The sequence below is a fragment of the Rhinoderma darwinii genome, chromosome 4 (genome assembly GCF_050947455.1).
Source record: "Rhinoderma darwinii isolate aRhiDar2 chromosome 4, aRhiDar2.hap1, whole genome shotgun sequence".
Lineage (NCBI taxonomy): Eukaryota > Metazoa > Chordata > Amphibia > Anura > Rhinodermatidae > Rhinoderma > Rhinoderma darwinii.
Window position 1 is genome coordinate 41650095 of NC_134690.1, and position 72089 is coordinate 41722183.

At 42.9% G+C, this 72089-nt stretch overlaps 1 protein-coding gene across 1 annotated transcript; it reads left to right on the forward strand.

Annotated features, from left to right (window-relative positions):
• Positions 1-7854: 7854 nt before the first annotated feature.
• SDC1 (syndecan 1) lies at positions 7855-51994 on the forward strand. Its single transcript, XM_075861061.1, has 5 exons — positions 7855-8043; positions 46856-46931; positions 47618-48708; positions 50065-50182; positions 50534-51994. Exons 1-5 carry the CDS (start codon positions 7987-7989, stop codon positions 50698-50700), a joined length of 1509 nt encoding a protein of 502 aa, XP_075717176.1. The 5' UTR covers positions 7855-7986; the 3' UTR covers positions 50701-51994.
• Positions 51995-72089: the final 20095 nt, after the last annotated feature.

Below are 72089 nucleotides of genomic sequence, written 5' to 3' on the forward strand. Positions count from 1 at the left end.
TATGTATGATGTTTGCGTATATTTTATGTTTTGCTGTTTAAAAATTCAGATGAGAATAAAAATAAAAGAATGTTAAAAAAAATATGTAGTTTTAGCTTAGATTTTTCATTTTCACAAGGTCTAAAGGATAGGTATAGTGAGCATTTTGACAAGACAGGTTTTTTGCAGAATTAATTGGAAGTAGGCTGTGAAAATGAAAATATAATTTTTTTCCCATAAACTGTAGTTTTAGCTTAGTCTTCTTTTCATTTTCACAAGGTCTAAAGGACAAAAATCACCCCAAGCTTTGTAAAGCTATTTTTCCTGAGCACGGCAATACCCCATATGTTGACAGAAATTTCTGTTCAGACACACGGCAAGGCTTAGAAAGGAAGGAGCGTTTTTTTGGCTATTGAAGCTTACATTTTGCTGAAATGGTTTGCGGCGCCATGTCTCATTTGCAAAACGCCTGAAGGTTCAAAACTGGAAACTCCCCAAAAGTGACCCCATTTTGGAAACTACACCCCTTATGGAATTTATCTAGGGCTATAGTGAGCATTTTGACCTTACAGATTTTTTGCAGAATTAATTGGAATTAGGCCGTGAAAATGAACATCTACATATTTTTTCCCATAAAATGTAGTTTTAGCTTAGTTTTTTCATTTTCAAAAGGTCTAAAGGAGAAAAAGCAACCGAAAACTTGTAAAGCAATTTCTTCTGAGCACAGCAATACCCCATACCGTTTGTAGACATAAATTTCTGTTCGGACACACGGCAGGGCTTAGAAGGGAAGAAGCGTTTTTTGGCTTTTGAAGTTCAAATTTTGCTGAAATGGTTTGCGGCACCATGTCGCATTTGTAAAGCCCCTGAAGAATCAAAACAGTGGAAACCCCCAAAAAGTGACCCCATTTTAGAAACTATACCCCTTATGGAATTTATCTAGGGGTATAGTGAGCATTTTGACCAGACGGGTTTTTTTGCAGAATTAATTGGATGTAGGCCGTGAAAATGAAAATATAATTTTTTCCCATAAAATGTAGTTTTAGCTTAGTTTTTTTCATTTTCTCAAGGTCTAAAGGACAAAAATCACCCCAAACTTTGTAAAGCTATTTTTCCTGAACACGGCAATACCCCATATGTTGACAGAAATTGCTGTTCGGACACACGGCGGGGCTTAGAAAGGAAGGAGCGTTTTTTTTTACTTTTGAAGCTTAAATTTTGCTGAAATGGTTTGCGGAGCCATGTCGCATTTGCAAAACGCCTGAAGAATCAAAACTGGAAACTCCCCAAAGTGACCCCATTTTGGAAACTACATTCCTTACGGAATTTATCTAGGGGTATAGTGAGCATTTTGACCAGACGGGTTTTTTGCAGAATTTATTGGAATTAGGCCGTGGAAATGAAAATCAAAATTTTTTCCCATAAAATTTAGTTTTCGATTTGTTTTTTTCATTTTCACAAGGTCTAAAGGGAAAAAAGCAACCCGACATTTGGCTTGCAGATTTTGCTGGATTGGTTTTCTGGTGCCATGTCGAATTGGCAAAGCCCCTGAGGGACCAAAATAGTAGAAATCCCCAAAAAATAACCCAATGTGGGAAACTACACCCCTTATGGAATTTATCTAGGGGTATAGTGATTATTTTGACTCCACAGGCATTTCGCAGAATTAAGTGGAAGTAGGCCGTGAAAATGAAAATCTACATATTTTTTTTCCTATAAAATGTAGATTTAGCTTCGAGTTTTTCATTTTCACATGGTCTAAAGGAAAAAAAGCAACCCGACATTTGTGAAGCAATTTCTCCTGAGCACGGAATTACCCCATATGTGGTTCTAAGCTACTGTTTGGGCACACGGGAGGGGTCAGAATGGAAGGAGCTTTTTTTGTCGTGCAGATTTTGCTGGATTGGTTTTCTGGTGCCATGTCAAATTGTCAAAGCTGCTGAGGGACCAAAACAGTAGAAATCCCCTAAAAAACTGCACCCCCTAGGGAATCTGCAGCTTGAGGTAAAAATAAGAAGTAGTATTGTTTGGGGGTTTTGTTGGTATTTTAATTTGTAATTATGGGGGCATATGTATGCTGTGTAGAGTACATCAGGGTATAAAAAAGGGGATCATGCATAATAAAATGAATAATTCATAGATGTGTGGTACACTTTGGAAACCCTCCTTTATGCACAGACCAGGTTTTTCTGGACCGGTGTCGCACTAAGGGTATGTTCACACGCTTAACAAAAACCGTCTGAAAATTCGGAGCTGTTTTCAGAGAAAACAGCCTCTGGGTATGTGCACACGATGACAGGCTTTTACGTCTGAAAAGACAGACTGTTTTCAGGAGAAAACAGCTGCCTCGTTTCAGACTTAAAAGCTCCTCCTCGTATTTTGCGAGGCGTCTGTGACGCTCGTAAATCTTGAGCTGCTCTTCATTGACTTCAATGAAGAACGGCTCAAATTATGTAGCAAAGAAGTGTCCTGCATTTCTTTGCCGAGGCAGTCAATTTACGCGTCATAGTTTGACAGCTGTCAAACAACGACGCGTAAATTACAGGTCGTCTGCACAGTACGTCGGCAAAGCCATTCAAATGAATGGGCAGATGTTTGCCGACGTATTGTAGCCCTATTTTCAGACGTAAAACGAGGCATTATACGCCTCGTTTACGTCTGAGAATAGGTCGTGTGAACCCAGCCTCTGATTTTCAGGTGTTTTTTAAGCTGAAAATGAAGCTGCTTTTAAATTTGGAGCTTCTTTTCATGCTTATTTTGAGGCATTTTTCATAGTGTTCAATGGAAATTCAGTACAAAAAAACGCCTCAAGAAGTGACATGCTAATTCTTTTTATGGAGCGTCTTTCTACGCTCTATTTTTTTTAAAACAGAGGCATAAAAAGACGCCCCGTATGAACTAAATTTTGTTTTTCCAATTGATTTTAATGGGCAGATGTTGGTAGGCATTCAGCTTCTGTGTTTTCAGGCGTTTTTCGAGGCGTAAACGCCCCGAAATACGCCTAAAACCACTGCGTGTGAACATACCCTCATAAGTGGTGTCCTTTCTAATACCCCTTTTGTTACACACACTGCACTTTTTTTTGGGACCTTCCCTTCTTTACAGTTTGGGGAACATCGCTGCGAAAGTGCTGCCCTAGTAATAGCCGCTGGCTGATTGACAGCGTCCATTCCTAAGGCGTGGCTTCGTGCTAGCCTGTGCAGAAGCTAACACTAACCCCCATTATTACCCGGGTGTAATGTCCGTGGCTGCGGGCTGTCAGCTCCAGCCTCCCGCTGACAGCCACAGTCACGTGTCGGCAAGCACTGGCCCCAGCATCCTCCTCAGGAGACGCCAGCGCTTGCATCCACTCACCTCTGCCGGATCCCGTAGGGTGCGCGCGCACGCTCGTCCCCGCTCTTAAAGGGGCAGCACGCACCGGACCGGATGGACGAACTTTGACCCGTGAGTACCCTGGACTATTAGGTCATGCTAACTATAGCGTTCGCGCTCAGTGACCTAATAGTAGGTCATGGAGTAAACACGGCGCCGTTCTGGCGGGGCGCGTTCATGAGCTGTGACAGCTGCTGTTTCAGACAGCAGACTATCACAGCTCAATGTGCCGGGACCGATCGCGGAGGTCCCCCGCCGATTAACCCCTTAGAAGCCGCGTTCAATAGTGAGCGTGGCTTCTTAAGGGTTAAGCCACAATCGACGGCCTGATCCATGATAGCGGCCGGCGATCGTGACTATGGCAACCAGAATCCTAACAATGGACTCTGGCTACGTCATCAACGGAAACCTAGTGGGTCCTGACGAAGTCAGGACCCACTATGCTTGCTGTCAGTGAGTAGCTGACAGCTCTAATACACTGCACTACGCATGTAGTGCAGTGTATTAGAATTGCGATCAGGGCCTCCTGCCCTCAGGCAAAAACGCATGGTGAATTAAAAAACTTAACAAACCCTACAGGAGTTGGGGTCAGGAGAGACAAGTAAAGAAGAGAGAATGGGGAATGGAGGGAGAGAGGGGGTTAAGGAAGCACTCACCAGGGTCTGAGACGTAGGCGGGGCTTCTCTTCTGCCGACTCTGCTGCTGCTATACTGTGGCATACCTCCCAACCATCCCGATTCCGGCGGGACAGTCCCGGTTTCTCACCGCTGTCCCGCCGTCCCGCCCGGTCTTCAAAATGTCCCGCTGGGCGCTGATTCAAAACAGCTGATCGCTGCTGACTGCAGCAGCGATCAGAAGAAGGCAGGAGTCTTGCGGCGGTGTTCTCACTGGGATCGATGCCGGCCCAGGGGTGAACCAGTCCAGTCACCTGACCTGTCACCTGACCTCACCGGTCAGGTGACTGGACTGATCCACTCCCGGGCTGGCATCGACGCCAGTGAGAACGCCGCTTCAAGACTCCTGCCTTCTTCTGACAGCAACATCACTCACTTCTGAAGCGGAATTCCCGACCCTATGGCCGGGGATTCCGCTACAGGAGAAGTGAGTGACTACACTGTCCATATATGGAGACAGCGACGTCACTCACTTCTGAAGCGGAATCCCCGACCCTATGGCCGGGGATTCCGCTACAGGAGAAGTGAGTGACTACACTGTCCATATATGGATACAGTGACGTCACTCCCTTCTGAAGCGGAATCCCCGACCCTGTGGCTGGGGATTCCGCTACAGAAGAAGTGAGTGACCAAACTGTCCATATATGGACACAGTGACGTCACTCACTTCTGAAGCGGAATCCCCGACCCTGTGGCCGGGAATTCCTCTCCAGGAGAAGTCAGTGACTACACTGTCCATATATGGACATTGAAGTCAGTGACTTCTCCTGGAAGGGGGGGGGGGTGCTACCTACAGGGGGCTGTGTGGCATTACCTAAAGGGGACTTGGTGGCATTACATACAGGGAGCTGGGTGGCATTACATACAGGGGGCTGGGTGGCATTACCTGCCGGGGGCTGGGTGGCATTACCTACAGAGGGCTGGGTGGCATTACATACAGGGGGCTGGGTGGCATTACCTGCAGGGGGCTGGGTGGCATTACATACAGGGGGCTGGGTGGCATTACCTTCAGGGGGCTGGGTGGCATTACATAAAGGGGGCTGGATGGCATTACCTACAGGGGGCTGGGTGGCATTACCTACAGGGGGCTGTGTGGCATTACCTACCAGGGGGGCTGTGGCATTATCTACAGAGGGAAGTGTGTGGCAACAAATTTAAATGAAATTCATCCGATTTTAAAACGGACAGGGAAAAAAACGGATGCAAAACGGGTCAAAATCGGCCGTTAAAAACGGCAACACGGCCTGGAACAGAATCGGAACGGATGCAAAACGGCCGTTTTTATCGGCCGACACTCGGACCCTGTCGTGTGAATAAGGCCTAAGGGGCTGTGTGTTGCGCTACCCACAGGGGGGCTGTGTCTGGAGCTATCTACAGGGGGGCTGTGTGTGGAGCTATCTACAGGGTGCTGTATTTGGCGCTATCTACAGGGGGGCTGTGTCTGGAGCTATCTACAGGGGGCTATATCTGGAGCTATCTGCAGGGGGGCTGTATCTGGAGCTATCTACAGGGGGGCTGTATCTGGAGCTATCTACAGGGGGGCTGTATCTGGTACTATCTACAGGGGGGATGTGTGTGGAGATATCTACAGGGGTGCTGTGTGTGGCACTATGTATAGGGGGGCTGTATCTGGAGCTATCTACAGGGGGGCTGTATCTGGAGCTATCTACAGGGGGGCTGTATCTGGAACTATCTACAGGGCGACTGTGTCTGGCGCTATGTACAGGGGGGCTGTGTGTGGAGGGATCTACAGGGGGGCTCTGGTGGATGATTTTTCCATTGACCGGTAGCAGAGTTACACAACTGGAAAAAAAAAATCCCCATCATATAACTCTGCTACCTGTCAATTGAAAAGTCATCCACCACAGGGTCTCCCTCTTGACTTTCATTTTTCTCAGCCTTTTGGTTTGTCCTGCAGCTGCTGCCGCTGTGATGACCAAATGTTATACCCAAGATAGGAAAAGTAACACAAAGACATCCATAATATCTGTGATATCCAGACAGTCTATAGATCCGCAGTGAGAATGTGCGCGCGTTATTTACAGAAGGATCTGGCCGTGATTTGATGTGTTGACGCGGGATACTGGGCGTGATTAGGGGCGTGGCTTAAAATGTACCTCTTTTTCAAATTCAAAAGTTGGGAGGTATGACTGTGGTAGAAGGACCTGATCGGTGGGCGGGGCTTCTGTTCTTCAAAGGCCAGTCAGGTCACGGGGGCATGACGTCATTAAAGATCCTTTAGCAAACAGCATCAGTCCAGCTTTAATGCTGCTTATGCAGCGTTTTTACATTAGTAACCTCACAAAAATGTGGTGGGGGGGCCGCGGGCCCCCTGGCTTCGGGGCCCTGTCGCAATTGTGACTGCTGCGATCCCTATATCTACGCCACTGCCTGTATCTAAGCCTATAATGTATGATACTGTCTGCTGGGCCATGTATCTAAGTCTATCATGTGTGATACTGTCTGCTGGGGCCATGTATCTAAGCCTATCATGTATTATACTGTCTGCTGGGCCATGTATCTAAGCCTATCATGTATGATACTGTCTGCTGGGCCATGTATCTAAGCCTATCATGTGTGATACTGTTTGCTCGGGCCATGTATCTAAGCCTATCATGTGGGATACTGTCTGCTGGGGCCATGTATCCTAGCCTATCTTATGTGATACTGTCTGCTGGAGCCATGTATCTAAGCCTATCATGTGTGATACTGTCTGCTGAGACAATGCATCCAATTCTATCCATCGGTGTAGCTATAGGAGGCCTTAGTCTGAGGCCGAATTCACACGAGCGTGTGCGTTTTGTGCGCGCAAAAGGTACTTGACAGCTCCGTGTGGCAGCCCCGTATGATGCGCGGCTGCGTGCTTTTCGCGCAGCCGCCATCATTATGACACTCCGTTTGGATGTTTGTAAACAGAAAAGCACGTGGTGCTTTTCTGTTTTCATTCATCCTTTTCACAGCTGTTGCGCGAATCACGCTCGTCCCACGGAAGTGCTTTTCACGCACCCATTGACTTCAATGGGTGCGTGATGCGCGAAATACGCCCAAAGAACGGACATGTCGTGACTTTTTCGCAGCGGACTCACGCAGTGAAAAAATCACGCAACCGTCTGCACGGCCCCATAGACTAATACAGGTCCGTGAGACGTGCGTGAATCACGCGCGTTGCACGGACGTATATCCCGTTAGTCTGAATAAGCCCTGATAGATATGCTATCTCCGATATATATATGTAAAAATGTATTCTTATTTCTTTTGGGGGGTAAATATATGTCTCGCCCCTGATCTTTTAAAACCCTAGCAACACACATGCAGAGAGGACTGTGTGGTCATACAATCAGGGACAGAGAGGACTGTGTGGTCATACAATCAGGGACAGAGAGGACTGTGTGGACATACAATCAGGGACAGAGAGGACTGTGTGGACATACAATCAGGGACAGAGAGGACTGTGTGGACATACAATCAGGGACAGAGAGGACTGTGTGGACATACAATCAGGGACAGAGAGGACTGTGTGGACATACAATCAGGGACAGAGAGGACTGTGTGGACATACAATCAGGGACAGAGAGGACTGTGTGGTCATACAATCAGGGACAGAGAGGACTGTGTGGTCATACAATCAGGGACAGAGAGGACTGTGTGGTCATACAATCAGGGACAGAGAGGACTGTGTGGACATACAATCAGGGACAGAGAGGACTGTGTGGACATACAAGCAGGGACAGGGTCCCCTCCGCTTATATTAGAGGCACGCGGCAGTCTGTGGGTCAGTTGCGCAGATAATAAACTCACCGCGCTGATTGGGTGCAGGTGCGGCGCCGGCTCGGCAGGGGGCGCTGCGGTTACATTTTCTGTGGCGGAGGGAGGTGACTGGGACGGTTCACTCCTCCCGGTGATTATAGGCAGGATCGCGGCAGCGTAAGGAGAAACACTTAGGAAAGTGGACGGGCTGAGGATGAACACGTTACCTGTGCTCTGCCTGCTGGGGATCCTCGGCTCAGTGGCGCTAGCGGTAAGAATCGGATGGGTGTGATACTCCCACCCCACATCAAGGTGGGGGAGGGGGACTTACCTGTTTGTAATGGAGGGAAACTTTACAATAGGTGAGCGGTGCTGTGCCGGATATACTGCAGCTCCGTGTATAGTACAGGAGAGCATGCTATCCCACTATACCTGTACTTATACCGTGTGTATATATATATATACCTACTATCCCACTAAACCTGTACTTATACCGTGTGTATATATCTACTATCCCACTATACCTGTACTTATACCGTGTATACCTACTATCCCACTATACCTGTACTTATACCATGTATATAGCTACTATCCCTGTACTTATACCGTGTATATATATCTACTATACCTGTACTTATACTGTGTGTGTATATCTATATCTCTACTATCCCACTATACCTGTACTTATACCATGTATATCTACTATCCCTGTACTTATACCGTGTATATATATCTACTATACCTGTACTTATACTGTGTGTGTATATCTATATCTCTACTATCCCACTATACCTGTACTTATACCGTGTGTGTGTGTGTATATATATATATCTACTATACCTGTACTTACAGTGTTTATATCTATATCTCTACTATCCCACTATACCTGTACTTATACCGTGTGTGTATATATATATCTACTATACCTGTACTTATACTGTGTGTGTATATATATATCTACTATACCTGTACTTATACTGTGTGTGTGTATATATATATCTACTATACCTGTACTTATACTGTGTGTGTGTATATATATATCTACTATACCTGTACTTATACTGTGTGTGTGTATATATATATATCTACTATACCTGTACTTACAGTGTGTGTGTGTGTGTATATCTCTACTATCCCACTATACCTGTACTTATACCGTGTGTGTATATATATATCTACTATACCTGTACTTATACTGTGTGTGTGTATATATATATATATCTACTATATCTGTACTTATACTGTGTGTGTGTATATATATATATCTACTATACCTGTACTTATACTGTGTGTGTGTGTGTGTATATATATATATATCTACTATACCTGTACTTATACTGTGTGTATATATATATATATCTACTATACCTGTACTTATACTGTGTGTGTGTGTATATATATATCTACTATACCTGTACTTATACTGTGTGTGTGTATATCTATATATATATCTACTATACCTGTACTTATACTGTGTGTATATATATATATATCTACTATACCTGTACTTATACTGTGTGTGTGTATATCTATATCTACTATACCTGTACTTACAGTGTGTGTATATCTATATCTCTACTATCCCACTATATCTGTACTTATACCGTGTGTGTGTATATCTATATCTACTATACCTGTACTTACAGTGTGTGTATATCTATATCTCTACTATCCCACTATATCTGTACTTATACCGTGTGTGTGTATATCTATATCTACTATACCTGTACTTACAGTGTGTGTATATCTATATCTCTACTATCCCACTATATCTGTACTTATACCGTGTGTGTGTATATATAGATCTACTATACCTGTACTTATACTGTCTATAGCTACTATACCTGTACTTATACCGTGTGTGTGTATATATATATATCTACTATACCTGTACTTATACTGTCTATATATAGCTACTATACCTGTACTTATACCGTGTGTGTATATGTAGCTACTGTACCTGTACTTATACTGTGTGTGTGTATATATATATATATATATATATCTACTATACCTGTACTTATACTGTGTGTGTGTGTATATATATATATATATATATATATATCTACTATACCTGTACTTACAGTGTGTGTGTGTGTATATCTATATCTCTACTATCCCACTATACCTGTACTTATACCGTGTGTGTGTATATATATATCTACTATACCTGTACTTATACTGTGTGTGTGTATATATATATCTACTATACCTGTACTTATACTGTGTGTGTGTATATATATATATATATATATATATATATCTACTATACCTTTACTTACAGTGTGTGTGTGTATATCTATATCTCTACTATCCCACTATATCTGTACTTATACCGTGTGTGTGTATATATAGATCTACTATACCTGTACTTATACTGTCTATATATAGCTACTATACCTGTACTTATACCGTGTGTGTGTGTGTATATATATATCTACTATACCTGTACTTATACTGTCTATAGCTACTATCCCACTATACCTGTACTTATAATGTATGTATGTCACTAATACTATCCCACTATACCTGTCCTTAGTCTAGTACTGGGTGATTAAATCACGATTAATTGAAGATGTAACCTTGATTACGGTTATTTAGATCACACCCCATTTGCATGTCACGCCCCTATCTTCATGCTACGCCATTAAATTAAAATGTATCCTTGAGCTTGCTGCCTACTACTGTATAGAATATGCCCCCATAGCTGCCCTCTGCACGGTATAATGCCCCCATAGCTTCCCCCGCACGGTATAATGCCCCTATAGCTGCCCCCATATCCCCAATAGTGCCTGATAAAAAACATACATCAATCCCCGTTCCAACGACAAGTGGCGGAGATCCCTCTGGTCTGGGGCGCAGGGTGCAGTGATGTCGCTGCCTTGCGTCCAGCGATACATAGTGACCATAGGGGCCATGCTCTACTATTGGATTCAACTGTATCTGCGTCCTGAGGATTCAGACACTGTTTAAACTGGGGAAAAATAATTGATAAAACCGAAATTTGGATGATGTCAACTAATTGCGCTGAATCTCGGTTTAGTTTAATTCCTTTTGCTCCGCCCGACCTGATAACTGTGTATGTTATCGCAGTACCAGTGTTTGCTTGTGCTACAGGTGAACATATCTCAGCTTTACAATATACCTGTATTCTCGGGGGCTCATGTTTAGGGTATATTCACACGCTAGACTAAAAACATCTGAAAATACGGAGCTGGTTTCAGGTGAAAACAGCTCCTGATTTTCAGACTTTTATTTGTAGCACCTCGCGTTTTTTGCGGCGTATTTTACGCCCGTTTTTTTAGATCTGGTTTTCAATGGAAAAACTCCTCTCAAAACTTCCCAAGAAAGAACTGGCACTACTTTTGATGCACAGTCATTTTACGCGCCGTATTTTGACAACTACGCGTAAAATTAAGCCACGTGGGAACAGAACACCGTAAAACCCATTGCAAGCAATGGGCAGATGTTTGTAGGCGTAATGGTGCTGTTTTTTCAGGCGGAAAACACCCAAATTACGTCTGAGACAACTGCGTGTGAACATACCCTTAGGGCTGGGTTCACACTGTATCTTGCGTTTTTTTTTTGTTTTTTTTTTGGGTAGATACTGTTTTTCTATAGTTTACTAACCAAAACAAAAAGCTCGTGTAAATTAGTGCAAGAAAACGCACAGTGTGAACCCAGCCTTATAATAAAGACCCTGGAGTCACTTACCTAATGAAATGAATGCAGCAGAAAAGTGATGTAATGTGCGGGTGACCCGATGCCCTCCTACTGTATCTAATAAAAAAGTTGCATGAAGCCTAAACTGCATGGTGGTTGCATAAAATATTTTTGACTTGCAATATTTTATGGTGCAAAATATTGGTGTGCTGAGGTGTGGCAAATGTATTATGTAATCTTATTAAAAAAATATATATAAAAAATTCTGATGCAGGGGGGGTGGTCTGTATGACAAGTCACTGATCTCCGGAGACCAAGGATATGACATCATTGGTGGGTCGGCTTTGGCACAATCCTCCTACCTATTTAACTAGTTTATTGCTAATTTGGTGGTTCTTCTGGGCAGGTGCTATCTACTATCCAACCCCCTCCACCTCCTCCAGAGACGAGGGGTTCACACAAGCATAAAAAGTTGGGTGATTGATTTTGAAGTTGTAATAGGGGTCTTTACTCTGCTTGCCTAACATTGGGAAGAATATTCAACTAGGGGACACTAATTCTAAGTTGTTTTGTAGTTTTACCTAGGACTGCAGGTAAACCTAGTGCATTAGTAGTATGTGGCGGTAAGAGCTGCGAGTGCTGGATGATATTGGAGCCCTCTGGTTCCATGCGGCTGAGGTCCTGTTTGTTGCTACGGGGCTTTATGTTGAAATGTAGGGCACTGGTTCACACGTGCCTGTGGATAAGTCTGCACCACCTAGATGACTGACTGAGCTTCAGTATACAGCGTACTCCTATACAATTACCATCTGCTTTGCCTGAAATATGGAGCATAGAATATGAAGAAATGTATGGATAATAAATTGGTTAAGTGGATTGAGCTGTGCTGTAATACCAGATTCAGCCCATGTACAGGGGTGGCGCTGTTTCTGGGGCAAGATTTGTGTATTTGTTCATCGCCCACCAATGAGCCAAAAGGGATGCTACATATATATATATATATATATCTTCATTATTTACGTCCAGTGCTGATCGGATCAAATGCAGCACAGATGTGTGATCCCCTCTGAGCTCCTTGTGCCCCAATATATAAATCAAGCTGTCAATAGACGTAAAGGTTGTTAATTATACTCTTAATTTTACGATTGTTAGCGGGGAGAATCTTTGTCTATGGATGGCTAGTTGTCTGCAGCACACGGTCGCTTCTGGAAAAAGTCATCAAGTCACCCCGTGTAAGGAAATATTTCCCTTATATGTGAGTAGTCCAGGTGTCCAGTGCTGATCTAGACCTCCACCTCATGTACCATTTTTTGCATTTGTCTTATCCCTTGTGCCATGTGCGGTGATTTTCTAAAACTGATATAATCACTCAATGAGTGGTGGGATTGAGACGCAGCTGCCGCCATTACCAGTGCCGGGTTCAGTTTCTTCTTCAGGATCTTGAACCTCCATGTGATGTGTATAAGGTTTGTAGAGTGACCTTTCTTGTTTCTCCTGGATCACTGCTGGACCTACTGTCCTAATCTTATGAGACAACTTGGAGAAGCCGACTGTAAATGTACTGGTGTCTGTGGGAAAGCATTTCTTGGGCATTGTGCACACGACCGTTTCTGTTTTGCGGATCCACAAACACTGATGTGAGTGGCTTGTGTGTGCTATCTGGTGTTTCGTCTTTTTGTTTTTGGACCCATACACTAGAATAGGTGAGACTGATAAGAATAGGACCCGTACTACAATTTGCAAGATGGACACGCGTATCTGCAAAAAGAAAAGATTGTGTGCGTGGCCCCATAGAAATTAATGGTTGTGTGCAAAAAACAAAACGGATAAGACACTGAATAAAGCAACCGTTTTGTGGATGAACCCTTACTGCTCCTGTGAGACGGCACGGCCATAATATGAAACCGTAGACACCTCGAGCCTCTATGGCGCTGTATTACGGACTGGTCTTCACAAGGGCAGAGAAATCCAGCATGGTTACCCTGTACAAGCTGGTACATGGCTGCCTGAGTGAGACGGTACATGAGGTCATAGTCCTACATGCAGTTGTGTTTTTTTGTCCTAATATATGCAGGTATGCCACAGTTGGACATTGTTCATTAAGGAAAAAAGTGCTTGCAGTGGTTATATAGAGGTGTTCTTTTTTTTTTTTTTTTTTTTTTTTTTTATATATATATATATATATTTTTTAAATTTTATTCCCCCCCCCCCCTACCCCATTGAAATGAATACGGGGAAAGTGCAACACCAGAGGTCTGACTTGGTGCCATGAGGTTCTTGTAACTGTTTCAGTCCCGGTGACCCAGTCCTGCTGGTTTGGCTTCTGCTCGTCTTTGGAGCCAGGGCGACCCTAAGGCTGGATTCACACGAGGTCATTACGTCCGTAATGGACGGACGTATTTCAGCTGGAAGTCCCTGACCGAACACACTCCAGGGAGCCGGGCTCCTAGCATCATGGTTATGTACGAGGCTAGGAGTCCCTGCCTCTCCATGGAACTACTGTCCCGTACTGAAAACATGATTACAGTAGGGGACAGTTGTCCTGCAGCGAGGCAGGGACTCCTAGTGTCGTACATAACTATGATGCTAGGAGCCCGGCTCCCTGCAGTGTGTTCGGTCCGGGACTTGCGGTCGAAATACGTTCCATCCATTACGGACGTGATGTGCTCTTGTGAATCCAGCCTTAAAGCGTCTACACGTGGTCTGGTGTAGAAGTCTGCGCTCGCCTCGCTGCAGGATGTTTACTCTCTGGTTCCTAACAAATCCTGCAGTCTGTTTGCTTTAGTTGATTTGGAGACGGGCACCTCTTGTTCGGAAGTGCCTTGCTCTACATAGATACACTGTAAAATTCTTATCCGAGAGAGGGACCTGAATAGATATTTAAATTAGACATATTTTTGTGGCTTTTACTTCCATATTCTGGAGTACTCTGTGCTGCTGTGAGCATATGGGCCTGTTTGGCTCTCGCTATGGTCATTCGCTTCATAAATAGACATAATAACTTATAAGTAGATGTACACCTTTTTTTTAAACTATTTGATCAATTCTGCAATATAAAAGATGTTCTCCGCCGTGACACTGACCAGTCAGCATTGAGCCTATCTTTTTGCTCTAGCGTGTATCTCATCCATGTGATGGCCGTCACACAGACTCATGTATTTCAATGGGGCTGTTCACATGACCGTTGTTTCAACAGCGCATGTGAAGGGTCTGTTGAAAAAAACAGGACTTGTCCTATTCTCCTGCATGTCTAGTCTATGGGGGATCCGTGACGATGCGTCCGTTCACCTCGGATGTGAACTGCCGTTTCAAGCAAAAGAAGCGCTCATTTTTACGGCCAAACTTGGCCCGTGTAAAAGGACCCTTAGTGTGAAGCAGGCAATCTGAGACTGGTTGCGTGTGGCCACTGAGGTCTGTAGCACTTGGACCACGTTTTCTATCCAGTTTATGCCAGGTTTTGGTATAAACTGCCCTAAAGTCACAAATGCTGACGTGCGATGAATTTTTTTTTATCCTAATTCGGAACCGGATGAGAAAAATGGCCATGGTCTCCAAGAAGACGTAGTTTTGGCCTCCTATTTTGAGAAAACTGAACAAATCCAGCTACTCATAGCAAGCGTAGGTTTTATATTTTCAGTTCAAAATGTGCTCAATTTATTATGGGGGGGGGGGGGGGGCATTTTAATAAATTTGGCGCAAATCCACTATCTGCTGTACTGGTGTAATATGCCAGGCTTAGTAAATCTTGGCCAATGTATCTCTAGTAAGCAAGCCATGAATTACCTCACCTCGGTTTGCATTACTAACCAGGTTTACGCCCCATTCACACAGTAAACCTTGCCCCATAGTGCCTATGGCTCTGCTAAGACTGGTATTTTCATATGCCTGGCGTTAGTGTTAAAGGCGATGTACTTTTTTATTTTTTTTATTTTATTATAAATGTGTAGTGTTTTGTGCAACTTTATAAATACTTTTTATTACATATTTTTACTTTGAGATACAGCTGCATTGTATCCTGTATGCAGAGCCGCTGTACCTAGCGCTGCAATCTGAATCTGTCAGTGGCACTGACTGGTTCAGTGACAGCGGGTCTTGCATGTCTCTGAAAGGGGTTTTCAGAGTTACTTAAAAAAAAAAAAAAAAAAAATGCCATTACTCGCCTCACTGATCCCCCATCGTTCCGCTACCGCTCCTCCCCGCTGCTGTTTATTGACATAGCTGCAGCCAATTACTGCCCTCTGATCCTGTGCCATATTCCCACTGAGACCAGTGATTGGCTGCCGCAATCCATGTGGGTTTTTAAGCACGTCATACATCAACAATTTTTTAAACTACTCAGAAAACCCCTTTAAGAAATCGGTGAGCCTGAGGTAAGGAATGGGTTCTATAGACTCATATTAATGCCATTTTACAAATCAGTTATACAATCTTGTGCATGAGCCCTTGTAAAGATTCTTCATACTAGTGGTGATAGCCCACATACAACTCTGCCCATGAGGGCAGATCATGTATTGTTTCATACACGATATCAGCCTTGGCTTCAGGGATCCTGTTTTCGTGTCTGACGTTACCTCCTTGCTTAATTGGGGCAGACATCGCAACGTGTGACTTGCCAAGTCATTGGATGGTGTAAGGTGTGTCATGAAACAAATGACCTGGTGGGTTTAAAGAGGCTCTGTCACCAGATTATAAGTGTCCCATCTCCTACATAATTTGATCGGCGCTGGAATGTAGATAACAGCAGTGGTTTTTACTTTGAAAAACTATCATTTTTGAGCAAGTTATAAGCTAGTTTAGATTTATGCTAATGAGTTTCTCAATGGACAACTGGGCGTGTTTTTACTTTTTACCAACTGGGTGTTGTACAGAGGAGTGTATGAGGCCGACCAATCGGTGACCAATCAGCATCACACTTATTGTTCCAGCCCAGCATTATCCACAGCACAGTGTGATTGTGCAGTGAAAGAAGCTGGGCTGGAACAATGAGAATTGTGACGCTGATTGGTCGGCCTCATACACTTATTTACAAACCACCCACTTGGTCAAAAGTAAAAACGCACCCAGTTGTCCATTTGAGAAAGTCAGTAGCATAAATCTAAACTAGCTCATAACTTGCTCAAAAATGATCGTTTTTCAAAATAAAAACCACTGCGGTTATCCACATTACAGCGCCGATCACATTATGTAGGAGATGGGACACTTATAATCTGGTGACAGAGCCTCTTTAAGTCTCATCAGCTGTTCAGGGTGGCCTAGTGGGTAGTAAACAAATTTTTTCCATAATTGACGAAAAACCCATAAAGGGGGTAATGTAGTACTGTTTTTGGCTGCAGACCTCATTGTGTGATGGAAGATGTGGCGAGACTCCTGAATAATAATAATAATAATCTAATCTAGAGATCACCGTTTGCCCTTTTGAATGAAACTGTAAATGTTGTTTCTGCCTATAAAGTGTCTTCAACTCGTGCCTTGACTAAACTGCGCCTCGTGAGATACAAGGCGGCCTTTGTTGGTAGATGTCGGTAGATGTCAGCAGATGTGGAGCTCAGACAGGAAATATATGGACGTGGGAGCATTGTGGCTTACAAATAAAATGCAAATCCTGGACCGTTAGGACAGGTATTTATTCCTCCGCTTTCAAGGATTGTCAGAATATACATCTGAGACCGGTATTATTCAGTGGGACAATGGACAGGAGAATGAGACCTGCACATAAAGATAATGTCACTGAAATAATGGCAGCTGCATCGTGTTTATCTGTCTTGGTCAATAGCCGACAGGTGAGGAGCCGCGTCATTTGCGTACAATAAGGGACATTTAGAAGTTGTTTGCTGCTGATCTCTGCAGCGATGGTGAGCAGTAACGGCTGTTCTCGTTTTATAATGCATATATGGGGTATATAACGTTACTGAATGTGTTCGTATTTTACCATTGGGGAGATCCTAGCGGTTTTCCTGGCACGGGTGATCGCTTCATGCCATTATGTTCATGGAGTCCCACATTGTTTTTATGGCCTACTGAAGTAATGCACTGACTGTAATAGGGTGGCCATTTCTTCTGCAAAATCTGTTATATTGTTTATTGCTGGGGTGTAAAAGGCAACGGAGGCAGCTCTATTGGTAGTGGTTCATACCGTTTTGCTGGCATTGCCCATCTAGGGGGCTGTGGAGCCTGGTGCTTCATCCAATCCTCCCCTCTCTTGTAGAAGTTATTGGACAGGTCCTACTCCACTAATATTGGAGTCATGGAGACGGATGAGCCAAGTTTAAGATGTCGCCCCAAGCAGCTGCTGTGTTACCCCATCAGTGGTAGAGACTGCGGTTCCATCAGTTATTTGTATAGTGATATCCTGCGCATCTGTTGGTAGCGCTTGGTATCATCCTTTAGCTACACTTGGCATCCAGTCTATAGAAAATGTAAACGTTGAAATGAGTGAGCATTACCATCCCCTCATACTTCCATTTTTATCCTTCCCATTTAGTTAAAATGTAACGGCACAACGTCTGCACTCACCTGGTATTGTTGGGGCTCCCATTGGAAGGACCCCCTTTAAAACAATCTGGCGTCTCTTCTGCTAACTTTGCATGTGCTCTCATTTTCACTGGCTGATCTGCTTGGCACGATCCATAACCTCTGTTTTGTCTCTGGGTCCCCTCCACTCCACATTTAGAGGCGGCAGCACCTAGTTCTACTGTAGCCGGTGTCATGTTGTAACTTTTATGTTTGGTAAGTGAGCCGCTTGGCTGGAAGGAGTTTCTGTTCTCTGTCCTCACCTGATGCTCTGTGTAAACATGTCCCAGGGTGGGATCACTTACGGTATTGTCTGTAGATGGAATAAAGCTTCTGTGCCTCATTCCTGGTGGTGACTTAGAGGCTCTGTCACCAGATTATAAGTGCTCTATCTCCTACATAATCTGATCGGCGCTGTAATGTAGATAACAGCAGTGGTTTTTATTTTGAGCAAGTTATGAGCAATTTTAGATTTATGAAAATTAGTTTCTTAATGACCAACTGTTTTTACTCTTACCAACTGGGCGTTGTACAGAGAAGTGTGTCAGTGACCAATCAGCGTCATACACTTCTCATTGTTCCAGCCCATTGTTAGTGTGATTGTGCAGTGAAAGAAGCTGGGCTGGAACAATGAGAAGTGTGTGACACTGATTGGTCAGCGTCATACACTCCTCTGTACAACACCCACTTGGTCAATAGTAAAACACGCCCAGTTGTCCATTGAGAAACTCATTAGCATGAAGCTAAAATCGTGGTGAAAATAGTTTTTTTTTAAATAAAAAGCATTAGGGTATGTGCACGCGAGAACTGGCTTTTACGGCTGAAAAGACAGACTGTTTTCAGGAGAAAACGGCTGCGTCGTTTCAGACGTAAAAGCTCCTCCTCGCATTATGCGAGGCGTCTTTGATGGCCGATCATTTGAGCTGTTCATTGAATTCAATGAAGAATGGCTCAAATTACGTTTCAAAGAAGTCCTGCACTTCTTTGACGAGGCAGTCATTTTACGCGTCAAGCGACGACGCGTAAATAACAGGTCGTCTGCACAGTACGTCGGCAAACCCATTAAAATGAATGGGCAGATGTTTGCCGACGTATTGGAGCCGTATTTTCAGACGTAAAACAAGGCATAATACACCTCGTTTACGTCTGAAAATAGGCCGTGTGAACCCAGCCTTACTGTCACCTACATTACAGCGCCGAGCTCCTTATGTAGGAGATAGCGCACTTATAATGTGGTGAGTCTCTAAGTGTGCCTGATTTTATTTTCATTTCTCACCCCTGGCATCCGCTTAATCCCCCATGTTAATTGAGGACCAGAGGACGGGCAGATGCCTCTTAAACATCAATGGTTGTCAGACATCTTATTTGAGGCTTATTTCATCCATATTAACGTTTTGTGTATGGCTGGATTCAATCCTGGTTTTCTTACTTTTTGGAGTTTGCCTTTCCCCTTTCTGAAATATCTTTCTTTAAAAGGGATTACTGGACGAAGTGTCTTGGGCTCTGTTCACATCTGTGTTGGAAACTGATACGTGCATCCGTCGCAGGTCCGGCAGAGATTACTGGAAACAATAGTGCTGCTTGCCGTGCTATTGCTGGTAAAACCACATGCAACCTAACGGAAAGCAGACGGGGCCCAATAAGGCCAATGGGTGGTGTCTGTGGTGCAACAGAGCAGTCACTTCAGGGTTTCCCCTGTTAGGGAAAGCAGCGGCACCGGTGTGAACGTAGCCTTAGGCTGGGTTCACACTGCGTTTTTGTTGCATTTGCTTTGGCAGAAACTCCCATGCCTCTCAATGGTCGTTAATCAACCATAACTAGATGCATACAAAAAAACACTGAGCCCAGCCTTAGGGGCCTATTAGACAGGCAGATATTATTTCATGAACAAGTAATTAGCGAAGTTTGTTCAGAAGACTGTCGATTACACGACATTACTTACTAAAGATTTTTGCTGTTCATTCGTTACTGCAATGGTTGCTCATTCGTCCATACCGTAACTGCACCCGCAGGTTATTGAGCTTGTAGGTGTGACCATTAAGAGTTTCTAGTGTTGCATGGCAAGGAGGCAGACACTATGGATCCACGTTTTTATTATATCAAGGACACAAGTGATGCGTTTCGGAGGCTCTGTCACCAGATTATAAGTGCCCTATCTCCTACATAATCTGATCGGCGCTGGAATGTAGATAACAGTGGTTTCTATTTTGAAAAACTCATTTTTGAGCAAGTTATGAGCAATTTTAGATTTAGTTTCTTAATGCCCAACTGGGTGTGTTTTTACTTTTAACCAAGTGGGTGTTGTAAATAAGTGTATGAGGCTGACCAATCAGCGTCATAAACTTCATTGGTCCAGCCCATTGTTAGTGTGATTGTGCAGTGACAAGCTGGGCTGTAACAATGAGAAGTGTATGACACTGATTGGTCAGCGTCATACACTCCTCTGTACGACGCCCAGTTGGTAAAAAGTAAAAACACGCCCAGTTGTCTATTAAGAAACGAATTGGCATAAATCTGAAAAATGATCATAAGTTAGACAATTTTAAAGTAAACACCGCTGTTATTTAGGAGATGGGGCACTTATAATCTGGTAACAGAACCGCTTTAAGGGGGCTTTACATTGGGCGATAGTGTAGACGAGCGTTTGTATAACGCTCATTGACTATCATTGCCCTGTGTAAACAGGGCAGCAATCGGCAGATGAACGAGCAAACTCGTTCGTTTTTAAAAAGTGACGTAGTCGGCAGCGCTTCTCCCGGTGTAAAAAGGGAGACGCGCTGTTGACATGATGTATGGGGATGAGCAATCGGAGTAACGACCGCTCGTCCCCATCCATGGCTCCGTGTGACCGGAGCAAACGAGCTCTGATCAACTATGTCTGGTTGATCGGCGTTCACTGCACCGGACGACTGTCAGCCGGAGTAAAAGGCTCTTTACCCCCAGATTCTCAGTTAACGGTTATCGCAGGGTTGGACTCTTTTGTGATCTGCCTATTCTCAAGGAACCCTTTTAACAAGTATGGATTGTCCAAAACAGATTTCATTTAACTGTACCCACTTGTGGTTAAATTATGCAGCGATTCGACGACTACCACATTAAACAAAGTCTAGTGCAAGTGATTGACTATCCAGAGATGTGGGGTTAGGCTTCATTCACCTCTGCATCGGGGTTCCATTCATGTATTCTCGTCAGGCCTTTTCATCAGGGGAACCCATGAACGGAAACCGTAGCTTTCCGTTTGCATTGCCATTAATGTGTATTTTCCATTAAAGTCAATGGGAAGCTATTTGCAGGTGAATTTCAAATGCATTTAGGAAAATATGAAGTGTGAACGCTGCCTTATGTCCACAGCAGATACGTCATAACCACCATAACTCTCGCTAATAACTGGAGACACTAGTGTGAGAAAGGCCTAAGTTTGTTTGTTTTTAGGGGGCAGTGAAAAGTGTTGTAGCTCCTTTGGGTCACTGTAGCTTCCATGGGTCGGAAACCAAGCGTATCCGACCTGGAACCTGCAGCACATTCCTTCCGCACCACATTGTGGTGCCGTTTTTCGGTCAGGTTTTCCATTGCGGAAAGCAGCATAGAAAAAGCATAAGGGTATGTTCACACGGCAGCGTCCGTAACGGCTGAAATTACGGGGCTGGTTTCAGGAGAAAACAGCACCGTAATTTCAGCCGTAATGGCATGTTGAGGCGCTATTTCGCTGCGTCCATTACGGACGTAAATGGAGCGGTTTTTCCATGGGGTCAATGGAAAACTGCTCCATTTACATCTGAATATGTGACAGGCACTACTTTGACGCGGGCCTCTTTTTTTTTTTTTTTTTTTTTTTTTTTTTTACGCCCCGCCTTTTGACAGCTGGGCGTAAAAAAAAATGACCGTCTGCACAGAACATCGTAAGACCCATTCTAATGAATGGGCAGAGGTTTGCCGCTATTTCGGATGTAATTCGGGGCAAAAACGCCCGAATTACGTCCGTAAATAGTGTGTGTGTGTGTGAACATACCCTAAAACGTCCATACTTGTCACCATGACAGCCGGGGTGTGTCACTCCTTTGTTGTCCAGTCAGGCCTCGCTAGGTGATGCTCCAGCGTTCTCCTGAGATGAAACGTGATCTCAGGAGGCTGGACTGTAGGAAGAAGCAGAGTTCTGGGTAAGTGTGAATTTTTTTTTCCAAGTTGCAATTTTCCTTTTTTTTTTTTTTTTTTTTGTATCAGAATCACAACACTTGGCTATTTTGTTTCAGGTTTTGCATCCCCACTGATTTCAATGGGGGGAACCCACAACAGAAAAGCAATTAAAACAAAGCATAAATTGAGATGCTGCAGATTTAAATTCCACACTGCAGGTCAATTTAACTTTTTTTTAGCTTTTTTTTTTATTTTTATTTCCACAGCGTGGGTATGAATTTTCAAGATCTCACCCACTTTGCTGCTACTGTAAATTCTGCAGAATTTCTGCACAGAATTCCGTTGTGGAAATTCTGCATAGTTTATGCTACGTGGGAACCAACCTGGCCTTGGGGTCCTTTTACACCAGCCAACTTTGGCCTCAACGAGCGCTGTTCATCAAGACGGCACGTTGTTCGGCGCTTGTTTGCTCCTTTCACAAGGAGCTATGATCGGTAATGTATGGGAACAAGCGATCATTACTACAATTGCTTATCCGCATGCTTTTACTAGCTGCCAACAATAATTTCTGCTGCATAAGCTCCGCTGAACGAGCGTTTGCTTTTTCGTTGGCTGATCGTTGCAAGATTTACACAGCGCAATAATCGGGAACTTAGTTCATATGAACGCTTGTTTGCCCAAACATTGGCCTGTGTTAAAGGGGGGAAGTGTGGGGAATATAGTTTTACCGTGTTTCCCCGAAAGTAAGACAGTGTCTTACTTTCTTTTTATCCCCAAAAGCCCCACTATGTCTTACTTTCGGGGTATGTCTTATATTGGAAAAAAATTGTCGAATTATTATTTTATTTTTTTCACAAACTTTATTTAACTGTTTTTTACATTTTTTTTTTTTTTTAGTCCCACCAGGGGACTTCACTATGCGATGTGCCGATCGCATATATAATGCTTTGGTATACTTAGTATACCGAAGCATTATTGCCTGTCAGTGTAAAACTGACAGGCAACCTATTAGGTCATGCCTCCGGCATCGCCTTACAGGCAGATGCTGAAGGCAGACCTGGGGGTCTTTGTTAGACCCCCGGCTGTCATGGAAACCCGACGGCGACCCGCGATTTGTTTGCGGGGGCGCCGATCGGGTGACAGAGGGAGCTCCCCCCTCTGTCAAACACATTAAATGCCGCTGTCACTATTGACAGCGGCATTTAATGGGTTAAACTGCCGGAATCGGCGCGCACTTCGATTCCGGCAGTTGCAGCAGGAGCCAGGCTGTGTATAACAGCCGTGCTCCTGCCGCTGATCGCGTGGGTACAGTCTCAGTACCCGCGCCATCACAGTACGGATATATCCGTCGTCCTGCGCGAACTAGCAGCTGCTGAGGACGGATATATCCGTCCTTCGGCGTTAAGGAGTTAATACTGTGTGCATTACCGTATTTTAAGCAGGAGACGGCAATACCCCCGTGTTTCCCCGAAAGTAAGACATATGTCTTACTTTCGGGGTACGGCTTATATTAGCCGACCCCCCCTGAAACCCCCGATACGTCTTACAATCGGGGGTGTCTTCCTATCGGGGAAACACGGTAGTATTTAAAGTTTTGCCCATTTTTGGCTTGTCTTGTGTATATACCATAATTTCTTAAGATTGGAATACCCTTTTCAGGGCCTGTGAAGCCAGGTGACCGCACCAGTTGGATTTGTAATGGCATATTGTGACCTTATGGTTGTGATGTATTAAACAGTTTGCTGGTTTCTTTACACTGAGCTGTAAAAAAGATGAATCTAGAAGAAATATTGTGGAATTTTCCTAATGAGCGCTGGCTGTGGCTTTGAAGCCGCACTTGTGGTCTGCATTACTAATAAACCTCCGGGAACCACTTTCCTACTCTTAACCTATGGACTCCTGGTGGTTTGATTCCACCCAGACTGATTTATATTTTTATTTTTTTTATATAGATATATATTCTTTTTATTTTTTTATTTTTTTTTTATCCCTAGATGTTCCTTTTTGCTTAGGAAGGTGTCTGACCTGGTCGTACTTCTATAGTTTACTTCTTTATGATGTCTTTTTGTTTTACTTTTAGGCCGGGTTTACACGAGCTTGTGCGTTTTGCGTGCGCAAAAAATACTTAACAGCTCCGTGTGTCTGATGTGTAGCTGCGTGATTTTCACTCAGCCGCTATCATTATGACGCTGTTTGTATGTTTGAAAACCAAAGCCCCATGTGCTTTTCTGTTTACATGCATACTTTTTACTGCTGTAGTGCGAATCACGCGCGTCACACAGAAGTGCTTCAGTGTGCTGCGCGTGATTTTCACGCACCCATTGACTTCAATGGGTCCGTGATGCGCAAACACCGCACAATTATCGGACATGTCGTGAGTTTTACGCTGCGGACACACTGCGTGAAACTCACGGACAGTCTGCACAGCCCCATAGATTAACATAGGTCTGTGCGAGGCGTGTGAAAAAATCACACGCGTTGCAAGGATGTATTACACGTTTGTCTAAATAAGCCCTTATGCTATAAAATTGCTCAGGACCCTTGACGCCTTATTAAAGGGAACCAGTCACCAGCATTTTAGCTATAAAGCCAGCAATACCTGGTGAAAGTGGGTGAAAAATCACTGTCCTCTAAGCTATAAATATGTTCTAAGTAAGCTCTGTAGCTTTAGTATTCCGTTTTTCAGTGGTCCCACGCCGTATGCAAATGAGCAGAAGAGAGTCAAATCTTCATCTGAAAAGAGTCGGGTTTTCATTCCTCCAGCATCTCAGAGTGGACTCCACCTCCTTCTTTTTGATTGACAGCTCCTTAGCCAGTCAGGGCCGGACAGGTGGTGGCAGTGGGCGTGGTTAAGAAGCTGCTTCCCAGAGGGAAAAATAATTACCATAAAAGGCGGGAAAATTTTAAACGATTATTTACCGACAGAGGAGGACTTCAGGAAAGAAGAGAACAGGAACGAACTCTGGACAGCTGCGGCCATTGAGGGGTCAGGCGAGTTTAACATGTAAGATGTTGATGACCGGATCCCTTTAAAAAGACTGCGGGGAAGGTGTGAGAAAATAGTTTGTAACCGTTTTCCTGAGGCTGTTTACTATGACTGGCGTTCTACAGAGGTCATGTACACGTTCGTTTTTATTGCATGGTTTGTGCAGTACCTGCACTTTGGTCAAACCTTTTTCCTTTTGGGTTTCCACAAGGCGTATGTTTTATATTCATGAGTGGAGCTCCTGGGAATGCCTAGGACATCACAAGGGACCGCACCAGTTCTCTGAAGCAGGACAGGACTCTACCATACGGTAAACCAATGCGCTAGTTTGGCTTAGTACAGATGCACAACAGGCTCAAGTAACCAACGTATATTTAGACGTTCAAGGACTCTTGCTTGGGACACAGCGACAGAACTCTTTAGATTAAAGAAGCTATCAAATTCCTAAGGCCTCGTGGCGACCATAGGGATGCGTTGAATTAGAGTTAACACAGGTACTCGTTGTTTGCATCAACCGCGGTGTGACAGAACGGTTGCACAATCACTTGTTTGAAATGATGCAGCTCCCCATGACTTTTTTTTTTTTCTGCCCTTCATAGTCCAGTGATTGAAGCCTCACTCAAGCCCTAGCCTAAATGAAATCTGCTAATTTTTGAGGTTAGAAGTGCCACTCGGGTGGTCCAAATACCAGAGTCCAGTAGCACTGCTATCTAACCCTACCCAATTCCTCCCAGTGTTTGGCATGCTATTGTTTCATTCACTGAACGCTCACTGCGTACGTGCTGTAGGCCTGTGCAGATGATGCACTACAACTGGTATCGTAGTGTTTGATGGGCAAAAATTAGCTGAAAGATTCCCTTTTTAAGGAGTAATTTAAACTTTTGACATATTGTAGTTACTTGGTGGGGGTCTGAACTGAAACTGATCGGCATAAGCATTTGTGTGAGCGCGGTACTGTTTAGTTTCTGATTGTACTCTGCTCCGAAGAAAAATCCAGTCTCAATCGAAGTCTGAGTCGTTACACTGCCTGCTGGGCTTTCTGAGGAAATCTTGTCCGACTAAGCTGCACCGCGCTCACCCAAACACTTCTGCCGTTTTTTTTGTTTTTTTTTTAGTTTTGGTGATTGGTGGGGCTCTTGGTGCTCAGACCCCCTCCTTTCAAAACGTCTGACATGTTCCTATGAGGCCGGGTACACGCGTAGCATAAATACTATTTTCCACAACTGATTTCATTGAGGAAAATCTGTAGTGTTACAGTAAAGTGGATGAGATTTGAACACCATCTGCACACTGCGTAAAATTTTTTATATTTTCACAAACTCACGTGGTGTTTTTTTTAAAAAAAAATCTGCAGCCTGTCTATTTATGTCACGGAATAGGGTTATTGCAATACCAGAATTTGGACTTCAATACCAATACTTTGTGTAGTATTGCGATACTTTGCCAACAAAAATAAAATAGTTGTTCCATTTTCTGATGTGAGGCATGTGGTGTGATGAATTTTGAACCTCCATATGCCTCACATTAATAGTAATTAACCCCATGTTCCTCAGTCATAATGGACAACATTGGGTTAATGTGAAGAACATGATGGGGTTAATTACTTTTAATGTGAGGCACATGGAGGTTCAAAATTCCAAATACCTCGTGCTTCACGTTAAGGCCTTATTTACACGAGCGTATTTCACGTCCGTGATACACGCGTGAGAATCTCGCACGGACCTATGCAAGTCAATGGGGGCCATTCAGACATTGTGCGTGAAACTCACTGCATGTCCTATACTTGAGTTTTTGCACATCACGCACCCATTGAAGTCCATTGGGTGAGTGAAAATCACGGACGCACGTGCGTGATTCGCGCAAAAGTTGCTCAAACAATGATCGGACAGAAAACCACCGCTTTCATTTTGCATACGTCAAAACCACTTGACATAAGGATGCCATACACGCAAAAATAACGGACACACACCTGACACACGGAACTGCGTTTTTTACACGCGCAAAGCAGACATGTTCGTGTGAATTAGGCCTTAGTGAGTTTTTAATGTTTACATTTTATTTTTTTATATAATTATGACGCTATAAATGTGTTATTACGGTCGTGACTTTACCAAATATGTGTATTTTATCTATGGAGACTGTTGTAAAATAAAGTGATTTTATTTTTTAACTTTAATGTACTGGCATATATCTATATGCCAGTACATTAGCCTGGGGTCCTTCCATGGACCCTGGGCTGTCTGCCCATATATGGTATGTCCCTGGATCACTTCACAGGGATTCCCCGTGACTCGATCCAACGAGCATCCCCCTTCTCATTTACCCCTTGAATGCTGCCGTCAGCCTTCATCGCAGCATTCAGGGGAATAGCAGCGGCAATGAGATCTTTCTCTGATCTCTGCCATGGGGCTCTGGCTGTGTAATACAGCCATTGCCCCGCTCCTGACAAGTGTGCGGTCAGCATGAGGTGATGTGGCCGGCGCTGCACTGAGTGGCGATCCAGGCACTAGAGACAGAGCATGGTGTGTTTCAGTGTCCCCACCATGGTCTGTCTTCAGTGTCGGCAATCATTAGTGCAGTGCTGGTCGCAACACATGATGATGACTGCACGTGCACTTGTCAGGGCTCTGGAGCAGGGCAATGGCTGTATTACACAGCCGCAGCCCCGCTCTGAGTACATTCATGTGTTACTATACTTAGCTGTGTGACTGTACAGCTTCGTATCGAAATACATGAAATAATAGTATTGAACCTTTTCAGGATGCACGGTATCAGAACCGTATCGCAGTTTTGATGCATCGTGCATCCCTATTGCAGAATGGCTGCTTTTCTGTTGCAGGTTTTCACTATTTCAATGCAGAGGTAAAACCCGCAACAGAGCAGATGCTGCAATACCGCCACAAAGATTGCAAACCCGAGGAGGGGGGCGGAATTATACTTGCCCAGATCTCCCTGTCCCTGCATCCAGTGATGACGTTTCATCCCACGTGGGTGCTGCAGCGGTCACATGGGTTGCAGCGTTGTCCCAGGAGGCCCGACTGCGGCAATGGAGGAACATGTTGCCATGACATCAGCTGGGTTAAGGATTTTTTTTTTTTTTGTTTTTTTGTTCTAGCGTTGCATTCCATAGCAGAAATTTTGCCCAAAAAACCCACCACAATGATGTGGTTTTCTAGGTCACATATGCTAGGTAGTTTTATGCAGTGTATCCAAACTGAACCCAGCCTGACGTGTCAAGAGACTTCTGACCATTTAGTTGCCCTATAAGACCTTGTGCACACAGCCCTATTTGGAGTCCATGTTGTGTGAATCTATTTTCACCTCAAATTGTGGCTTTTCCCAGCACATGCCGTGTTCTGTTTTACAAGCGTTGCTTTTAGGAATGAATACAAGGGGCATAATTTGGTGCTGTATGTGCGCTGAGTGCTGTTATATGCTCTGTGCACACAGCTTTGACACCTAAATAAGATCTAATAGTACTGAGCTTCAGTGCAGTATAGTGCCCACTGAATAGCCCCCCGAAATCCTGATCCACGGGGCAATAAAATTGGCCAGTCAGAACACCTGGGTATGGTAATCAAATTTAGACTACAACAGATTTTGCACCCCTTTCAATCTAGGCACGGTGATGTAGTTTAATGGTTTTGTGTTTTTTTTCTTGGCTTTTTTTTTTTTCTACAATTTTTGGAAGGACTTTCCTGTGGTTACACAATACATAGAATCTAGCATAGCATGTCTTGGTGGTTGCCGTAAGGCTTCGTTCACATCTGTGCTAGGGCTCCGTTTGGACGTTCCATCGGAGCTTTGTCGGTTCCGAGCCCTGACAGACACAAATGGAAACCACAGGTTTCTATTTCCATTGATCTCAATCATGAGTGATCCAATGGTTTCCGTTTGTCTTGTGCAGGGGTTCTCTTGTTTTTGACAGAATCATTAGCATAGTCAACTACACTTCTGTCCACTACAGAACCCTTGCACAACGGAGACAAACCGAAACCATTGGCACCGGATCAGGCACGAACGGAGCCCTAGCACAGATGTGAACGAAGCCTTACTGGTACAAAAAAGGAAAAGTGAAGCCTGAGTGCTGCAATCCAGTGAATGGCGTGCGGGCTTATCTAGGGTCAGCTTTGATTTTTCACTTAATCATCTGTTTGTTTTTTGTTTTTTTTGAAGTGCTGCCAAACCCAGATCTCCTCACACCTGACATGTTTTAACATTAACCTGGGTGTGTGCACATGAACCCATATCAAGTAATTTGTTTGACGAACCAGGTGACCTACATGTAATGGCAGAAGCCGCTTATTGCCAATTGCGTTGAAAACCAGACGCTCGCTCCGGTTTTATCTAAAATGCCCTTAGCGTGTATTCACACATCCTGGTTTTGATAAATCAACACTTTTTGCTTCGTGAAAACTGTGACATGATTGTACAGTAGGGACCCATGAAAGTATATGGGTACTGCATTGGGGCTTTGTACCACATGGAGATTGTACAGAGCCGTAATATGTACATGTGCATGAGGCCTTTGTTTGGCATCTCACTAGACCAGGGGCAGAAGTCTGAATTCAGATCCGTGGTACCCAGCTCCAGGCTGGACATCATTGGTCTATTTATATTTGTCCCATTAAAAATTTACTATAGGTGGTGGTAGTGATGCTTATGTAAAGTGAACGTGTGTATATACACCCTAAAAAAAAAAATATATATCTTATCGGTATGTAGTTTTTATCCACCTTCCTGATGGCGAGCAATACACCACCCCCACCACCATTTTTCTATAGGTGAAAAAAACCCTGTAGTAATTGGTGTGAATTTCTGACTTATCTGCTATTTTTTTTTCTTCTGTATTCCGCTGCAGTTTTTCCATTGTGGAAATTCCATAGCGTTTACTCTTCCTGGGAATGGGACCTAAAGGCCCCTTTTACACCAGCCAATTGTTGGGCAAACGAGCGTTCATAGAACGCTCATTCTCGATGCCCTATGCAAACGGCAACAGTCATCATTCATTCATCGGCTGATAGTAATTCTAGCGTTTTAAATCCTGAAACTGTCGGCAGCACGTCCGACTGTGTAAACAGGGAGACGTGCTGCCGACATGATACAAATGTATGGAGACGAGCGATTGAAGTAACGTGTGTGCGTCTAAATACGTGGCTCCGTAATAAAGGAGCAAACTAGCACCGATTTAAGTAGTCTCGTTGATAGGCACTAGTTTCACTGGACCACGTCGGGCCTAAACAAGTTGGCTCCTAGCTACGATCTGTTGGAGATCTCCATGTAGACTGGCAGTTTATGAAGTTGATAACTCTGCAACTGTCATGTAATAGAAAATGGGAAAGGCAGATCATTTATTTCATCTATAAAAATTAATGGGCTGCTTATTTATTTATAATGAAGATGGCTGTACTCTGCCCACCTGGTAATATCCATATTCTCTGAATACTAAAGACATGGGTTTGGACATGTTGTGATGTCATTTTGCTCGCCCTTGTGCACTGTTCACACTGAGTCACAACAGGGTTAGCCCAGTCAAAGTACATTGGATCCAGTGACTTATGCCACCCCCGCTCTCACTTAGCCATGGAGACTGGAAGAGCGGTTCTCATGCGGTGACTCCTAGTCGCATTTCCCTTAACTGAGTCTTTCAACCTTTTTTGGATCTTCATACAGGAGAAGTAAACCACCTCATAACTGGTCAGTCAAGCTCATCTCACAAATAGATCATGTCCCAATGAGTATAGAGATCCTTAAATTGTGGCTTCCTGTTTTTTTTTTTTTTGTTTTTTTTTTAATCTGAGGAAGGATTGTGTTATCAATAGATTGTCCCCCATACCTACGATCATTGCTTTATGTAAATTGAGCAAACAAGCGACAATCTAGCTTGTTGGAGGGGCAGAATATCTGCCGGTGTAAAAGGACATCTAGTGACTGGTAAGACCCCTGTGTGCTGAGAAGGTACCGGAAATAAACCTGACTCTTCTGATTGAGCGTTGGTTGTTAATTCTGAAGCTATGTTCACACGCAGTGGTTTCAGACGTAATTCGGGTGTTTTACGCCTACAAACCTCTGCCCATTGCCTGCAGTGGGATTTACGATGTTCTGTTCCCACGAGCCTTTCTTTTACGCTTCGCTGTCAAAATACGGCGCGTAAAATGACGGCTCTTCAAAAGAAGTGCAGGACGTTTTTGGAGCCGGTTTTCATAGACTATTAAACAGCAGTATAAAATGTCTGAAAATCAGGAGCTGTATTTAAAGACTTTTTTTTTGTTAGAGGCTCTGTCACCAGATTTTGCAACCCCTATCTGCTATTGCAGCAGATCGGCGCTGCAATGTAGATAAGAGTAACGGTTTTATTTTTAAAAAACGAGCATTTTTGGCCAAGTTATGACCATTTTCGTATTTATGCAAATGAGGCTTGCAAAAGTCCAACTGGGCGTGTATTATGTGTTACATCGGGGCGTGTTTACTTTTACTAGCTGCGCGTTCTGATGAGAAGTATCATCCACTTCTCTTCAGAACGCCCAGCTTCTGGCAGTGCAGACACACAGCGTGTTCGAGAGAGATCACGCTGTGACGTCACTCACTTCCTGCCCCAGGTTCTGCATCGTGTCAGACGAGCGAGGACACATCGGCACCAGAGGCTACAGTTGATTCTGCAGCAGCGTTTGCAGGTAAGTCGATGTAGCTACTTACCTGCAAACGCTGATGCTGCTGCAGAATCAACTGTAGCCTCTGGTGCCGATGTGGCCGACACGATGCAGGACCTGGGGCAGGAAGTGAGTGACGACACAGCGTGATCTCTCGAACACGCTGTGTGTCTGCACTGCCAGAAGCTGGGCGTTCTGAAGAGAAGTGAATACTTATCGTCAGAACGCCCAGCTAGTAAAAGAAGTAAAAACGCCCCGATGTACGCCCATAATACACGCCCAGTCAGTTGGACTTTGCAAGCCTCATTTGCATAAATACGAAAATGGTCATAACTTGGCCAAAAATGCTCGTTTTTTAAAAATAAAAACGTTACTGTAATCTACATTGCAGCGCCTATCTGCTGCAATAGCAGAGAGGGGTTGCAAAATCTGGTGACAGAGCCTCTTTAAGCTTGTGAACATACCCTAAGGGCTCACTCACATGAGCGGGAGTCTCGGCAGTGTGTTGTGTTGAAACCACGCACCGCATACGGCCCCGTTGATTTCAATAAAGCTATTCACACGTGAGTTTTCACGCAGCGAGTGTTTCATGACACTCACTGCATGTCCTATACTGGCGTTTTCACCCACCTAGCCACCCATTGACTTCGATGGGTGCGTGAAAACCACGGGCAGCACACTGATGCACATCCGTGTGCTGTGTTTCACGCATCAATTACATTGAAGAAAAAGTGCTTTGTGAAAAACACATGCCACTCGCAAAGCACTCTGATGCAAAATGCAACGCGCATGGACAGATTTACGCATGTTTTTGCGCACGTAAAATCTGTCAGAATACGTTCACACGAGCTTAAATGGAGTGCTGCAGCGCCTTCATCCTGGGAGTGGACCCAGCTATTTACACCCTTTTAATTGCCCCATATTGTCTTGCAGTGATTTGGCTATAGAGAAGGCTCACTATTTTATCTGATCTACCACCAAGAGCATCCAGCTGTGCTAAAAATCATGTAGCACTCCAAAAAAAAAAGTACTAATGGGAGGAGGTAATACTGGTTGGGCCCCTCTACATTTGCGCACTTAAAATCTAGAGCGGATAACAGTCCCAGCCATGGGATCTGAACAAATTTGACCATTTTCTACATGTCTAATTAATGTTCTTCAATTTGTTGTGGATGTTCAGTGGATTTTACCCTTTTTAATACAGAATAGCTGTGAGTACAGATGGGCATGAATGACAGCACAGTGTGATCTCACGAAATTGTGCTGTGATTAAGTCCCACAGTAACTTTACCGAAGCGTCGGGAGTCTGAATAGACCTGGCTGGAGGTGATGTCTATTCACTCTCAAGACACTTTAGTACAGTTAATGTGGGTGTGTGACAGCACAGCGTGATCTCGTGAGATCCCGCTGTGCTGGGAGTACAGATGGACATGAATGGAGAGAAGTGTGTGATGCTGATTGGTCAGTGTCATACACCTCTCTTTACAACGCCGACTTGGTCAAAAGTTAAACGTCCAGTTGGCCATTAAACTAATTAACATAAATCTAAAATTGCTCATAACTTGCTCAAAAATGATCGTTTTCAAATTAAAAACCATTGTTCTATATTGCAGTGCCGATCAGATTATGCAGGAGATAGGGCATTTATAATCTGGTGACAGAGCCTCTTTATGAAAATATCCTGTTTTTCCAGATCAAACCGTTTCTTAGAGTCGAGTTTGAGAGCATGCATTGAACATGTGAGTTGGCCCGTTGACTTTGTTCAGTCCGCATGCTGCCTGCTCTACAACTGGACTGCACACGGATGTAAATATAAAAAAAAAAAGCCAACGAAACTAATCTGCAAATAGTAAAAGTTTGCAGTTTGGATTCCATTTTCATATGTATTGTACTTTTCTGTAGATCTGCACTGCAAATCAGCTATGTCTGAACCTGGCCAAACATAGTACGTTATATGCAGTTCCTTTATGTATCCGGAAGGATCTCCATAATGGCAAATGGACTTTAGCTATTTTTACGAGCGCTGATCCCAGGGTCAGTGGAGAGTAGTATTTAAAAAAAATTGTGTAATCTTCCAAAGCCTGATTAATATGTAAACCAGTGTATAGTAGTGTCTGTGCACAGAAGTATGAAATCTGTGGGATTGTCTGACCTCTAGGGAAAAGTGTCTGCTTTACTTAGACGGGTGTATAACGCCAATCTTAGTAAATTTGTAAGTTTAACCATTTGGTGGCGTTAATCATGGGACAAGCTGGCACGACTCTTGGAGAGTTTCCTGGTAAATTCAGCATTAATCTACTGCAGACCTTGCTGATTACGTGTCTCATGCACAACATTGGGAACATATGAAGCCGAGGTGGAAGCGGGCTTATTCTGCGGCTTCCGCTCACCTCTGTCTGCAGGCAGTAATAGAGAGCTGCTGGCAAACCTCAGCTTGGCAAGTACTTTAATACAAGCAAGCTCACTTCTACTTATGTTAGTTGATACCCTGCTGATACGGTCTGGTAGCGCTGGTAATACTACTGTAGTGCATAGGTTGCTGGGTGTTTTATAATACTGAAACAGTTACCCTGCTTATTTGTTAATCTATGCTTCATAAATAGAGCAGACCTGCTGTGCCAGTCACTTCTAATAATGGAGCAGTGACTAAATCCTGACGTTTTAGTGTGTAGGTGAACTCTGCAGAAAGCGTTCAGTTTCCCTATAGCGCATCCACAGGAGAAGTTAAGAATTACATGTTGACCATATTCTATCTATGTAATACATGTACCAGGTGCTTCAGAGACATTCTTTATAAACACCCTGACTAATAGGTCATTTTGAGTTAATAGAAAGGACCCTCACCTAATACAATATTTGAAAATTGTTTTTCTATACCAGACAACGCCTTAAGAAAATTTCCATCTCAAAATAAGTTGGCGATAAATATAAATTTGCGTTTTCAGCTTTTAAAAACATCAGATAAGGTTGTTGTGAATTTCTTGGGTATATCTGCTTCTGGGACAGCTGGCCTTCCTCTTCTACCCAATGGGCGATGTCATCCTGCTACACAAATTGTGGTTATTACAAACCTCCCCCCTCGCTGCTTTTAAAGAGGCTCTGTCACCGCATTATAAGTGGCCTATCTTCTACATAATGTGATTGGCGCTGTAATGTAGATAAGTGTTTTTTTTATTTAGAAATACGATCATTTTTGATAGTTATGAACGATTTTAGCTTTATGCTAATGACTTTCTTAATAGACAACTGGGCGTGTTTTTACTTTTGACCAAGTGGGTGTTATGGGGAAGTGTATGACGCTGACCAATCGGCATCATACACTTCTCTCCATTCATATACTCCTGCACATAGCGATCTTACTAGATCACTAGGCGCGCACGCACACGCACACGCACACGCACACACACGCACACACGAAGTGTCTTGAGTTAATAGACATCGCATCCAACCAGGACGGGATGTCTATTCACAATCCTGACACTTCGGTAACGTTTGTGTGGGATTTACAGCACAGAAAGCGAGATTACGCTGTAAATGAGTTTACAGCGAGATTACGCTTGCTGTGCTGTAAATCACACACAAACGTTACCGAAGTGTCGCTTGTGAATAGACGTCCTGGCTGGACATATCTATTAACTCAAGACATTTCTCAGACATCTGGCTATAAAATATTTCTTATAAACTATAACTGCTGTTTGTAGTATAGTGTGATATTTGACTTTTAGAAGAAGAAACCTTCCCCAGAAGTGTTGTGATCCTTGCCAAACTATGAACCCTGTCTTTGTTGTCTCATCTGTAATTTTAACAGATTCCTACTGCAAAGTGTAATGTAGAGAAGCTTCGGCTCGGTCCCCCCTCTCCTTCCTGCAGTGGGATGCAAGAGGCAGAATGATGAGACTGACAAATTATTTGCTGAAGGAAGATAAAGAAAATGGATCCAGCGCTGAGTTCTCTGAAGTCTTTTTTAAAAGGAAACTATTTCCAAGTTTTATTGTAGAATTATCAAAAAATTAAAAACAATAGCATGGTAGGATAATATTCTCAGATAGAATGGGGATTTATGGCAGTGTAAGCGGTGCCTACGCGTTTCTGACGCTTGCAGCGTCCTTAGTCATGGCTTTTAAAAGCCATGACTAAGGACGCTGCAAGCGTCAGAAACGCGTAGGCACCGCTTACACTGCCATAAATCCCTATTCTATCTGAGAATATTTTCCTACCATGCTATTGTTTTTAATTTTTTGATAATTCTACAATAAAACTTGGAAATAGTTTCCTTTTAAAAAAGACTTCAGAGAACTCAGCGCTGGATCCATTTTCTTTATCTTCCTTCTACTCCATACGTGTGCCGACACGAGGACCCGTGCGCAAGTCCATTGATGCGATAAGGTGAGCTGGAGGAATCCTCCCAAAAATTATTTGCTGCATGAGGTCATCTGTATTTTTGCAGTGCGTAATACTTGAAGCGGCTCATTGTTTTGGTAGTGTAGAGCGGTGTTATCGGGGGACAGCATTTTACCAAGGACTCTTGTCTACTCTTAATAAATTCCTAAAATGCATGACGAATCCGGTTTACTGTGAGGCTTTGAGAGGGTTTTTTTTCTGACACTAAAAGTAGACAAGGAATGATTTAGTCACTAAATAAGGCAAACTGTATTAAATAAGGGCATGTGATTGCAGTCGGTCTGGTCTTGTGACTGGTAGTTCAGGACACTACTGGAAATAGAACCATTTAAAGGCATAGACCTACTTGTCACCAGCTGTGCAATGCTTGTAGCTTAACTAGAGATTAGACTCTTGTGCATGTATAGGAGCTATACATGTACAAGAGTTCTTTGAGTCATAACCATATTTTGCCCCAAACACTTATGCTTTCATACATTGGTTACCTCCATGGGCACCTTGGCACAAGAAGTTTAAACTGTAGTCGACCATCTTGGAGGTTCAGGGCCATTCGGCCACCCAGTCTGTGGGAATATAGCTTAGCAAAGTCAGTGACCATTTCAACCAATCTGATTCCACCATTGATGGCTTCAGAGCAGGTATGGAAATAACGGTGGTCTGATTGTTATGGGAAACACTGACACTTAGGCCTTCTTCACACGAACGTGTCTGTTTTTGTGCGCGTAAAAGTGCGGCGGTTTTCCTGCGTTGCAGTTCCGTGTGACATCCGTGTACGGTGCATGTTTACACGTAGGTCATCCGTATTTCACGCGTTTTTTATATCCGCAAAGTAAACGGAAGGAGGTGGTTTTCTTCAACATTTCTTTAGCAACTGTTGCGTTAAAAACGCATGGCACACGGATGTGCGTCCATGTGCTGTACGTGATTTTCACGCACCCATTGAATTCCATGGGTGCGTGATGCGCAAAAAACGCACAGGTATAGGACATGCAGTGAGTTTCACGCAGCGGACACACACTGCGTGAAAAACACAATGGCCCCATTGACTTGCATAGGTCCGTGTGACTTGCGGTTTATTAACGCGCGTAACACGGACGTGAAATACGCTCGTGTGAATAAGGTCTAAGTGTTTTTGTTTTTTTTACAGTAAGTGCAGTGCTTTTAGAGGAGTCGGGTATGTTCTGATGTATTCTTCTATTGGCATGAACCGAAACAAGTACGGGACTTTGCATTTAGGGCTCCTGGGTTACATTTGGGTTGTCCTAGGGCTGGGTGATTATGACCTAAACCAAAATCTCGATTAATTGAACACGTAAGCTCGATTACAATTAACAAGTGATTATTTAGGCCACACCTTTTTGCATGCTACTCCATTAAATTAATACTTATCTCCTGAGACTACTGTATATAATATGCCCACATAGCTGCCCCAATAGTGCCTAATAAAAGTAATATACATAACCACCTAACCCCGTTCTAACGACTAGTGGAGTTTATACATAAGAAATGATAGAGCAGGGGACCCTACGGCCCACTGCTCTACCACTGGGTTCAACTGTATCGTCCTCCTGAAGATGCAGATACAGTTTAAACCAGTCAAAATAATTGAAGACACGCAAGATGACCTCTATTGTGCGGAGTTTTTTTTAGAATTGCCCAGCCCTAGGTTGTTTAAAGAGGCTCTGTCACCATATAAGTGCCCTATCTCCTACATAATCTGATCGGCGCTGTAATGTAGATAACCATTTTTTATTTTTAAAAACGATCATTTTTGGGGAAGTTGAGCTGTTAGATTTAAACTAATGATTTTCATAATGCCCAACTGGGCGTGTATCTTTTGACCAAGTCAGCGTTGTAAAGAAGTGTATGACGCTGACCAATCAGCGTAATACACTTCTCTCCATTCATGTCCATTTTTACTCTGCACAGCATGATCTCGCTGTGCTGTCGCATATACCCACATTAACTTTACTGAAGTGTCTTGAGAGTGAATAGACATTGCCTCCAGCCAGGATGCATCTAAGCTTTGTTAGTGTAAATAACACGTATAAAAGTTGACAGACCTGCAGAGATAGTAAGGGGAGAACGGGAAGTGTTTTTATATACTTGGTGAGTGACCAGATAACCATATCTTCCAAAATGGCTGGCAATGGCTAACTTTCTGTAGTCTTTCAGCACTGTAAAACCCACTCCCTAAGCTGAAGTCTTGGACATAAAGAAAACATACAAAAATGGAGGCTAGATACCTTTATAAATATGCTTATTACATTTTCTACTCTACATAAAAAAACGCCAAAGTTGTCTCCAAACCAATTTGGTAGCTGTATATGGGCCTAAAATACTGGTCTGCAATTAAACGTAAGGTTTAAATGTGAGTAGTGTACATTAGTTGAATTGTGGGTCAAAATTGTTGCCACTAAATATTGGGCCTTAAACCAAAACCTAGCACCCACCCCCTAGTTTGACTTGTCCCAATGTGTTGCGCCAGAGAGTCTACATCAGCCGTCTCTTCGCTCCACTTGTGGCACATTGAGGACATGTTTGACCCAATTTTAGGAGGTAGACAAGAGTGCCCACTAATGAACATCTGTGAGGTCCATGTTTATATGGTTGGCCCTTGATCTAATTTTTAAAAGGCAGTGGTTTTTAGAATTAAGTTGATGAGGTCCACTTGGTTAAAGGCAATGTCAGGAACTTCACTTTCAGGGATGTTCTACAAGCCACCAGTATTGAGTTCTATTTAAGGTACAATCCTAAATTGGATACACGGTCGATCTTTATTTTGAGAACCGCTGTAATACTTGGGGTATCCTCTACTTTCTACACACTCAATGAGCTTTATGATGGTTGTGTAAATTCTTCATCCATACTACTGAATATAATGTATAGGAGGAATAAAATCTGATTATGGAGACCCAAGGTTTCAGCTGATGGCTGTACAGTAGCACACTGCTGGCTCCGCAGCTCTGACTTTCCCGATGTGACTAATGGTTTACTCCATGCTTAGGCCAAATGTAATCCGTGTAACCACATGCCTGAGAATCTAGTAAATGTTTCACAATTTAAGATCTGTTACCTTATGCCCTGCAGCCAATGCCTTAAAAGCTCCTTAACCTTTATAATGGACGAGTCTATGTATTTAGATTGTCGTTGGAGAATTTTATGGTCTCCTCCCACTGATGGGAACGTAGAATCCGCAGCTTGGTAGAAGAAACTTATCAGACCGAAGCTGAATTCCTGCATTTCTAGTTTTGAGTAAATAAAGTTGTCCCTGTGTAATAATGGGCTGGAAAAGATTCTTATTACTGTGATTAAAATGTTCTGCTACAATAGCAATTTTAGAAATCTACTTTACTCTTCACTTCACATTCTCAAAGATGTTTTTGGATATCGGGGTAGGTGTTAACTTTTTAATTTTATTTTTTTTTTTATTTTTTTTTTATAATGGATCGCAGCTCCATTTTTCAGTTAAATCAGTAAGATTGTGTGTGTGCAGTAGTTGTGCCTGCGCATTCGATAGTGGGAGTCCAGATGTGATTACAGCGGGCGGCTGGTTTGTCAGTGACCATCTGAGAAACTCTGATCCTGTCAACTCCTTAGATGATGCAATTTTGCCACCGAAGAGCTTGACAGAGGAATGGGAGACTCGAAGTCCTTCGGCACCCTAGCGACACAATAGCTGGATGTCAATGGATTGCCTTGGCAGCCGGAGGCCTAAAAGAGGCCCCACAGTTCTGCCATAGGTATCTGTCTAGGTTTTTTTCCTGAAAAGTAAATGCACTTTCATCAAACTTTGATATGTCTGTTACATATCAAACATTTGGATCAGGGGTCCTGGTGCGGAGACATATCCAGTTAAGGATCCTAAAGGCTGTAACTGCTACTTGGCATACACTTATATAGCTATAAATAGCTCTCTATCTAGGCCCTGTTCACACAGTTTTCTTCAGGCGGAATAATCTGCTTCCATTCCATGCCTGCCTGCACTCTTTGCCCTGTTTTTCGGCCATGGCCATTGAGCGATGTGGGCAAACAAACAAATGCAGCTTTCTCTGGTCAGACGGAAATGCCTGAAAGGGCATGACACTATTTCCCGCAAGTGCTTTTCCGCTCACTGGATAAAAAGCCTCCGTCTCCCACTGCAATCAAGGGGAGGTGGTTTTGGCACTGTTGCCGCAAACAACTGAACGTAACAGTTTTAAGGTGGGTGTACTCGCGGCTGCTACAGCCTTGCACCCTTAGCGATCTGTAGTAACAGAGTGATGTACTGTATTCTAAAATTTGCATGCAGTAATCTTTACTTTTCTCTCCTGCACCATAAACTGTTAAGGGCCTGTTCACATCAGCGTTGGCTTTCCGTTGAGGGGTTTAGTCTGAGGTTTCCGTTGGGAGAATCCCTCAACGGATTGGCAAACAGAAACCACAGCTTCTGTTTGCATCACCATTGATATCAATGGTGACAGGAACATTTGCTAATAGTTTCTGATTGTCACCCTTCCGTCAGGTTTCCGTTTGACTGAATCAAAAGCGCAGTCGACCGAAACTTCCGATGGAGCCCCTCAACGGAAAGCCAACACTCGTGAACAGGCCCTGAGGCCCCATGCACACGAACGTAAAAAGGCCCGTAATTACGGGCCCATAGACTTCTATTGGCCACGGGCACCTTCCCGTATGCATACGGGAAGGTGCCCGGGCCGTTAAAAAAAATATTCTATATATATATATATATATATATATATAGAACATGTCCTATTTTAGGCCGTAATTACGGCACGGGCAGGCCCATATAAGTCTATGGGGCTCCCGTAATTACGGGTGACTACGTGTGTGTGCACCCGTAATTACGGGAGCGTTGCTAGGCGACGTCCGTAAATAGTGACTGACCAGGGTGCTGAAAGAGTTAAACGATCGGCAGTAACAGTTTCAGCACCCTGGACACTGACTTCCGATCAATATAGATCAACCTGGAAAAAAAAGACGTTCATACTTACCCAGAACTCCCTGCTTCTTCCTCCAGTCCGGCCTCCCGGGAGGACGTTTCAGTCCAAGTGACGGCTGCAGCCAATCACAGGCCATTCACAGGCTGCAGCGGTCACATGGACTGCCGCGTCATCCAGGGAGGTCGGGCTGGATGTCGAGAGGGACACGTCACCAAGACAACAGCCGGGTAAGTATGAATTTCTTTTACTTTTTCTGCGGAAAGCCCTGTCCCTTCTTTCTATCCTGCACTGATAGAGAGAAGGGGCTGCCGATTAGTGCAGTGCAATTTTGCAGCCAATAACGTGCCCATAAATATGGGTGGAATACGGGTGACACCGGACCCGTATTTACGGGCACGGGTCCGTAAATACTGGTGCAATACGGGTCGAATACCTAAGACCAAGGACCCATATTTACGGGAGGACAATAATACGTAGGCTGTAAATCCTTCTACATTCAGGGAGAACATGGAAATTGTTACTACTGCTGTATCCCAATACCTACAGCCTCGTGCAGATCATTGAAAGGTTGTTTTAACCTTGACTTAATAGTGGCGGCTTGTTATGACTGCTGTGATTAATGGACTTTATTAATGGCCTCTGTGCCTTCCTACATGTCCTTGGTGACATTCTGAATGGAATAGTACAGCAGTCGAAGCCTCTGCCCTCCCACTTTATTTTTATTTTTTTTACTTTTTGGTACGGTTTTTACATTCTGATGCAAAAATGGGGCTGTTTTTTGTTTGTTATAAACTTGTCAAACATTGAGATGGAAACCCAGGAGACATTGACATGCTGCAGGTTTTAAAATACACAACGCAGGTCAATTTAAAAGTGCAGAAAAAATTCTGCAACTTGTAGATGGGATTACTTTCAAGTTAATGTCACTTGCTGGTACTGTATTAAGCTGCAGACTTGCCATAGGAAAATATACGCTAGAAATCCACCCGTAATACACCTGTGCATGTGGCAGGTTTTCTTACAGGAATTTTCTGCATTCCATTCATTTGAATGTGGTGGTTTCTGCATCAAGTGCATGGATTTCTGCAAGTTTCATTCAGATGAATGGAACAGCTTTTAAGTGGAGATTTTTTTATTTTTTTAATCTGCTGCATGTGACTGCACCCGAATACAAGCTGCTATCCTGTTATCTGGCTGAGGAGCTGCTGACTATAATAGCGTCCTCCATAGGTGAGCCTGTGCGTTAAGCCCACTGCATATTAGATTGCTGTTGGACTGCTCCTCTAGTACTTTGTAAATGAAGTTTCTCTGTACCACATTAAGATTTTTACAGGTTTACATTCACGTTTTTGTTCGTCCCGTTCTGTCTCAGGCAACTCTATTCTTCTAAGTAGGACAAGCTAGTCCAATATGTGTCACACTTTGTGGCGTTCAGATATACCATAGTGCAGCCAACACCATGAATTGTATGACCTCCTGGCAGATGATCAGCGGCGCAGGCAGGCACTTGTCCTCTGAGAAGTGTAAATTAAGAAAAACCAAGCTTCTGTTTTAAAAGCACTACTTGTTCTATGTGCAGGGAGCTCACGTTGCACTCTGTAGCAGAAGTTTGGCACAATGTTGATGACCAAACAGGGTCATATAAATGGTCTACCCCCCACCCTATCCTTACAATAGACGTTCGAAGCTGTGTGGTTCGTACGTGGACGTCCCTTCTATTTAATGGGTTCTGCCATCTCCTCTGTAATTGCACTAAAGGAACACTCCGGGCAAAATTTATAGTTAAAGAGGCTCTGTCACCGCATTATAAGTGCCCTGTCTCCTACATAATGTGATCGGCGCTGTAATGTAGTTCACAAGTGGTTTTTATTTTGAAAAACGATCATTTTTGAGCAAGTTATAAGCAATTTTAGATTTATGCTAATGAGTTAAAGACCAACTGGGCATGTTTTTACTTTGGTCGGCCTCATACACTTCTTTACAACACCCACTTGGTCAAAAGTAAAAACAAGCCCAGTTGGTCTTTAAGAAACTCATTAGCATAAATCTAAAATTTCTCTTAACTTGCTCAAAAATGATTTTTCAAAATAAAAACCACTGCTGTTATCTACATTACAGCGCCGATCAGATTATGTAGGAGATGGGACACTTATAATCTGGTGACAGAGACTCTTTAAGCCCAGTGCAGGGCCCAAGGGGATGGTGCACGACACACGGACTCTCCTATGAGGTTCAATGCATTTAGTGTTATGTACCCCTTCCTAGGGCTGGGCAATTATAACCTAAATCAAAATCACGATTAATTGAGTATCTAACCTCTTACAAGTATTTAGGCCACACCCTTTTTGCATGTTACGTCACCTATTTGCATGCTACGCCATTGAATTAATATTTATTGCCTGAGCCTGCTGTACACTATTGTATATAATATGCTGTGTGGTGGCAGTGGGTATAATGCCACTAGAACGGCCTTGCCTCCACACTGTATAATGCCCCTATTGTTGCCCTCCGCTCAGTATAATGTGCCCCATAACTGTCCGCTCAGTATAATGTCCCCTATAGTGCCTGATAAAAATAATACACATACTCCCCTAACCCTGTTCCAATTACGCTTGGAGGAGATACCTTTGCTCCTCTGGTCTGTGCAGACCGGTGCAATGACATCACTGCCTCCCATCCAGCTATACATCATGGATGGTAGAGAAAGGACTTTACGGTCCCCTGCTCTACCATTGGAATGAACTGTATCTGCGTCCCAAAGATGCAATTAGTTTAAACCGGGAGAAAATAATTGATAAATACCCAACTTCGCAAAAGGACTATGGCTAATTGCTCTGGATTTCTATTTTTCGATTAATTGCCCCCCCCCCCCCCAATTTGCAGGTATCTAATTTACCTGCGGTTTCTTATAGAGGGCATTGTTCACCTGCTTTTTGCCCATCAAGCTCTGACTTCTATACACTGTTTATGCCCTTGTTAAACTCCGCAGGTGGTCCTTTTTGCAGAACGTTACGGTTTAATAACCGCGTTCGTTGTATAGTCATGGAGTCGGCGCTGTAAGCACGCATGTTCATCTGTTTGACATCCCCTTCCCTGTTATCTACGCTAGTGGCTCTGAAATATCACGTGTGTGTGGGGGGTGTCCATTACAGGAACAGGCAATCTTGCAGCGCTGACTCCATGACGTTACAGTGCTGCTGAATCCGCCCCGACGACTCCTGTTATGTTTGCGTACGTACAGCGCACAGTTATTAAACATAATAATCAGATATGGGGCCACCTGAGGACTTTGTGGCAGTTTGGCCAAAAAGCTACTGACTGGTTCACTTACATCTGAACAAAACCTGTGCCTGGGTTATGGTCACTTATATCCTCAAGGCTTAATGTACAGCAGTGGCCTCTAACCTTTGGTTCTCCAGCTTTTTGCAAAACTACAATTCCCAGTATGCCTGGACTGTGGCCACTGCAGGAGAAATGTATAGTCGGAAGGCCGCGTGGTGACCAGCTCCTCTCACCAGGCTGTAAGCCACGTCCATCTAAAATCAGGTCAGCCTACAACCCTCAGATCACCCTGCAGAAGAAAACCGCATCGAAACAGTGAATTGGATCGACTATAGCACAGGCGGTCTGGACATCAGGAACATAGGCCATTTGTTTTTTCTTTAACCATTTGTGCAGAAATCTGCTTGATTTTACGGGCGTGTAGTCCTATCCATTCACTTACAGAAGACGCATACGATCCTAATTCGGTAATCTCTTAAAAGGCCACTTAAATTAAGCCCTAGAGCAATTTTCCATCTTGACGTGTAACCTTCTCCACGTCTTGTCTTCTACTTATTTCATCAGATCCTTAAACTGTAACGTCCGTCTAAAAGGGGCTTGCCCATATTCTGACTATGTACTTTTTTATATATATATATATATGTATTTCAGGGCAACAATGCAGTACCACTCTGGAATAAACGCTTGCCTGGTCAAGTATGCCCTTGCCAAAAACCACTGTTCGTAACAAAAACAATGCACAGTAGTTAGAAACCTGGCATATAAAAATCACATTTTCTGCTAAAGCATTCCAATAATAGCATGCGGGGGCAACAAAGGGATTTTTATATCTCCCACCTTTTCCTTGTAAACAGTCAATTGGTTATATTATGTTTCACGTACAAGACAGAAACAGAGCCGTGATACTACCTGGCCATAAATGGGTAAAAAAAATATTGTTTTTCTTCCCTCTAAGTGTTGTATGTATTATCCCCTAGAAGCGAGTTTTAGCTGTTCGTGTGAATTACGCATTGTTTTGCAACATGTAATTGGCAATCTGACACGTCTTATATTTAAAGGTTTCCCATTAAAAAAAATGAATTATGTAATGGTGTCCGGTTGTACCCCCAGTGATTCCAAAGAGTCGCTCAGGACAGTGGCAATTGAGGTCACACGCTAACTTGTCTGTTTCCATATCTCGCACAGACCGACGCGCTGCGGTTTGGAAGCCTTAACGCTAGCACCTCAGATCGCTGGAATAGACTCTCCCACTGCTTGTCATGTTTATTAGTCTTTGGACAGCTTTAGGGTGCGGATTTAATGGATTTTTGCTTTGGCCTTCATATGTTTTATAGAGTAGTGTTCCCCGACAAGTTGTTTGTATCTTACAGAAGGATGGAGATCACGGTTATAGGTGTTTTGCCTTATATGCAGAGATTTTTTATTAAAGTTTATGTAGAATTTGTGTATCAATAACATTACGTTTGATAGTTTTTATATTCTTACAATATTCCATATTTAATCCAAAAGTATGCTGTTGGTATTGAACTTTGCTGTGAATGATGGTGGTTGGAAGCAGTCGGTCCCGCTGAACTGACTGATTTGCCTGTGACCGCAAGGTGCAGCTTCTATGTATCCAGGATACATAGAAGCTGCAGCTAAACGAGCCATCAGTCAACTAGGGAATGAGGGGGTCTGGAATTAGATGCCTGACACTTCCCGGTATGGCAGATGCTGCAAACATAATTTGCACGTGGCAGGATAAAACTACTTTTTTACCCTGATGAAAGGACTAAGATCTTCAAGTGGTATGTTTCTACTTTACGCTATCGTTAACGAGCACTGAGGTTTTTGGGGCAAAAAACTGTTTTCCTTAACTTTTGGATTTTCAATCTGGGTAGATTCCTATGCAGAAACTTTCATATATGGCTTCAACTCTTCTTTTAAACACCAAAAAATACCCTTGCCCTTCCAGGGTGAAGGGTTATAGATGTGCAGAGGTGTTTTTCACACTGCAGATGAAAGGCAGGCGGATGGGTGTTGTAGTAGAAGGTATCCAGGCGGTTTTATTTCTGAGGTCAGGCCACAGATCCTCACTTATTTGACTGCAGATACTTCTCTTTATTCTCACATCCCCTAAGAGTTGCACATAGGTCAGAGGTGAAAGGTCGCCTCTGGGCAAGAGAATACTTGTTAAGGTCCGGTAGGGCGATGGCTGTTACATGTCTGTTTTGACATTTTAATTTGCCTGGAATCTATTTTGCTTGCGATTGAGACACCAGGGCAAGTGCTATGCATGGCACAAATCAGTCAGGACTCGAGGGGTGATCACGTTAAGTTTGCTTTTTGTAATCGCAAATGCAATGGTGTCAATGTCTAGCGGTAGACCATTATATGGTCCAAATTATCTAGTGCTAGAATATATATGCAATGTTGCTTTTATTTTTAAAAATGTTGCTACCTGGATTGTAAAGTTTTTATTTTATTGAATGTAAACACTGGTTTGTTACTAACTTGCATTATTTCCCCTTTCTTTAGAGTGACAAAGCTGCTCCTCCTGTAGACCTCGACGGTTCTGGAGATGATGAGGATTTCTCTGGGTCAGGATTTGATGGTGAGTACATATTCTCATGATGGCCTTACCGCTAAATTTTTTTCAAAATTATTTAAAGTCTGAGTTAAACCTATTTAAAATAAACTTTGCTAAGGTTCTGTACACCTCTGCATTGGAGGCTGTCGCAGATCCCGTCACATTTGGCAAATAAAATAGCGCAGCACTATTTTCCAGTAACATGACGGACACCATGCTAGAACCTAATGGGCCCAATTAACGTAAACGGTGTCTGTCATGACTCGTCCGTCACGCTGTCCATTTCATTGTTCTATGACAAAAGAACCAGATAATTGACTAACCAACACCTAATGTCATACTCCCATTTCAAGAAGGTTTCAGCAAATCTAATAAAAAAAAACAAACGCATTGGACATATTAAATTCAACTGCCGATGCTTTGCTCCTCCAATATCTGGTCAAGGGAGAGGCGGACACTGCAATAGACATTAGATGGTTGGCTGGTCTTGCTGAAATCGGCAGCTTCGGCCGAACTACATCTATTCTATGGCTGGCTTAAAGCAGCTCTCCGGTATGACGGCCACAACAAACCGCTCACCATATATCAAACTTCTAGAAGCCATGCTATTGTGACGTGGTCTGAGTTTATTGCATGCTACAACGTATAACCATTCTACACTATTTTAGATAAGTTTATTCAAGTAACACGTTTAATTTCTATTTTTAAAGGTCTTAAGGATGTAGAGGAGACGGTTACATCCTTAGACTCCAAATCAACCTGGGCAACTGTGGCGCCCACCATGGAAGGGTCTACGGCAGCTCAGGAGCCAGAGATTGCCATTAAGGAAGAAACTAAAGTGGAAGATATCACAAAGTCTACAGAAACCACTAAAACACATGACATAATTGAAGACCTGTTTGCTGTTGATACAGTTGCTAAAGAAGTCGCTACAGAAGAAGCCACAACCTCTACATTCCAGCAGACCTCTGAAGCTCACTTAGAAGAAATGGACATTAAGAAACACCACCACCACCCTCACCATCATCCTCACCATCATACAACAGCATCTACTACATTTCTTCCTTCTGAGTCAGCTGGACATGCTGATGGTACAACAGATATTACTCCTGAAGCAGCAAAACCCCATGATTTGCCTGACCAAACTACCACAAGTACACCAGATAAAGAGTCTGATTTGATTCACATACCACAGGAACTGACAACTCTTGCTGAGGACTTGGCAAAGCATGGTGTTCTCCATGAAGGAACCACCTCTGGCTCTGCCACTACTTATGCAGATATTGAAGTTGCTGTGGAGCCATTAGATGCTGATAATCTTCCAGCATTGGATCGTTTTGAAACTACAACTGTGGCTGAAGACTCTCCTACACACACAGACCACCATCTGACAACTGCAAGTTCATTTGGTGGAGTGGATGTTCAGCAAGAAGGCACAACAAGACCCTCTGACCTTATGGAGTATGATGAGGGTGACGTTCAAGAAGGGGAACATATAACTACTGTTGCTGAGGAAGGACATCGTCCTCATCATGGTCATCATGGTCATCATACTACACACCGTACCACTATGGAACCTGAGAAGCCTAATGAAGTCCACACACAAGAACCAAAGGGGAGGAGAGTCCATGTTCCAGGTTTTATAAGTACAACTGCTGTTCCAGTAATAAATGAAGATGAATATATTCCTGAAGACGCAGAAAATGATGACTTTACCAGCTCAACACCTCACTATAATGTGTCTCGAAATCCCTTTGATGAAAATGATATTTCAGATTCTAAGGAGGAAGGACCATCAGGGGTAACACATCATTAGTTTTTGTTTTTTTTTGTACATTTCTGTCCTTGTAGAACTTGTGGTTTAAAAAAATATATTGTTTTCTATTTGGTTTAAATTGGTTGTCTTAAACTTCTTTGATCGCCATGGGTCTGGCTTCTCAAACCCTCAACACTCGGGTGAAGCTTAAGGCCCTTTTACACTGGGCAATAGTCTAGACTAGCGTTCATATAACTCTCATTGCAAATAATTGCCCTGTGTGAACAGGGCAGCTATCAGCAAACGTTCGTTGTCGGCAGTGCATCTCCCTGCGTAAACAGGGAGACGGGCTGCTGACATGATGATGTATGGGGACTAGCGTTCGGAGTAACGACCACTCGTCCCCATCCATAGCTCCAGGTGACAGGAGCAAACAAGCGCTGATCAACAATGTCTCATTGATCGGTGTTTGCTGCATCGACCAATGCAGAAGGCCCTTAAGTCTGCCCAGTAGCTGCTGTAGGGGTAGTGTAGCATTAGATTTGCAACCATTCAAATGAATAGCTGTCCATGTAATGCATGGGTGGGCCGCATCCACCAAAGTAGTGGTCCATACTTAGTGGGGTCCTGAGAATGGGACCCCAACTATGACTAGTATTTTCTAAGTGCTGAAACTGCTTAGTTTCCTGGCAGTTTTTGCTTTGCTGCAGAAATGGTGTGCTGTACATCCACGTGACGGCTAGACCAATTCTAGCTTGCGTGGCATGAGACCGCTAAAGCCAGTAACTGGCTACGGTAGTCGCATCAATGTACAGCATGTCATCACTGTACAGCATGTCATCACACGGCGATGAGAGGGAGCTCAGTGCGATGAGGGAGCTCCCTCCCTCTCTCCAAAACAACTCTGATGTGGTGCACGCTATTGAGCGCCGTATCTTAGAGGTTAAACGGGTGAGATCGATACTAATATCTATCTCCCCTGTTTGAGCAGGGACGCCCCAGCCCTCAGCTACCTCGGGTAGCTGAGAGCAGGGAGATTTAATGGCTCCCTGCTCTGTTTATTTATGCAGCGCTGTGAAAAGGCTTATGCATCAGAATAAAGCCCATTAGTGGCCACCGTGAAAAGGCTTATTGGCGGTCACTAACGGGTTAACCCATTTCCTACGGTCAGTAAATTATTTTTTTTAACCCCTTTCAGGTTGTTGGTGCTACACAACAATAGTTCTCCAAATTACAAAGCTGTTAGTTTTTACTTGACTGTAAATGAGTGTGTTATCAGAGTTTAGATGTGGAATTCAGGTCCACCTAATTGCTGACCACTATTAGTTTTCTATTAGTCATGTCCAGATGACATTATAACTGATTATAAATCGTGGCTGAATTTGTTTTTTTTTCTTTTAGGATATGTTTTTTGAAGCAAGTGTTCCAGTCCTCAATAAGGGCAGAATGGACCCCTCTGCTGATGCAGGAAGCTCCGATGCTTCACATGGAATAATGGAAAGGAAAGAACTTCTTGCAGGTAAAATTCTTAACTTCCACTATTTTTTCAGAAATGGGCAGCCCATATGGAAGTATTACAATGATAAAGCTGACCTCACATGGCCCTTTGAACACCTTTACTATGGGCAATGCATTCTAAGCCTCAAGTCTTGTAGTCGCCTGACAACTCTTATATTAAAAAAAGAAATAAAAAGGTGACATGCACTTGTAGTTTCTACAAAGGATGCAGATGATTTTGAATTCTTGGAAGTTTTGCCATAAAGGTGGTGCATTCTTCATGTTGGATCTGATATTGGTTGGGCTTTCACAGCCTTTTTGTATTCTGTTTTGTGCGGTCTGGTACTTTATTCTACAACCTCTTGTCTTCCAGGAATCATCGCAGGTGGAGTGGCTGGTCTGGTGTTTGCTGCGTTCTTGGTTGCCTTTGTACTGTACAGGATGAAAAAGAAAGATGAAGGAAGCTACTCTCTGGAAGAACCAAAACAGTCCAATGGTGGATATCAAAAACCAAGGGAACAGAGGGAGTTCTACGCGTAGTCCAGCAAATCTTCAAATTGTTTCCACGTTCTCAACCTTTTTTGTTTCAAAGGACTACTACTGGACTTTATTTATGGAGGAAGTCTTCAACGTGCCTTTCCACAGCACCGTGCCTCGATAAACAAGGCCTTTATCTTGTCCACATACAAGTTAAAGACTCCTTTTGGTATATTGTCACAGAGCACATCTGACTGACCTTTTTCAGTGCAAACTTGTTCCTACCTTCCACTGCTGAAAAATATTTCTAATTCCTTGCTTTGGTTGTATATAGCTATAAACAGTTTTTTTTTGTTTTTTTTCTCAAATCAATAAAATGGTATAGAAATCCAGTTTATTTTTAACTCCACAATAGCACTTACATTCCCAACACTAAACCATACTGTACATCTAGGTGAGGCGTCTAGGTTAGTCCTCCGATAATGTTTATCTAAACCATCCCTGAGGCTTTAAATGTTGTTTGTTTTTTTTTTTTTTTGTTTTTACATTTGAGCCTTTAACTGCCACATCTATTTATTCACTTGTGTTTATAGCTCTCTGAAATGTTGATTATCCAAGGAATGTGGTTACATGTGCACCTTTTTCTCAATTCAGTTTATTTTCTTGCACTAGCCTGTTAATTTTATTTCTTCTAACCAATGTTGAATTGTTTGCAGTTGCCTTTTTATTGTCTTCAGTGTTTCCAATATGTTCAAACTATCCAAGTATGCAGTGCCAACCTTAATGTATGGGCCGCTATGGCTTTTTTATGCATATTTTTTTGCTGTAAATATTTGAGCAGGTTATGATTGTCTAAATGTTTGTTATACGTAGAGGATGTAGTGGATAAAATTGGGAAGATATGTTGTACAGTACAACCGTGGCACACACTACACAACACTAGATCTTTAGTCAGGTGTCTAAAAACTATAAAAATGGCAGAATACCTTGGACTTCCAAAGATTAATTTAAATTTTAAGTCTTCTAAAATGGACCCAAAAGTGAAGGGGTAGATGAGAACATCTATTTGTTGGCAGGTCGGCTCATATTTTGTTAAAGATCTCTAATGTTTTATATTGTATAGTCTAAGCAAATTGAGGACTCTTCCTATTTTACATTTCAACCACAATACAAACCCTATATATTTCAGTACTATTGAAGTGAAGACATTGATCCCCAGGACATTTGATCAAAATCTCTTCTGTTTTCTAAGACCTAATGTTGCTTAAAGCGGAATTGTTAAGTCTTCTCTTTGTTTAATGTATGCTCTATGCTTGTTTGTAGGATTCTTTGACTGATAAAACGTGTAGCTTATTTAGCTGTGGGTTCAGGTTTTTATTTTACTTGACATTTTTTGCAGCCGTTTCTATAGCTTAACGTGGTATTTTAAAGAGGCTTCCCATCTAAACTTACAGGGAAAAAAAATCTGATTCTTAAAACTGTATGAGATGAGGAAATACACTGCCTCATTGTGACCAAGCTGCTTCTTCGTGTTCCTGCGGTCTGTGGGACGGAGACTGGTTGCTACAGACTTTTATATTGAGTTGTCAGGAAGTGTCCCTAGCAGCTGGTCTGTGTCCGATTTACTCAGGGCTTCAGCGCAAAGATGACCACAAGGAAGAGGCAAATGATTTCCTCTATCTTACTGCCAAATTAATCCGATTTTTGTCAATCACTCTAAACTCATGACCTATGGTCTCTCCTGGGGTTTAATACATTTCTATGCACACGGCCTTAACCGAGTATTTATATGCTGGTCCAATTTGAAACCCAACGTGGATCAAATGTGTTTTTATTTTAGGTCCATCTCCAAACATTTGGAAGAGATCAGATATATATGCACAAAACTCTTCAATTTCCCTATTTTCTTCAACTTTCGGTTTTATGATACACTAATGTTAGAACTTCAGAATGTATCTCACATCTGATGCCCATGGAAGTCTGAGGTTTTTTTTTTTACCAGATTGTTTGTTCTGGAAAAATTAGGGTGGCCGCACTAGAGGTTTACCACCAGTTTTCCCAGAGCAGCAAACTTGCCTGATTTATGTAAGTGCTTGCTCAGCACAACCAGGCAGATCTTCCGCTCAAAATCAAGGGAAGTTTAGGCTTCTCCTGCCATAAAGAATGTCACCTAACTATCCCAGAAAGAACTAATGAACTGTTCAACAGAACTCCTTGTTGTAGAAGAGTGTGACTCTAAGGCAGGAATGCGTGTTTATATCTGTAAATAGTTTTGAAAAACTTATTTTTTTTTTTCTCTTCCACCTCCCTGACCCTATTTTGTAGTAAATACTAGTTTTGGGTAAACTGTCTGAAGTGGTTGATTCTTGGTGTCACCTAGCTTTGTGTCCTGTAACTGCATCAGGCATGCAGAGTCTAAGGTATGATGCTGTGTGTTAACTATTCAGGCATTGTACATTTGCCTTGACTATTGTATGTGCACAGATCCTACTAGATAGAAAGTGCAGGGCTGTGTTATAGGGAGGGCTTAAGGGGCACGTTCCTTAGTGCCGCTACCTCTTTGAGCATTGTGGGGCTTCCACCTGTCTCCCTGCCCATGTGAGTTTTTGCGACTAGTTAAAATCTAAGCTGGATCAGGAGAACTGGTCTAGTGGGTACAAGGGAGCCTCTGGCTCCATGTCCCACCATACACCTTGAGGTCCAAAAGCGGTTTCGAGTTTGCGGCCACAATGTGTCCTCGTTCCATGTTGGCTGGCCACAAATGCTTGGTAGAAACTTTATATGGGTAGTTTATACACTGCTCGTGCCTGGGACCTCACTCAATAAAACCAGGATCTCCTGATGGCCATTTGGGGATCCTATCCAGCCAAGAGGTGTGTAGTTCTGGCCAGGCATGCAGGGCCACTTCTATATCTGGGTGCAATAGGGGGTCAGGTAGGGTTTTCCTGTTGCCAAGGGACCCCCACCAACCTTAATCTGGCCCTACGAATAAGACTCTCAAAAAGAATCTTGTTTAACTGTCCGCTGCCTTATCGTCCTACCTGCATGTCCAGCTAGCAGCCTATTCTGATGCCACGATAAACAGTTGAATGTGCATTTTTATTTAAGTGGATTCAGGGGAGTGAGTGCTTCCTGGCAGCAATTTACCTCCCATGAGAACATTCGATCGGGCATGTTTGATTTCAAAATGTTCCTCAATGGCAGATGGGGGATCAAGCAGTCAGGAGGCTTATGTGCACCAAATCATTGGTGGATCCAACCAGGTTCAGCTGACTATATAATGTGTATGGCCAGCTTTGCAGTTAACTTGGGGAAAATGTAGCTTGCCCAAAAAATATTAAAGTAATGAGGGCTTGCAACTCAGGGATAAAAGCACGAGCAATAAGCAAAGTTGCATTTTTCTCTTTTGAAAACCTGCCAAATGTAGACTTTGCCCCTTTTCCAAAAATGCTGCGTTACGTTCTGAACGTGCCTTTACAACTGGCGTCACAATCTACAGGTTCTGATTAAAATATAGCAACATTTAAGGAACCGTTTTACTTTTGTACCATGTGACTTGTTTTAAACCATTTTCTGTAATATATTGTAAGGGTAAAATGCAATAAAGTTTTACTTTGGAAACAAACCTTTTGTATTCTTTTGAGGTTTGTTGCAAAGCCCAGAACAGCTGATGAAGAACCATTTCAAGAAGTTCATATACTGCAGTTATGAATTGGGCACGATTGACCATAGATTTTATTTCTGTAATATAGCCATCCGCTCAAGTGTATTCACTTTAAATTGCATGCAATTCGGGGACTGACATGAGCTGCAACCACTGTGGACACTGTAATGGAGGCCTGGCATAGCACCAGTTAATCTGGCCATAGATATAATGGCTCGTTCATATATGCGTTGGAGGCTACGTTAGGAGCCTCCGTTGCAGATCTGTAGCTTCGGCCAGGAGACTAGTGCACAGCATGCTACGGCATATCTGGTAAAACCATGGACCCTTCAATGGAATCCATTAAAGTCAAAGGGTTTCATCGGCTGCCGGTGGTGTCCACGGTGCAACAGAGCTGGTATGTGATATTTTCATTGCTCTGCGCCTATGACTGAGCAGCGCAAAAAATATCAAAGGCTGATTTGAATATAGCAAAAGAATCATACAGCCAATAAAGCTTAGGCTGACTACCCTTACCCATGTGACTTTCTTTTTAAAGGGGGACTGGTCACCTGTCCTGACATGTCTGTTTAGTAAAAAAAAAAATCCCCATGAAATCACAATTCTGGAGCATATTCTATAATTATTATTATTTTTTTTTAACCCAACCCCTTAGTGACCACTAATATGCCTTTTCATGGCAGTCTCTAAGGGGCCTTAGACTAGGTTGCCGTGAAAACTCGGCGGCCTAGCCCAAGTCCGGCACGGGTGTCCCGTGCAGGCTGGAGCGGGGGCTCGGCTGCCTGACAGCTGGGCTCCTGTTCAAACGGTAGTGATTGAAGTTTACTTTGATACCAGCCACTTGTTAAGAGAGGGAGGGAGCAAATGCAACTGCGGCCCTCCGATGGGGTGGCATGGCAGCCAGGGGCCTGGTAAAGTCTACCAAGCCAGCCCTGGCTATGTCTATTAGAGGCATGCCCTACTAGATTGCCTGTCAAATTTACACTGACTGGCAATATATGCCAAAGTATTATATCTGCCATCTAAAGATCGCATAGTGAAGTCCCCTAGTGGAACGGAAAAAATGAGTAATGTTAAATAAAAACAATTGATAAAAATCTCAGTAAATATTTTTTTTCCCATAAAATGGTTTTACTTAGTAAAGTACGCATGATATAGCCGCGACCGTAACGACAAAAGCGAAGTACATGTAATTTAAAACGCAATGTGAATGCCGTAAAAAAAAAAAAAAACTGAAAAATTTTACAAATTACGGCTCTTGGAACGCGACCATGCAAAAACAAATAATTTTAGTCCAGAAGAGTTTTTATTGTGACAGTCGTAAAACATAAAGAAATACATATGTGGTATCGACCGTAATCGTACCAACCCAATAGAATAAAGGTATTTTTTTTATTTACGCCGCACAGTGAAACTCAGAATCAGGGTGGTATTTCAGGGTTTTGTTTTTTCTGTTTTCCACCCCAAAAAAAAAAAAAAAGTTAAGCTAATCAAAAAAATTATATGGTGCCATGAAGTAAAACTAATCCCACACAAAATTGTCCTCCTACAGCTATTTCGATGGAAAAATAGTTAGCACTTGAATAAGACTATAGAAAACGAATAGCTCATTAGGGCCTAAAATAGGCTGGTCATTAAGGGGTTAATCTGTCACTAGTTTAGTAATGCCCAATCTCCTAGCTAATCTAATCGGTACTGTCACACTGATCCTGCTAGTGAAAATAGTGTCCCAAAAGGTTTATTTTAAGTTATGCGCTTATTTCTAAATATGAAAATGAGCCTTTAGACAAGTGGGAGGTAACAGCGATTTCTCCTGAGGTGGAGTCTCCTCACAGCCTCTGACGCTGGCCTATCAGCATGAAGCTGCTTCACACCGTGTGAGAGACTGGAGGAAGTGCGATCATGTCAAACAGCCATATCTCCAGCTGTGGACCAACTAGAACAGTAGTGGCATATGGAAGAGGAGATTCTAATCTTTCATATGACACCAAGATCGCAGTTCTAGCTGTGAAACAACGGGATATCGCCAGTTGAATACACAGACGGGAATGGAAGCTGTATATTATATGATCGTGCTGAGTCCTGATAAGTGCGTGGGGTCAGGATGATGCGATGCGACCAGCGCTGCACTAATGAGCGGCGGCACTGAAAACAGAACATGGCGGGCGCACTACAAAACACCCCTATGTTCTGTCTTCAGTGCCGCCTCTCATTAGTGCAGCGCTGACCGCATCTCCTCATGCTGACTGCGCACGCACATCCTGTCAGGAGCGGGGCAATGACTGTATTTGACAGCCGCAGCCCCGCTGGCGGAGATCAGAGAAACCTCTCATCTCCGCCGTTATTCCCGTGAATGCTGCGATCACAGCGGACTGCAGCATTCAGGGGAAAATTAGAAGGGGGGGGGGGATACCCCTTGGATTGCGTCACAGGGAATTGACGCGATTGAGGGACATACCATATATGGGCAGAAAGCCCAGGGTCCATTGATGGACCCCAGGGCTGTCCTACCATATTTCCTGTTGTATGGGCATACTTAGGTATGTCCTAAGAACTGCCTGTGTACTATCAGTACACTGGCTAATGTACAGTAATATAGATATATGCCAGTATATTAAAGTTTAAAACCTAAAGTAATGTAAAATAAATAAAAAAATACACGCCTTTCCCTATATTCGCACCATAAAATATTTTTTTTTCTTCCTCCAAACTGTGGAAAGAAATAATACGATTTCTCCTGCATAATACAAGGCCTCATACGGCAACGTGAATGAAAAAATAAAGTTATGGCTGCTGAAATGCAGAGAGGTAAAAACTGAAAAATGTAGCTGGTCATTGAGACCTTTTACCCTTTCACCTAGGACTGCACCCCTGAAGAGACGTCCCATCCACTGGACAGGAAACCTGAGGATATAAAAAGGGACACACCTCTCCATACGCCCAGTCAGGTTTCCTGTCCTCCGGATGGAAGGATTGTCCTGAGGAAAAGCACTTCTCCCGGGGTTGCAGACCCCCTAGCAAGGTCTTACCTTATTCCACTAGGGGTGCTCTGGAAGGTATAAGTCTCCTTTGGAGGGAGCAACCTTGAGCCTGGTATAGGTACTCCCTCCTCTCCCGGTCCATCGCCTCCCTCCTGCAGCCTGCAAACGGAGGTGGTTTAAAGGAACAGTGTCATCACAATTTTTTTTTTAATATGTTAAAGATGTTAGTGCTTTATTAAAAACGTTTATATTTATTTGTGTGTTTGTGTTTTACTTTTTCTTATTTTTACACTTTTTCTTCCCTATGGGGGCTGCCATTTTTTGTTCCATTTCTGTATGTGTCGATTAACGACACATACAGACATGGAATACGGCAGCCACAGTCCCATAGGGACTGCAAACGGGTCCCGTCCCATCCACTTCTGTGTACGCCTTCTGTGTGGGAACTGCGCATGCGCCGCTCCCACACAGTCCAATTTGAAATTGGCGCCGTCCGGCGCCATTTTCCTGTGGACCGGAAGTCGCGGCCGGACAGTAATATTACTACTTCCGGTCGCGGCTTCCGGACTTGTGCACTTGGACCAGCGGCAGCAGACGGAGCGGACGGGCCGGAGGGAGCCGCGGCGGCAGGAGCAGGTAAGAGATTTCAATGTATGTTCGTGTTTGTGTACGTTTACTACTGTATGTAAACCTACTACACTGTGTGTTAGCTCAAAAAATGGCGACACACAGTGTAGGAGGTTAGACCGTTCAAACCCCTCGTTTATCCCGGCACTAGCCAGGATAAAGGAGGGGGGGGATGCTGAGAGCTCACTAGAGCGAGGGCTTTTTACCCAATTTTTCAATGCTGCAATTTTGGGAATAGCTCCATCTAGTGACCAGCAATGGGAAATATTATAAATTAGAATCTAATTTATAATATTTCCTGACTCGTGAAAAAAATAAAAAAAATTTGAACAATGTTTAATCACCTACACACTAAATGTTTAATTAAAAAAAAAAAAAAAACATGTTTTTCTGGCAACACATTCCCTTTAAGGTCAACACTGTGGTCCTTCCTCTGGCGGGGAGCGGCTTCCCGGAGTCATGTTCACCTCAGCAGGACCATGCCCAGCATTGGAGGCTTTCCGGCGCATTCACAGGCACTTCCGGTCGCCTAGACGCGTCCCTTCCGGCGGAGTGATGCGTCCAACACTCGAGGAGGCGGTGGTTCCGGTGACCCATGCGGGGAGGAGACGCTCCTGCGTCCGGAGCTGAGGGCCTCCCAGCCAATCCATGGCCTATTTAGGCCTAAAACAGCAGGAGCCTCGCTTCAGTCTTCTTCCTCCATTATGGAAACGCCAGGAGAAGCACCAGGACGCACTGACCGCACGGATGCCAAATCCTCCAGTGTGGTACTTGAGGATGCCAGGAATATGGGGTAAGATAAAAAAAAAAAACCTTCCTTACTAAATACTGTTCCCCTTTCTTTTGTACATATGTTTAGGCCAGAGATTGTCCTAGAGAAAAACAGGATAAGGCCCATAACAAGGAATGTGCTATATGTAAAAAGAAACTAACATCATCCTATAACAAAAGGCTCTGTCAGAAATGTTTAGACAACATCATCTCAGAAGAGTCTACAAACTTAGCCACAACTATCAAGGATATTGTGAAGGCTGAAGTTAGAAACACACTAAAGTCCCTTAAAAGGAAAAAAGATCCACCGTCTGCCTCTTCTAGCCGCATGGATTCTGATTCCTCAGCTGAGGAGGATCCTCAACTAGGAGAAGGCGAGTACAGCTCCTTAGTTTCCTCTGGTGAGGATGAGGGAGAAAGGAATTTGTTTCCAACTGAGGACATAGACCTACTCCTTAAAACGGTAAGGGCCACTATGAACATAGAGGATCCTAAGGAACCTCGGTCCGTACAGGACATAATGTTTCAAGGCCTAGGACCTAAGAAGAATAGAACCTTTCCCATCCATAGAAACATAACTAACCTCATTAAAAGAGAATGTAAAAATCCTGATAGGAAAGCAGCTATTCCCAAATTCCTCAAAAGGAAGTATCCCTTTGAGGACGAGGTATGTAAGGACTGGGATAACACCCCTAGACTCGATGCTTCAGTAGCCAAGATTTCAAGGAAACACTCCCTTCCCTTTGAAGATCTAGGCTCCTTGTCTGACCCTATGGATAGGAAGGACGACTTCTATCTAAAAAAAGACCTGGGAAGCTTCTACAGGGGCCTTTAAACCAGGCATTGCAGCCACTTGTGTGGCCAAATCGCTGAAAATTTGGCTCGCACAATTGGAGCTTCATCTAAAAGACAAGACCCCTTGGGATCAAATCTTATCCTCCCTTCCAACACTTTCCAAGGTCGCAGATTTCTTGGCAGATGCCTCAGTAGATTCTGTACACTTTTCCACCAGATCACCAGCACTGTCAAATTCTGCTAGACAAGCTTTCTGGCTGAAAACCTGGAAAGGGGACACTGGATCCAAAGGGAAACTGTGCGCTATTCTCTGCTCGGGAAATTATCTCTTTGGGCCCCCGCTTGAAGACCTGCTGGAAAAAGCGTCAGATAGCAAGAAGGGGTTCCCTGCACAAGCAATGCCAACAAAAGATTCCTTTCGTCCCAAAGGGCCTAATAACAAAAGACCTAATCCCAGGGGACAGGACTTTAGATCCTCAAGATTTACAAGGAAGAATAAGTCCTTTCTCTTGAGGCCCCGGAAGGACCCTAAAAATAGGGACCAACAATGACGCCATAGAGTCTATGGTGGGGGTTCGTCTTTCCCTGTTTCTCAAGGATTGGCAGAAAATATCAGCAAATCCTTGGATTCTAGTCATCATAAAAACGGGGTACGTACTAGAGTTCAGTTCTCTTCCCCCAGACAGTTTTTTTCCTACAAGGGCCCTAAGGGACCCAGAGCAACAAAAGATCCTAGAATTAGAAGTCCTGTCACTCATAAAAAAAGGAGTCCTAATTCAGGTTCCAAGCATAGAGACAGGTCAAGGCTTTTATTTCCATCTCTTCCTCGTGAACAAACCAGGAGGAAAACACAGGGTCATTATAAACCTAAAAGATTAAATCTTTATCTGACCTACAAAAAATTCTGCATGGAGAGCATTGTGTCAACTATAAATCTCCTCTCCAGGGATTGTGTGATGGCCTCAATAGACCTGGAGGACGCTTACTATCACGTACCCATATGTCTTCATCATCAAAGATATCCAAGGGTAGCAGTGACACTCAACGGGTTTGTAATTCACCTACAATACAGAGCCCTCCCCTTTGGCATCTCACAAGCCCCAAGGGTATTTTCAAAACTGATAGCGGAAATGACATCTTACATCAGGACGAACGACATCCTCCTGATCCCATACCTGGACGATTTTCTGTTGGTTGCAGAAACATCTCAAACCTTGACCCTACAGATACAAATAGTTTGCGCTATACTAACAAAATTAGGATGGAACTTAAATTTAAAAAAATCTAATTTAAACCCATCAAAAAGATGTGTATTCCTAGGAACTCTGCTGGACTCCTCCAAGCAGATGTCCTTCCTTCCAGAAGAAAAAAAATCAGTCCCCTGATAGACAGGATATCAGAGATCTACCTAGGCCATATGACATCTTTCAGTAAAGCTATGTCTGTCCTGGGCCTCATGACATCATGCATCCCAGCTGTACTATGGGCTCACTTCAGGTCCAGGCCCCTACAGTGGGACATTTTAAATCAGTGGGACAGGAGCAGTCTCTCCCTAGACCAGCCCTTACACATCTCTTCCGCAGCAAGGCTGTCCCTCAGATGGTGGTTGAACAGGGAGAACCTCATGTGGGGTATTCCATGGAAGTTAACCCCTACTCTCAACATTACCACAGATGCGAGTCCTTGGGGGTGGGGAGCTCATTACGACTCCTCTCTTCTTCAGGGTCAGTGGGATCAACAGACCGTTCGGAGATCCTCCAACTTCAGGGAACTGGCGGCAGTTCTTCAGGCCTTGAAGAGATCCATACCTGCAATTTCAGGTCGACACTTAACCCCTTAGTGACCAGCCCATTTTAGGCTCTAATGACCAAGCTATTTTATTCGTTTTTCTATAGTCGCATTCAAAGAGCTATAACTTTTTTATTTTTTCGTCTACATAGCTGTATGAGGCCTTTGTTTTTTGCGGGATTAGTTGTACTTTTTAATAGCACCATTTTAGGGTACATGTAATTTTTTTATTAACTTTTATTAACTTTTTTTGGGGGGATTATAAAAAAAACCTGAAATTCCGCCATTGTTCTATGCGTTTTTAAATTGACGCCGTTCACTGTGCGGCGTAAATAACATGTTACCTTTATTCTATGGTTTGGTACGATTATGGTGATACCACATATGTAGAGGTTTTTTATGGTTTACGACTTTTGCACAATAAAAACACTTTTGAACTAAAATTATTTGTTTTTGCATCGTCGCTTTCCAAGAGTGGTAACTTTTTTATTTTTCCATCAATGTAGTGATTTTTTGGGCTTTTTTTCTGCAGGACGAGACGTAGTTTTGATTGGTACTGTTTTGGGGTGCATGCGACTTATTGATTCATTTTTATTATGACTTTTTTGGGGGGCAATGGAAAAAAATTGCAATTTCGGCATTGTTTTTTGCATTTTTTTTTTACGGTGTTCACCTTGCGGTTTAAATTACATATGAACTTTATTAATGGAGTCATTACGGTCGTGGCGATACCATATATGTGTACTTTTATTTATTTTTTACACTTTTACTAAATAAAACCACTTTTTATGGAAAAATATTGTTTTATTTATTTTTTTACTGTAATTTTTATCAATAATCTTTCACATTTATTATTTATTTCACTAGTCCCACTAGGGGACTTTACTGTGCGATCTTCAGATCGCTGCTATAATGCTCTGGTATACTTCGTATACCAGAGCATTATTGCCTGTCAGTGTAAATCTGACAGGCAATCTGTTAGGACGTGCCTCCGGCGCGTCCTATCAGGCATATGTCCAGGGCCTGGGGGCTTTTATCAAGTCCCTGGCTGCCATGAAAACCCATCGGAGACCCGCGATTGCATTTGCGGGCCACCGATGGGTGACAGAGGGAGCGCACGCCCTCTGTAAACAAGTTGAATGCCGCGGTCACTATTGAGGGCGGCATTTAATGGGTTAAACGGCCGCGATCTAAGTAAACTTCTATCGCGGGCATTGGAGCATCGACTTACCTGCAAACGCCGATGCTGCTGCAGAATCAACTGAAGCCTCTGGTGCCGATGTGTCCTCGCTCGTCTGACACGATGCAGGACCTGTGAGTGACGTCACAGCGTGATCTGGCAGAAGCTGGGCGTTCTGAAGAGAAGTGGATGATACTTCTCATCAGAACGCCCAGCTAGTAAAAGTATTAAAAACGCCCCGATGTACGCACATAATACACGCCCACTTGGACTTTTACTTTTAAACACACCCACTTGGACTTTTGCAAGCCTCATTTGCATAACTACAAAAATGGTCATAACTTGGCCAAAAATGCTCGTTTTTTAAAAATAAAAACGTTACTGTAATCTACATTGCAGCGCCGATCTGCTGCAATAGCAGATAGGGGTTGCAAAATCTGGTGACAGAGCCTCTTTAAGTTAGTGCAGCGTCTAAACGAGACAATAGATTTTTGAACCACAACTTCAGAAAGTAACGGATAATTTTCAACCATGTACCAATTTTTTCTTATTGCTATACAAATGACATTAACCATCAGCCCATGTCAGAATGAAAAGACAAATCTGTAATCACTCTTTTTGTCTCTTTGTACCTCGCGCTTCCAATAATTGCTCTTTTCTCGCACCTTGCTTCATTTGTGAAGCACTGAAATTTGTACTGGATCCTAATGCTTTTTAGTTTTACAATATATAGTATCGCCCAAAGGTAGGCACGGCAATGGGCACGCCCGTTGCATCAACCCTTGCCAATATTTTTATTGCGGAATTTGAACAAGAGAAGATCTATAATGCCGCTAACCGTTACATGAAATATCTCCGGTTATATTTACGTTATGAAGACAATCTTTTTATTATCTGGTCTGGTACTCCTCAAGAGTTACAAAACTTTGTGTAATATATTCGTAATAACTATATTAATATGCGCTTTACCAGCAAGTTGAGTTTTTAGATGTGTTCATTACAGCAACAAGGGGAGAGTTAAAGAGGCTCTGTCACCAGATTTTGCAACCACTATCTGCTATTGCAGCAGATCGGCGCTGCAATGTAGATTACAGTAACGTTTTTATTTTTAAAAAACGAGCATTTTTGGCCAAGTTATGACCATTTTTGTAGTTATGCAAATGAGGCTTACAAAAGTCCAAGTGGGTGTGTTTACAAGTAAAAGTCCAAGTGGGCGTGTATTATGTGCGTACATCGGGGCGTTTTTAATACTTTTACTAGCTGGGCGCTCTGATGAGAAGTATCATCCACTTCTCTTCAGAACGCCCAGCTTCTGGCAGTGCAGATCTGTGACGTCACTCACAGGTCCTGCATCGTGTCGGACACATCGGCACCAGAGGCTTCAGTTGATTCTGCAGCAGCCTCGGCGTTAGCAGGTAAGTCAATGTAGCTACATCGACTTACCTGCAAACGCTGATGCTGCTGCAGAATCAACTGTAGCCTCAGGTACCGATGTGTCCTCGCTCGTCTGACACGATGCAGGACCTGTGAGTGACGTCACAGCAGTGATCAGGCAGAAGCTGGGCGTTCTGAAGAGAAGTGGATGATACTTCTCATCAGAGCGCCCAGCTAGTAAAAGTATTAAAAACGCCCCGATGTACGCACATAATACACGCCCACTTGGACTTTTACTTTTAAACACACCCACTTGGACTTTTGCAAGCCTCATTTGCATAACTACAAAAATGGTCATAACTTGGCCAAAAATGCTCGTTTTTTAAAAATAAAAACGTTACTGTAATCTACATTGCAGCGCCTATCTGCTGCAATAGCAGATAGGGGTTGCAAAATCTGGTGACAGAGCCTCTTTAAGTACTAATGGCTATCGTAAGCCAACAGCTATCAACTCTTTATTGCGATTTGATCGTCATCCATTCTATATCATTCTATATCAAAAAGGCCTTACCATATGGTCAATTTCTGAGACTAAGAAGTATAAATAATGATTATGTGACATTTGAATTACAGGTTGAGGAACTATTTGAAAGATTAAAAAACAGAGGTTACCCAGACAAGGTCTTATATAGTGCTTGGGAGAAAGCAATGTGCCAGAATAGAGAGCAATTATTGGAAGCGCGACGTACAAACAAAGACAAAAAAAAGCGATAAGAGATTTGTCTTTTCATTCTGACATGGCCTGATGGGTAATGTCATTCGTACAGCAAGAAGACAGAATTGGCACATGGTTGAGAACGATCCGTTATTTTCTGAAGTTGGGGTTAAAAAAACCTATTGTCTCGTTTAGACGCTGCACTAACTTAAGGGATATTCCTGTTAATGGACGATTCGTGGAACAAGAAGTAAAAATAAAAACTTGGTTAAGTTATATGATCCCGAGAGGGAATTATAGATCCACATCTATTGGGGGCTTGACAGTTGAGGTTGATGCTATTATCACTTGTAGAACCAAGTTTCTCGTGTATGTTGTGATGTTTTTCTGTAACCTTTTCTACATCGGTAAAATTATCCGCGCGATGTTCAAGGGGTTCGGGGAACACATCCGATCACTTAGTACAGGGGAGGGCTCCCCGCTTCTTATTGAACATATGATATGATAAAGGCAACCCTAGGAAGATGACATTCTCGGGTCTTAAATGCATTAAGCAACCCAATTCAGGGGGTAACAAACAATATTTTACTCCAGAAAGAAGCGAAACTTATTTTGGTGGCGGAAGCCCTAGGTGCTTTGGGTCTGAATGACCGCAACGATTTCTTGCTTAAACAATTTATGTGTAACAAATGTATTGTATTATACAAACACTGTTAGGGTATGTTCACACACAATCGCAAAATACGTCTGAAATTTCGGAGCTGTTTTCAGGCAAAAACAGCTCCTGAATTTCAGGCGTTTTTGCAAGTACTCGCGTTTTTCGCGGCGTCCATTACGGACGTAATTGGAGCTGTTTTTCAATGGAGTCAATGAAAAACGGCTCCAAAAACATCCAAAGAAGTGACATGCGTAAAATTACACCTCGTCTGAACAGAACATCGTAACAACCATTGCAAGCAATGGGCAGAGGTTTGCAGGTGCAGGCGTAATGGAGCCGTCTTTTCAGGCGTAATTCGAGGCGTAAGCCGTGTGAACATACCCTGATTATGTAGACTTCGTTTTTTACGCTCTCATGTTTTTATTGTACTTCTAAACTTTGTATCAAAGTTTTCTATGTGACTAGAATTTCCCTGTTTGTATGTAAGGGGGTGGGGTCTATTAGAATGCCGAGGCCTTGAAAAAGCGCAGGTACACGCGAAATGGCCGTAGGCTTGTGCTCTCCATCTAATGTCCTGCTCTACTGATTAAATTAAGAATATTTCTACTGAATGGTGAATGCTGTGGATCTTTTCTTTCCTCTTTTTGTGCATTATATATGGCACATGGTAGATGAGGGCCCTAGTACAGATTTTACATTGGGGCCCAAGAGCAACAAGTTACACCTCTGCTGAAGGGGCATGGATTATTTAGCTTGAGCTCCAATTTTAGGTTCCAGGGGAGTGGTTTTCTACTATAGCAAGTTGCCAGGGGCTAATCTGCTCAGAGTGTCTGGGAGAAAAAAAATGGGGGGGGGGTAGACAAAAGGGATGTCTCTGACACTAACAGGGTATATTGAATGTAGTAGATGGAGGTCAGGATCAGACAGAGTTGTTCCTGTTATAGTAAGAGCCTGAAATAAGACAGTGAGTATGGAGGTTGGGCAACATTATTATTGTCTGTTACAGGGCCATTTATTTTTTTGCCTGTTGCTTTTTTGTCCATGTGTATACATACAGTATGTAATGTTTTGAAGTGCCGCCATTCTTCCATGATCAGCAGTTACCACATACTACGTTAAAAGGTGTCCTTTCTACAGATATCTGCTTGTATACAGGTTTACAGCTGTCTGATTATTTTATTTGCAGATAGAAAGTTCTTGATAAGGTGACACAATGACAGTGTTGACAATCCCTGGGCCAAGGGTTTAACCTGGAAAGCAAAGACTTGCAGTGTTGTCATTTAACCTGGGAGGATGTCTGTTGCATTGGGTATACACGTTGCAACATTATATGCAATCTGATAAAAGACTCTTTTACACGGGCCAATGATCGAGCAAACGAGCGCCGATCAATGAGCTGTCTCGATTAGCGATTGTTTTTTACGGCCGGTGTAAAAGGACCCTAAGGCTCTGTTCACATCATGTTTGAGCCCTATATTTAGCGTATACACTGGGAAAAGATCCTGTCATATGCGCTCCATTCACCCAATGGTACAGTGTCCTTTTGGCCTCCGTCATTCTGGTATACCTTTTTTAAATACATATTTTTTTTGTTTGCTGTATAGAAAAGCATAGTTTACTAGGTTTTTTTAACATGGGAGTCGACGGGCGATGTATGCCTATACAGTGGCATACGTCAGATGTATGGATCGAACAACACTCCCAATGTATAAGTCTGATGGAAGATCAGATGTGATTTGCACAGAGCCTAATTCTCATCACATCAAGGTATAATCTCTGTGTGTAACCAACCTGTACGAATGCCCAAATAAGCAGATCTGTAAAGCTGCTGCCTGGTCCTCACCATGTACTTTCTTTAAAGGGAATGTGTCCCTAGAAAATTATTTTTATTTTTTTTTAGTTAAACAGTTAGTGTATAAGTGATTAAACATTGTTCTAATTTTTTAAATTTTTTCACGAGTCAGGAAATATTATAAATTAGATTCTAATTTATAACATTTCCCAGTGCTGGTCACTAGATGGAGCAATTCCCAAAATTGCAGCATTGGCATGTGGTAAAGCAACCACATTGCTTTATGCTGCAAAATTTGAGAAAACTCACTCGCTCTAGTGAGCTCACAGAATCCCCCCTCCTTTATCCTGGCTAGTGCCGGGAGAAACGAGGGGATTGATCGGTCAAACCTCCTACACTGCCGCCATTTTTTTAGCTAACACACAGTGTATTAGGTTTACATACAGTAGTAAACACACAGTAAAACACGTACATACACAGACCTAACTTACCTGCTCCTGCCGCCGCCGCACCCTCCGGTCCGTCCGCTCAGTCTGCTCCCTCCGCTCCAAGTGCACAAGTCCGGAAGCCGCGACCGGAAGTAGTAATCACTTTTTTATTTTTTCTAACTTTTACTTCACTATGGGGGCTGCCATTTTTTTTTTCATCTCTGTATGTGTCGATTAACGACACATACAGAGATGGAATACGGCACATACAACCATTCACTATGGTGTACGCCGTCTGTGTGGGAATGGCGCATGCGCCGCTCCCACACAGTCCAAAAGGAAGGTCTTTGGCCGAGCGACATCCAGCGCCATTTTCTTGTGGACCGGAAGCCGCGGCCGGACAGTAAGATGACTATGTCCGGTCGCGGCTTCCGGACATGTGTTACAAGGACTAGGAGCGGAGGGAGCGGACGGAGCGGAGGGAGCGGCGGCAGCGGCGGCGGCAGGAGCAGGTAAGTTATATTTGTGCATGCTCGTGTTTTACTGTGTGATTACCACTGTATGTAAGCCTACTACACTCTGCATTCGCTCAAAAAATGGCGGCACACAGTGTAGGAGGTTTGAACATTCAACCCCCTCCTTTCTCCTGGCACTAGCCAGGATAAAGGAGGGGGATTAATTGAGCACACTAGAGCGAGTGTGTCTTCTCAAATTTTGCAGCATAAAGCAATGAGGTTGCTTTACCACATGCCAATGCTGCAATTTTGGGAATTGCTCCCTCTAGTGACCAGCACATGGAAATGTTATAAATTATAATCTAATTTATAATATTTCCTGACTTGTGAAAAAATTAAAAAATTATAACAATGTCTAATCATGTATATACTAACTGTTTAACTAAAAAAAAAATAAAAAAAAATTCTAGCGACACATTCCCTTTAATAGAAATGTCCTGTAATTTAGGCAAAGCCTTTGGTCTGCTCCAAGGCAGAACTATTGCAGCTCCTTTTATAACTCACCTTAATTGATATATTGTATGTTACCAGGTCGCAGAACACTTTTCCTCAGAAGATAAGATCAATTGTTTGTTTATTTCTTCCACAAAACAGACCGGAAGGTCAATGAGCCTTGCTTGTGCTCAGATCAATTTATGACCCATTGACCTATGTCTATTTACCCTCAGGGTCTCATCTTGTATCTAAAGATGTGTCACCCGGTCCTTGTTATATTATCCAGACACCAGAAGCTCAAATTCCGGAACTTAGAACATGGATAAATGCTGCCTACAGCTGTTCTGAAGATTAAAATATATTTTAATTTTGTCATTTTTAATGTTAATAGGAAATTAATGCAAATGTTAACAAATGTAACAATGTAATGTTTGCTGAAGTGCCTCTTTTTTTTTTCAATCAACTTTAAAAAAAAAAAAGAGTAGGTACGTAGTGGTTCAGATCGCACTGGACTTAACAGGTGCACGAATGGGGTCCCAACCCAACCGTAATGAACAAAAGTATTCGGCACACAATGTTGTAGTTAAAGGAATATCTTATTTTTATTAGTAACGTCGCCATTACTAACGGCTAGCCGCAATTATACCCAGAGCGCCAACTACAGGATTAACCCCTTGCCAGAACGACTTAGTGCCTGATGAAGGTCTTAACGACCGAAACGTCATTGCCATTTTTCTAATAAAAACAAGGTTTTCCTTTAACTACAACATTGTGTGCCGAATACGTTTGTTCATTTTTTTTTTTTTTTAAAAAGATGCAAACTTTTACATTAGCAATAAATTCAACATATAGTTTCCTGTACTGTATAATCCTGTTCGACACTTTGAGGTGAAAGGAATACACTCCTAAAATCTACTATTAGCCCTTAATTTTAATCATAATCTGCAAAAATTGGATTCAATTATCATATAAATAAAAAAATTTTTTTGTTTTCTATGGTATTTTGTGTCTGTCTTCACCCCTTAAGAACACGGCCTATTTTAGACCAAAGGAGACATTACCTTTGTCAAAAAGCCATATAAGGCCTTGTTTTCTACGGGACTAGTTGTATTTTATAATGTTACCAATTTTGGACACATATAATATATTAGATAACTTTTATAAACTTTTTTTGGGGGTAGGTAGGGAAAAAAACCAGCAATTCACCCATTGTTTTTTGGGTTTAGTTTTTGCCACTAGCTGGGACTAATAGGCTCCCATGTTTTGGGGGGGCATTGTTAGGCCCCGGCTACAATAGCAACCCATTTTCACCATGCAATTGCGTTCGCTGGGCGCTGGTAGGGTGAAGGAAGACAGAAGGAGACAGAGGAAGCACCCTTCCTCTGTCTAACCACTTAGAGGCCTTGGTCAGCATTGACCATGGTATCTAAGGTTAACACCGGGGTCAGAGTTATCTCCGATCCCCGCCGTTAGAGCAGGGTGTCAGCTGTATATTAAAGTTAACAATCAGCAACTGCTGAGCTCGCGCCATCACAGTGTCATAGTAGTACAGCAGCTTGCATTAACTAACCATGAGACATGACGGAATATTACAGTGCAGAGTAGGATGTGCCAATAGTTTTAAGGGACAGCCCTGGTCCTAACAAAGACTCTGACCTGAGATAGGGTATGCCCTAATAGCTGCCTGTACATTTTACATGGGAAGTAATGCAGAAAAAGAAGGAGGAGATTTCACTATGTAGCAGGCAATGCTCTTTAGGAACAATGGCCGACATTTACTTTGCAGTTTATACCAGTTTTTGGCGTAAACTACATAAAAAGAGTCACAATTCTCGACGGGCTTCAATTTGAAATATTTTTTTTAAATTAATTTATTAAATATGAAGCTAGTAATTGGTGCAAATTTTGTAGCAAATATTCACCTGCTTATAGAAGACGTAAATTTGATTTTCTGACTTTAGGACAGTCCCAAATGTATTAAGAAGCGTGCGCATTTTAATAAACTAGGCACAAATCAATACAACTTACTTCTTTACTTAGACTGGCGTTACATATGCCAGTCTTAGTAATTGTGGGCCAATGTGTACATAGCCTTCCTACATAAAAAAGAAAAATGGTGTACGGGTGTATCCAATAATGCGAAGTGAAGGAGTTGTCCATAGAATTCAAGCAGGTTCCATCTCATTTTTAGGCCTTTGACTTATTGCTATTTGTCTATGCACATATAGATAAATACCCCAATTGTATTTAAAGAGCCATTCATATGCTTACCATGCAGGGCAATGTCTCACTCTTAGGTGTGGCCTTAAACAATACCTATTGTGTTATAAGAAGTTTTAGCCCTTTGTATCTTATCAGCTCAGAGCAGGGACTGTATGAGGGGTTGTTCATAATCAGAGAAAAAGGTGTATTTTTAAAAAAAAAACAGTGCCACTCTTGTCCATGGGCTGTTTTTGGTATTGCAACACTTCCTCGTTTAAGGGAATGGAGCAGAGCTGCAATACCAGACACATCGCAGGGACAGAAGTGGCACGTTTCGTGGGGAAAAAACTTTTTTCTAATCCTGGACAACCCCTTTAAAGGGAAGGTGTCATGATTTTTTTTTTTTATTATATTGCTTTTAATATAATGTAAACAAAAATTGTATTTATTTAAAAAACGTAAAAATATAATAGAAATAAGGACCTTACTTTAAAAAAAAAGGTTTAATTTGCGACACATTCCCTTTAGGTGACATGGATACAGCTTTACTGGAACACTGGCTCTCCTGAATCCACAACTATTAGTCCATGGCTCAAAAGTGGCATATGTGTGCCCTCCATGCTGCCCGGGCAGACACTCACTATAGCTTCCAATGTAATTAACTTATGAGAGTCCAGAAGCTAATCATAATTAGATATATACAGCAAAATTCCTTTAAGTCTTGATTTTTGGACAGTAATACAAAAGCAAAGCAAATTTTCCCTGAGATTTTGAGAGCCTTGGGGTAGAAAGTCCAATGCTATCATTTAGTTTTTTAATTTGCGAAATTTCCTAATTGCTACTTTTTGCTCAGATTTTATAAAATTAAAGAGTATCATGCAGTCCTGGGATAATGCCAGATTACCAGACTTTCTGGATTTTCAGATGCCTTATTAAAGGGAGTTCACTATATGCATACATTAGAAGTATTAGGCTCAAATCACACAGAGTTCTTCGGTGCTGATTTTGACGTGGAAACAGCGCCCAAAAACGGCCAAAATCACCCCCCATTGATTTCAATGGGAGGCAGAAGTTTTTTTTTCCTGGACGGCTTTTGGCCTCTCGCGGGGAAAAAAAGTGCCATGTCCTTACTTGCCGCAGTGTCCGCCTTTGACCGCCTGGTTTCTGAGCATTTTTCGCTGCGTTTTTTGCCTGCGGTCCTTGCAGGAATTCTGAGGCTGATTTTTTTTCTGCCTGCAAAAAACAGTGTGAACAGGGCCTAAGTGGTTGTACAGGATTTGAAAAACATGGTTGTTTTCTTCCAGGAACTGCGCCACACCTGGCCACAGCTTGTGTGTAGTAATGCAGCTCTTCTCCATTCACTTCAATCGAGGTGAGCTGCACTACCAGACACATTCCATGATGGACAAGGGTGGCGCTGTTTCTGGAAGTAGGTAGCCTTGTTTTCTAATCCTGTGCAATCCTCTCTATATTTTTAGTGTGGCACTAAGAAATAAACACAACACACAACACAACACAACTGTAGCA

Coding starts and splice junctions, on each gene's coding strand:
- SDC1 (XM_075861061.1), top strand. CDS start 7,987: ATGAACACGTTACCTGTGCTCTGCCTGCTGGGGATCCTCGGCTCAGTG. Junction 48,709..50,064: donor AGGAGGAAGGACCATCAGGG/GTAACACATCAT, acceptor TTTTTCTTTTAG/GATATGTTTTTTGAAGCAAG. Junction 50,183..50,533: donor AAGGAAAGAACTTCTTGCAG/GTAAAATTCTTA, acceptor CTTGTCTTCCAG/GAATCATCGCAGGTGGAGTG.